General features: G+C 38.3%; 1 protein-coding gene across 6 annotated transcripts; it reads left to right on the top strand.

Annotated features, from left to right (window-relative positions):
• Window positions 1-37,565: 37,565 nt before the first annotated feature.
• On the top strand, window positions 37,566-51,872 carry LOC114311612 (U-box domain-containing protein kinase family protein). 6 transcript variants are annotated; one of them, XM_028257738.2, is made up of 9 exons: window positions 37,566-37,871; window positions 37,956-38,138; window positions 38,838-38,959; window positions 39,233-39,354; window positions 39,641-39,745; window positions 40,901-41,189; window positions 45,339-45,866; window positions 50,452-51,201; window positions 51,568-51,872. In XM_028257738.2, the coding sequence occupies exons 2-9, from the start codon at window positions 37,967-37,969 to the stop codon at window positions 51,748-51,750; spliced, it is 2,271 nt and encodes a 756-aa protein (XP_028113539.2). In that variant the 5' UTR covers window positions 37,566-37,871; window positions 37,956-37,966; the 3' UTR covers window positions 51,751-51,872. The 6 variants fall into 6 exon arrangements, with proteins under 6 accessions (XP_028113539.2, XP_028113538.2, XP_082738371.1 ...); XM_082882245.1 differs by having other exon boundaries at window positions 37,603-37,871; window positions 38,838-38,953; XM_028257737.2 differs by having other exon boundaries at window positions 37,574-38,138.
• The last annotated feature ends 20,217 nt before the right edge of the window (window positions 51,873-72,089 follow it).

Raw genomic sequence — 72,089 nt, 5'->3', positions numbered from 1 at the left:
TAGTGTGTTGTATCCACTGCCCTATTTTCTATATAAAAGGATTATTTTCATGAATTGATATAAAATCTTTCATTGCATTGTTTTGAGATTGAAAACGAGAAAGGTTTGGAATGGCATACATTGTGCCTTATCTTATGATTTTATTAAGATTCATATATTGTGTTAGAGTATCTCAACTGGGTTTTGGCTCACCCTATGTGGAAAACAACTTTCAGGTGCTGATGATATACCTCCACTAAGAACATAGTTTAGAAGGAGTCGGAGCTTAAGGCTTCCTATTTGTTTGTTTGTTTTTTTTTTTTTTTTGTGTAATTATTTTTTATTAAGGCTCGAGTTTTACATGGACTGAGTTTAAACTCATTTTGTTGTAACCAAGCATCTTCGTGGAAAGTTGTAGCTATTAGGGCATTTCATTATTTGGTTTTATTTTCCTTTTTACTCTTATACCCATGTCATATGTTATAAATTCATAATCTAGGATTTATAAATATATATTGCATATGTCATCATTTGTAATCATCAAAGGTAAAATGAATGGAAGGTATGAGATTGTTGATTAATTGTAGTACTGTTAACAAATGGGTTATTGTTATTTATTTCGAGGCGTTACAAACGTGGAAGGTATGATGTGACACTAAAAAACTCCTTAATGTACTTTTTTTCAAATGTGACACTCCAATATGGCGGGCAAATGAGTCATTACACATCCAAAAAGACTTAATAGATCACACAAAAAAATATGGGACTATATGTATTATAAATCCAAGATATGAGACTTATTGGTCAATCTCCCAAAAAAAAAAAAAAAAAAAAACATTCATTTGATAATTTTATCTATTCGTGCTACAAAAATGTAACTTAAATAAATAAATAAATAAATTTATATGATATTAAATAAAAACTTGCTATTAGAAATAATTGTTATAAAATTAAAAGTGATTCTAATTATTGAAGAAATTCAATATAATTAATATTATAAATAAGATAGTTAAAAAGATAAGAAATAATTTTAATATTTTATTTAAAAAGGTGATAAAAGTATAATAAAATTATTTTATTGGTAAAGTATTTTGAGTATGTATAATTCTATTACCTTTTGTTTGTGGATAATTTAGATTAAGTAAAAGTTTTTAAAATGTTAAATTTTAAGAAGAAATTTGATAAAATGATATATTGACGTGACATTTTAATAAAAAAAGGAAAACAAGAAAGATGTGTCACATATGAGAGAGAAAAATTGAAACCAAATACTACTTTTAATAATATATATATATATATATGATGATGATATGATATATATTTTACTTTGTATATGTTTGTAGTTTTAATAATGTTTGGGAACTCTAATTTGAGAATTCTAATGGTGGATCCCACTTGTTAATGTGATATTTTGACTTTTTTTTTTTTTTTTTTTTTGACACCTCAATAGAGTTCATGTTAGAGCTTTCTATCACTACCCTTGTATTTCAATGCCATCTGCAATTAGTTTTGATTTCTTTAATTTTATTAAAAGAAAATTTAATGTAATTATATTAACATTATAAAATGTATTATATTTTGTTTTAAATTTCAAAAGAGATTAATGTAATTAAATCTTAGGTGGCGTTTGGTTTTGTTTTGAAATTGTAATTCCAATAAAAAAAATTTAAAAACTCTTTTTAAAAATTATAACTAAACACACAATTCAAAACTCTTTTCAAAATTCAAAACCAAAACTCTATTTCAAAAAAACAAAATTCAAAAAAATATTATTTTATTTTATTTTTTAAAACTATTTTTAGAATCAGGATTTGAGTGTGGAGTCGCGTTTTGAGTTATGAGTTTTGAGTTAAGTTTTGAAAAGAGAAATTTTGTTTGGTTATGAGTTTTGAAAATAGTTTTGAGTTGTTTTTGAGTTTTGAGTTGTATCATCAATTTTTTTGGATTTATTTTTTTTGAATATTTAAAAGTTTTCTTAATTTTTATTTTTTAGGGTAAATATTTTATATTTAAATTTTATTTATTTATTTATTTTAATGTGCAATGTATTTCATACATTGTGTGCTGTATTTTTAAAAATATTTTAAATATTAAAAAAATTAAAAAATTATTTTTTATTTTATTTTATAAATATATTTTTAAATATTTTAATTTTTTAGTTACGTATTTAGTTACGATTTAAGTGTAGAGTTTTGAAACTAATGTGGAGTTTTGAGTTATGTGTTTAGTTATGAGTTTTGAAATAAAGTTTAAGTTATGTGTTTAGCTATGATTTGAGCGTGAAGTTATATTTTGAGTTTAAAATATTAAAAAAAAATTAAAATATTTACAAAATAAAATAAAAAATTTAAATAAAAATTATATATTTAAAATAAAAAATAAAAAATTCTTAAATATTTTTAAAAAAATAAATAAAAAAATAAAATACAACTCAAAAATCAAAACTCAAAATACAACTCAAAACTCTTTTCAAAACTCAAAACTCTTTTTAAAATTCACGATTTTTGTTTCTATCCTCCCTTTTAGCTTGGTTGGTTACTTGAGCGGCCCATTAGAATGGGGCCAAATCATCTACGCTGGATCGAGTTCACATCTAACTTCCTCCTATAATAATCATTCTATTTGATTTTCAGTTTTAAAAATAATTTTTGTAAGTTTTAAATTTAAATTTTTATATTTTTATTAATTTTTTTTGAATATTACAATTAATTTTTTAATTTTTAGATTCACGTAATCATAATATGCTTAAAATAAAAATTTATATAATTTTTTTTTAAATTCATTGAATACAAAAATATACGAAAATATATTGACTTTTCATTTTTTTTTACATTTTTTGTATTGGTGAATTTTTTTAAAATTTTTCCACAGATGCTATATATTTTAAATGTATTTAAATTAGGTGTGTCTAAAAAATAAAAATAAAAAAATGCATAAAATGTTTTTAAAAAGTCACTAAAAACAAAAAAAAAATAAGAAAAACAAAGAATTCAATTTTCTGAAAAAAAAAAATTGGAATGAATTCTCTAGAACCAAAAGTTAAAACAATTTCATTAAAATAACTTTTTAACTTGATACCAAAATAATAAAAATAATAAATTATAAATATATTTCATGAGACCTACTTAAAATATACATTATTCTCTATCATTTTAGAAATTATAAATATTTATTTGTCAGAATTAGTTATTCAACCAGATGATAAAAAAAAACATAAAATTTCTAACTATCCTCCTATACGATAATGAAATTAGTAAAATTATTAATTGAAATATATTAATGACTTTATTAAAATTAACAGTTAGTACACGCGATGAATATGCAATTCAAGTAAGGAAAAATAAAAATAAATGATGAAAATATTAATATTATAATATGTGTGTTATTCAAGTAGTAAGAATTTCCTTTCTTAGGCCTGGGGTCTCGATTTCGAGTCTCGTACACTTTATTTATTTATTTTTAAGGAAAGAGAAATTCACTGTCACATGTCATGTGGCATAAAAAAAAGTAACGAGTTCAGGACAATAAATCGAACTTTTACTTTATATAATAATATAGATCTTAATTGACTTAATTGTTAAAAAAATTCACGATGGTATGAAAAGAAGTGAAGGTATGAAAAAAAGTAAAGGTTTCAAGACACCTAATTCAATCTTTACTTGATATAATATAGTATAGATTTATATAGTATAAATCTTAATTGACTTGACTAATGAAAATAATTATTTGTTATGCGATTAAAAATATAACTAGACCAAATGTATTTTTTTTAAATTATAGGAGTAATTAATATTTTAAACAAAAATGAGGAGGTATATTTGTATTTATTCAAATTATATATTATATAAGCAAAATGGGGTTTTAATGAGAAGAAATATGAGAGTTCCAAGTGCTCAATCTAAATTTCTTGATTTTTCAATTTAAAAAAATAATTAATAAATCACACACTCAAACACTTTCTTTTTCAAACAAAGAATGCATTTTTCATTCCTAAAATCTTCCTTCCTTGCAATTAAACAAACAAAGAGTTTTATAATTAAAAAATAATAATTAATAAATCATGCCCTCAAGGAGTTTTCAAAGGAAAAAATAATAATTAATAAATCACACACTAAAAAAATATTTCACCGTAAAATATTTTACATTCTTCACCATAAAGCATAAAATGATTTATATAATTAAAATTTTGCAACATATATATTTTTTTCTTACCATGGCCATTGCTACTTAACGGACATATCAAAACTCATTATTTTCATACACACTAAACGTTTATATGTATATATATATCAGTGTAAAACCTGTGCTACGTGCAGGCAACTAACAAAATGTGATAAATAATACTAAACATGTTAAAAATTAATTAAATATTATGACATTAATTTAAATGGATATTTAAATAATAGATTTGAGTGATTTCACTATGTTTGTATAAATATGCAGGACTAATTATTCTTTTTTGAAATACACTCAATCAAATAAACTCAATTGAAAATGAATAGTAAGAGTGACATTCTATAAATAAAAGATAAAGATAAAAAAATTTAAGCTAAAATTTGAAGATGAATATAGAAAGAGAAAATTAGATAAATTTTCAAAAAAGAATAAACTCAACTGAAAATCAAGAGCGAGAGTGAATTCTGTAAATATAAAATAAAGATAAAAAAATAAATAAATAAAAAATAAATTCAAGTTTAAATTTGAAAATGAACTATAAGAATATAAAAAGAGAAAATTAAATAAATTCTAAAAATGAGGTAGAGAGAAATTCAGTAAATATCAAATGAAGATTGAAAAAAAGAAATCAAGTTAAAATTTAAAAATTCAAAAATAAAATAAGATAAACCTTTAAGTGCGAGGCTTCAAAAATTCAAAAATAAAAAGAAATCATGTTCGGAGCAGGTTAGTTGCTAGTTGTTCAAGTTGTTGTTGTCCATAAATTAGCTTCTACGCTCGAGCGAGGCTTCTTGTGCTCGAGCGAGACTTCTTGTGCTCGAGCGAGCTTTGAGTGCTCTTAGTATTTTTCCCATACGCAAAATTTTTGGGAAGGTTGGGTTCTTCGCTTGAGCGAGACTTCTTGTACTCGAGCGAGGGTGTGCGTCTGTAAAACTTGTGAAGGTATGTATTCTGCACTCGAGCGAGGTCACTTGTTGTGTCTGGTCGCTCGAGCGACAACTCCTTCGCTCGAGCGAGCCTCACGTATATCAGTTCATAGCAACTCATTTTTACACAAAAATTTTATATCTTTTTACGCCGAAACCCCAATCCGGCACTCTCTCTCTAAAACACACTCTCTCTCTACAAATACTCTAAGATCTAAGCATCTCTCAACCTTACTCCCTTTGATAAAGGGTTAGAGCACATTGTGGGCTTTCTCTTGATCCGAGCAAAGTCGAATTTGGGGCACTTTTGAGGTTCTTTTTTATCTCCTTTGAGTTTCTACACTTGAGGTAGGGATATTCTACACTTTAATATAGTTTTTAACCTAGGTATTTGTCATTTTGTATAAATGATGGAATTTGAGCGGATTTGGGTGAAGCTAGGGTTTGAGTTTAAAATTTGAAAGAGGGGTTCTCTACATTGGGTTCCATAAACATATATAGGGTATTGAATATGAGGTTACTTGGGTTAAAATGGTAAAAATTGGCCTTGAGGTTGATATTTGGAAAATAGGGAAGTTTGCCCTAAATCGTGTTAAATAATTATTTTGTATAAATAATGAAATTGGTATGAGAAATGTGAAATTGAGAGGCTGTACGAATGAATGGTGTAGTTGGATTAATTAAATCACTCACATATGGAAATTTGGTAAATTAATCTGTTATAAAGATTGTATATCTGTTTAGAAATATTTATTTTGGGCTATCGGTGGAGGATAGCTATGGTTGTTGTAGAAATTGTATGAGAATTAGGTGAATTAAAACTAATCATTTGAATTATGTCATTGAATATAACGGTATAGTTGAAACATTGAATATGTGTTGTCTATAGTCATTGTATATGACGATGTTTTGGATACATTGTATATATATAATTAATTGGGAGAAGAAATGGGATGTACTTCATTGTTCGGGAAGAGATAGGGGATGGACTCCATTTAAAATTAAATTGGCTGAAGTGTCCAGGGTGAAAGTCCCGAAATCTTGTATGTATATATGGGTGTCGATTCCCTCGGATGAGAATTTCGTAAAATGGCAAAGTTGAAATGTTTGAATAATGGATGTCATTGAACTGTGAATCAGTGAGTTGTAGTCTCATCTGGGTTGTTTAGATAACAAGGAACTATATTTATGAATTGACTTGAAATGAATAAATGAAAATAGATTAAGATGCGAATATCTATATTGAATGGTCATGGAAAGAGTGTAAATTGGTTATGAATATTGAACATTTGTCTAGCATTTATATCTTAGTTAAACATCATATGTTGTGTTAGCATATCTCTTCTGTGCTTTGGCTCACCCTACTTGGGAAACCATTTTCAGGTACAGGTGACATGCCTCCTCCAAGGACGTAGCTTGGGAGGAATTAGGAGCTGGAGGCTCCGTTTTATTATTTTTATGTTAAATGTTTATTCAAGCCAAGGGCTTTGTATATATAGAGCTTAGGACTCTTTTTGTTTTAACCAAGTGATATCTTGGAAAGATGTAAGCCTATAGGGCATTTGTTTTGTTGTTATCAACGAGTGTTACATGTTGTAGTTTCAAAATGAACATTTATGAAAGTGTAACGCATGTAATATTTCTTGTAATATAAACGCCGATGAATGAAAGTTCAACATTTTCATTATGTTCATAGATCTTATGAATGGTTTATTTGTATCATATTTTGGGGGCATTACACTTCATTTGTCCAATTATTCTTTTTGCGTGAATGTCCACGTAATCTAATGTCAAAACAATTCTACCTATGTGTAGACTCGACTTTCTTCGCGCACCCCCTTTCAGAGAGGCGAGAATTGGTCCTACAGTTCGGACTCCTGTTACGGTTCTGAATCTAATCTCACAAAGTGCAATGTGAGACTGATAAACACCAAAGAGTCCAATCTGGCAAATCATTTTGGAAAATCAGATTTTTAATCAAATAATGCCAAAATTGAACTGCTTTGCCAGATTACAGAGTCGCCACCTAAATATTTTGTTTTAGGAAATTTAGAAAACCCTGACTCATGCCAAAGGCCACATATCCGTCATCACCAAAGTTGCCTCGGCTTGGGAACTTGGGTACGAGAATGGAAGGTCTTGAAATGAGCACCCCCGCTCGCCCGATCAAAGATCGGCCTCTACTAAGTATGATATGTTGTTTTATAAAGGCATGTGTTCTTATTCCTGTTATTAGCAAACTTACTATGTGATGCGCACAGCATACAAGTATAGACTAAAATCGCAAGAATTGGAACAAAACAACTCATGTTTGTTTTTCGAAAATGGTTTGAAAGTGCCACCCTCAAGTGGGCTAAAATGCGGATTTGTCATCAAACATGATGGGCTTGAAACATGATTTTGCCACTTCGCAAAGTGGGCTTAAAACTCACATTTGATGAATTGCTCCAATTCAAGTAATAAAGCCTCCATCCACAAGCATTCATGCAGTTTAGCATTTAAGCAAATAGCCTCATGGCAAGCATGCGAATCGTGGCATCACTCACACTCATGCAAGTATGCTAAAGCGTAAAACTTATAGTGTACTCCAAGCCAAAACAAAAGATAATTAGAAAGAATGCATGATCCTAACCATGTTAGATGCCTAATGCAACACATGTAAAAATGCAATTAAATAGGCTTGGCTATCAAAGATGGCATATGAATGCAATTTGATAACATGCTTTGAAACACGTATTCAAATAAGTATATTGAAATACAATGCAGTTTGAATGATGCGCCGAGCCTCGGTGCATGCAAAACAAATGAATGATGCAAACATGCAAGCATAAGGTATGCTAATCGAAACATGCCCTAATCTAACCACCGAAAGCAGTTAAATAAAAGGGAGAAAAACGTGGGGTTGGAAGAGATGCACACACACATGCACGCTTATTACAACATTGTGCCCTCGCGAAGGAGGATCCGAATAAATAAGCTAAGCTACACTAAGCGAAGCTAATTATACAACTAATTAGCTATTCTAGCTAATTAATTATTATAAAACAATTGAATAACTAGCTATGCTAAGCTAATTAAAATATTACAAAACGGGTTAAACTAATTAATTACAACACATGTAATAATCAGCTACCACGAGCTAATAAAGCAATAAAGTGGCCTCGCGAGCGAGGGAGATATGCATGCTCGATTGCGTCCTCTCGAAAATCCATCGCCTTGCCATCTGTTGCCCTCTGTTTGCACTTGCTGTGATCTTTGAACACTGTACAAACTTCCAGATTGCCTCTACTCCAACACATGAACACATTGGACAACCTTTGAACTGGTGGCCGGTCAGCTACTGCAGGTGGCCGGTCGGCTACTGCAAGTGGCCGGTCGACTACCTATTTTTCCAGGCTTCTGTTTTTGCTGCAACAGAGAACAACAGAGGCAAAGCAATGCATTTTTCAGGGAATGTGTGTACTGCCACCCTCCTTATCATTTCTCAAGCTCAAAGGAGTGTGGCACTTGGCTCTCAAGCCACTAATCAAGCATTTTCAATGCATGATAGCCAAATAGCCAAGCTTATACAATGTTAATGAATGCACAAACAAGACTCGAAGAACCTCCACCCTATCACGCATGATCAAGGGTGTCAGTGACCAAGAAACGTGACACGTTTCATCACTTTGAGTATGAAACGTCCCACATTGCTTGTGTTTGGATTAACGTCCAATCCAAACACATGCAATGCAACACAAATTCTTATCTTGTTCATGTTTTACTTTGCTCTTTTTGTTTACACATTTTACATTACTGATTAATCCTTTAACCGATTAAGTCCAATGTAAAAGTCCTCTAAGTGGAGAGGGTTCAACCAAAGGATGGTTTAAGACATGAGAGAGCTCATGCCTTTGGCTAGGAGGAACCCTCAAAAGAGGGTTAAAGCCATTGAGCACAAGCTCTATTTCAAGCTTAAACACAATCATAAGATCAACCAACCCTCAAAACAAATAGAAAAATGAAGAAATAAGGGAGGTTGCAAACTTTTTAGTGCTAAAATGGCATGCTTAAGAATACTACAACATGCAAGCAACTCATGCACAACATGTTAAGAGCCAAAAGCATTAAACTAGTGAAGAGCATTATACTAGAAGCATGCAATATCAAGCTCAAATGACCAAACCAGCTCTGGACAAAGCAAAAACATGCCAAAACAAAGGCTAAGTCATGCTGGAATTGAAGCATAGAAAGCAAGAAAAACATGCTCACATATTGGCTCGCAAGCAAGACTCAAAGCCCAACTCTCAAAAGCAATGAAAGAGTAGAATATGTGAGAGTGTGATAGAGATATATGTACTGAAATCATGTATAAAATGATGCTATGGCATGCAATCATCTCAAGCAAGACATGTTAGAAGCCTTAAAACACTAAGCTAGTGAAGGCATTTGCACTATAGCTATGCAAGATGAAGCTCATATGACCAAGACCACCCAAAACAGTCCTAAAACAACCTAAATAGAGTTCTAAAACATGCTTGAAATAAGCTAAGAATGGCTAGACTTAGAGGCCAAAACAATAGCACATGTTGGCAATTTAGCATAATTGCACTACAAGCATACAAAGCAAAGCTCGAGTGATCAAACCAGTTCAAAACAGAGCTTAAACATGTCAAATCAGTAGCTAAAAAATGCTGAAAATAAGCTAAGTTAAGCTACAAAACATGCTAACATATAAAGCTAACTAGGCATGAAAGCTAGACACAAGGAGGGGAGGCCAACCCCTCATATTTTGGACTTTAAAACAAAGTTTTTACCACTAAAATAACACTGAATTTCAGTGGTTTAAAAGCCCAAAAATTTTGATTTAAAGGCCTTGAAAGATGGCACAAAAAGCTTAACAATTAGGCAACAAGAAAGGTAAACTACCCCTTAGCACAAAAAGGCCTTAAACTACCATTTTAAGAACTAAAAAACAGAGTTTTTTTCAGTTTGAAACCAGCTCAAAATAGAGGAAGAAGATGGCAAAATAAGTGTTCAAAGCAAGCTTAAATAAGGTAAATGCTATACCTTTGAAGCAAAGCACCACTTAGGCACAAAAGAGGCACCAAACCAAGTTCAATCCTCCTTTAGAGCTTAAACAAGGTTCTAAGGAATCTCAGCCCAATGGTGGTCATCAAGGATGTCTAGGCAAATGAGAGGTGTATCTCTACTTCCATACACACTCTCTTCTTGTATGCACAAAAGGGAAAGAGAGAGAGAACTCTAGAGAGAGAGGATTTTTAGAGAGAGAGGCTTTCAAAATTTGCTAAGCTTGCCAAATGAGAGATATGGGCTCCATATATAGCAATACAAGAGCTCAAGGTCAAAATATCTGAATTAGGACAATTGGAGCTTGTGTAGAACAGCTGGAGGGAAAAGATCTGCAAAATATCTGAGTTTGGGACCTTAGTGGCCGACCAGCCACTTTTATGGCCGACCGGCCACCCCTGGTGGCCGACAGCCCACATTTGTGGCCGACAACAATAATATGCTCTGCAGGTCAAACTTCAAATGCGTATATCTCCTTTTCAGGTCATTCTTGTGTCTAAACTGAAGCCCCATAAATAATATTTCCAATGGTGGCAGCCTCACATCAAAATTCTAAGTGTGAAAAAAGTTATGCCCCTTTTAGTGAAGACTGTTCAGTTTCGGTCCAACCCGATTGATGCCTAACTTCAACCAGCCATATCTCCCTCATCTGGCCTCGGCTTGAGGAGATTATTGAGTGCAAAATGAAGCCCCGGAAGTCCAATTTCCAAAGGTGGTGGCCTGATAGCTAAAATCCAAGTGTACAAATGGATAGGCCCGATTTAGCGAGGGCTGCTCGACTCTCTCTCAACGATTCATGCCCATTTGCTTCCCCAACTTGGTTTCTTCCCTCTCCTCTTCTTTTCTTCAACTCCAAACCTCTAAACAAGATGTTTTAAAGATTTTTTTCAAACAGTTCACCTGTCCTTCACTTATTCCACTTTGTCCTTGCTCGGTTTATCGAAAAGCGTAGCATTTAACGAAATACGAGCCTCGGAACATCGTAAGAACGTTGTTTCAAAAATATTTTGAAAGAGAGAGTTTTAAGGTCTAAAATCTTTTTTAGTGAAAAGGCTTTGGTCCAAAATAGGGTGTAAGGTTAGGATTTGGAGCTCTCCATGCCGAAGAAATCAAGCCTTTGCACTGCACAACTTTCATCACCAAGTAAGCAATTAGTGGCGCCCAAGTCTTAAGGGCGGTCAAAAATGGGGTGTCTAAAGTTGCCCCTCTTTGACAGAGCTTAGAGTCATGAACCGACATGAGTGAATGTCAAAACCCAGACCTAACCCATTTTTGACAAGGCCAAAGACTTGGACAAATAAACAAAATGCAGATGTAGAAACAAATGGTTGCGCCCATAAGCAGCCTACATATCCCTTTGCAAGAAATCAAACCTGCGTAGTTCAAGGGCAGGATGCAAAATGATACACAATGTAACAAAACAATGTAAATAAAATATAGTACAATGAAATGATCAAACCACAAGCAGTGCAAAACCACACAAATATCATAAAGGGATAGAGATGCAAAATCAAAGTACGTTTAACAGAGAAAAGGTGCTAGAGCCCTCAAACCACAATTCTCTTAGTGGAATAGGCGTGTGCACATGCAGAACTGTGTGTTTCGTAGAAAGAATACAAGTAATTGAGTGGCATGATATAAGCGGGGAATGATTTGTTGTGGAAAGATCGTGATCCTACATACTGAATGTAACAAAACAAAGTACAATGCAATGGATGCAGTGATAGAGGAGCAAAAGCCAAACTACGTTTGACCTAGAAATGGCATGAACACAAAACAAACCACATCTAACACAGAAAAGGTGTCGAAACCCTTGGACCACAATTCCCTTAGTGGAATAGGCGCGTACACATTATCACAAAACTATGCTTCAACAAAGGAAATGTATCAGCACATGCCAAACGAAGCTTAACATGGAAAGGATGCAGGCAATAAAATAGATAAGATGCAATAGATGTAACAGATAGTACAGTAGATGCAAATTGGGACATACTCCAACCACGCTGGAATTGTGAGGGGAGAAAGAATAAATCCCAAACATGCTGAAACCGTGTGAGGAAATGAACACTCAAACCATGCTGAAATCATGAGAAGAGGTCCGAAAACAACACTCAATGGCACGTTCCGCACGTTCCACACGTCCTGAAATAAATTCCAAACACACTGAAATTGTGTAAGGAAATGGGACACTTAAACCACGCTGAAATCGTAAGAAGAGGTTCGAAGAAAAGCAATCAAGGTCGCGCTCCACGCGTCCTGAGATAAATTCCAAACACGCTGAAATCGTATGAAGAAAATGACACTCTAACGACGCTAAAATCGTGAGAAGAGGTCCAAGAAAAAAAAAATCAGGAGCGCGCTCGACGCAACCTGAGATAAATCCCAAACACGCTGAAATCGTGTGAGGAAAAGGACACTCTAACCACGCTGAAATCATAGGAAGAGGTTCGAAGAAAAACAATCAGGAGCGCACTCCACGCATCTTGAGATAAATTCCAAACATGCTGAAATCGTGTGAGGAAATAGACACTCTAATCACGCTGAAATCATGAGAAGAGTTTGAAGAACTGTTTTTGCAAATGGCCATTGCTCAAAAAATAGTCAACCTCATTAAAAATTCTCAAAAATTATTTTTGCAAATGGCCATTGCTCAACCAACATAGAATTTACTCTTGAGATGCACAACCTCAGATCTGAACTTGAATTGCCTTGAAGCTGAATCTTCTAATAGAGTAAGACAATCTGAATTTGAACGAAGACAAACCAATTTGCACATGGAAAAGATAGCCGAGTTTGAACAAGGATAAACCAATCAACATGGATGAGCTAAGCAGGCTGAAAATGATTGGGGTCGAACTTCAGGATGAAGTTGCCTACATATCCCAAAGATGGGAATCAGGCCGTACGTAGTTCCGGGTTAAGGGGCACTTGGGTATTAACACTCTCCTTTTGTGCTCTAACTTTTGCCAAGGCCGCCCTTCCAGGTTTTCAACCTTGCGAGCTCTGTTTTTCTTTTCTTTTCTTTTCATTTCATTTCTTCTTTTTTCTTTTCTTTTCTTTTCTTTTCTTTTTCTCTTTTCTTTTTCTTTTCATTTTTGTTTTTTTTCTTCTTTTTCTCTTGCTCTAACCTTTGCCTGGGTCGCCCTTCCAGGTTTTCGGCCCAGCGAGCCTCTCAAGGATAGAAAAGTGTAGTCCATGTTGATCGGTTTGAGATCTCGAAGCCATCTAAATCCAAGAGAATGGCTACTATTCGCTAATGATGTAGGAGTCCATCGAATCGGGTCTGAATTTGCCCCTAGTGTTGTGGATAGGAACTTGGTTATCCTTCGGCGAAAGTTTTCTTCTTTTCTCAATTCTGGGATTTGGCTTTCTTTCCAGTCTTCATTGACTTGCGGAATGACCCATCTTTGAATCTTTGAGCACATCTGACATTTTTGCCCCTAGCTTAAGGGATATTTCTCATTCAGCTTTGCAAGCTTCCTTTGATCACATCTGACCTTCTTGCCTCTTGTTCGAGGGCTGCTTCAAATCTGGCTTAGCAAGCCTCCTTTGATGTCATACAACCTGATTGCCCCTAGTTCAAGGGCTGCTTTAAATCTGGCCATGCAAGCCTCATACTGTGGTTGATCGTCGAACATTCTGAATCCAAGTTCAAGGTTTGAAAGCAAGGGGGTTGAGTCTCGAGGCCGAAAGTGATCCTATGCTACACAATCTCAAGATCAATTCCATGCATGTCTTCGCAGAACCACGCAAAACATTTTTTGAAATCTTTTAAGAAAGCGATTAATCGCTCGCATCGAAGACAATGTAGAACCAATCTGGATCAAGCCAGGATTCTTCTCAGGACTCACATTAACGAACATGATCTCATTCATTAAGAGCTTAGCATGCCTCTCTTTCTCTCAATTGATCAATTTTTTGTAAATCCCGAGAAATTCCTCCCTCTTTGTTTTCATCATAGTGTTCGAAAAGTTTTGAAAAACTTAGGTCAATGCAATGATTTCAAGGCACAAAAAAAGTAGGTGAAAAATCTCCGCCGTTTCATTCAGAACTTCTGGCACAACTAGCTCCAAGGTAGGAACAGACTCAAAAGAAAGAGAAAAGAAAAACACAAAAAGATAGTAATGTCCCAGGTAACACCCCCAAAATCACCCGACTCTAACACAACAGGACTGACTCGATACAACAAGACAAACTTGATACAACACGATAAAACTGACTCAATATCCAAGTCAGAAAGTAAAATAACCAGCATTTGCACATTGCTCAACATTGTGCCCTCGCGAAAGAGGGTTCGAATAAATAAACTATGCTACACTAAGCTAAGATAATTATACAATTAATTAACTATTCTAGCTAATTAATTATTACAAAACAATTGAATAACTAGCTATGCTAAGCTAATTAAAATATTACAAAACAGATTAAACTAATTAATTACAACACATGTAATAATCAGCTACCACTAGCTAATAAAGCAATAAAGTGGCCTCGCTGGCGAGGGAGATATGCATGCTCGATTGCTTCCTCTCGAAAATCCATCACCTTGCCATCAGTTGCCTCTGTTTGCACTTACTGTGATCTCTGAACACTATACAAACTTCAAGATTGCCTCTGCTCCAACACATGAACACATTGGACAACCTTTGAACTGGTGGCCGGTCAGCTACTGTAGGTGGTTGATCGGCTACCTCACATGACCGGTCGACTAGTGCAAGTGGCCGGTTGGTTACTGCAAGTGGCTGGTCGGCCACTCATTTTTTCAGGCTTCGGTTTTTGCTGCAACAGAGAATATCACAGGCAAAGCAATGCATTTTTTAGGTAATGTGTGTACTGCCACCCTCCTTATCATTTCTCAAGCTCAAAGGAGTGTGGCACTTGGCTCTCAAGCCACCAATCAAGCATTTTCAATGCATGATAGCCAAAGAGCCAAGCTTGTACAATGTTAATGAATGCACAAACAAGACTCGAAGAACCTCCACCCTATCACGCATGATCAAGGGTGTCGGTGACCAAGAAACGTCACATGTTTTATCACTTTGAATATGAAACGTCTCACATTTCTTGTGTTTGGATTAACGTCCGTGTAGACACCCCATTTTTGACCGTCCTCAAGACTTGGACGTCACCGTTTGAACACCCGATGATCATCCATGTTTGTGTTCGTTTGGAGTTCCCGGAGGTCTCGGCTACGCGCCTTGCCTCAGGATCTCCGAACTCGACTGTTTAGTGTTTGGTTTTGCACCAAATACTTGTGTTTTGCCTTGGAGGGGCAGGGAATGCCTTGTGAGGCATCCCCACACATCACCGGCCATGGCCAGAGGCCACCGGCTGGTGTTTTGTTGCCATCGGCAATGTATATTGGCGGTCGGCATTCTTTGTTGTCGGTCGGCAGTCCATTTTGTCAAAATAGAAATTTTGAGCAGCCGACTACTGTTCATACACGTATGGAGGGATCTCTCTCTTTAGAAGCTTGTCTTGTAAGCTTTACAAGACAAAAAAGCTCTATAAAGAGAGGTCTTCTCTCTTGTTGAAAGAGGTTAGACATTTTAGACAGCCATTTTAGGGTTTGAGTTCTAGGGTTAGGGTTTTTCTATATCCTAGCTCTATATCTCTCTTCCTCTTGTGTTTAGTGTGTGTTTAGTCCATACTATTGCACACAAACACATAGTGTTACACCTTTTCTTGGTTCTTGAAGGGCCAGAGGTTTGTTCTTGAAGCTTTGGAGGTGTTTTGAGCTCAAGGAAGGGGCTGGTCCACCATTTGTGAAGAAGGTCAACAAGGGTAACAATCTTACCCCTTTTTATCCCATTCTTGCATACTATTTTTGCCTATCTTAGAACTGTTTTTGAGCTTAGTGTATAATATAAAAAATTTCTGTTTTTGGGCCCTCTAAATAGTTTGTTTAGAGTGTTTTGTGGTTTGGAGGTGTTTGACCCCTCTTAAGCCTTGAGGGGCTCCATTTTGTGCTATTTTGAGTGAGCTCTGAGACCTTGGTGTTTGGGCCTCCTCACCACTGAAATCTTGAGGGATTTCAGAGGTGAGGATGGTGCCTTGAGGTCCCAAGAAGAAGAGGGCCACCCCCTCTCCTTATTGTCCTTGAAAAGGACCATTTTTGGCCTCTTGAGGGAGCACCATGTTTAGGTTCATGTTGACCATGCCTTAGCTGATATTTATGCGTATTATGTCATAATATGCCTCTGTTTTTAGTTGGTTTTGGTACACCATACTTGCTTAGCATACATGCCTTGTAATGCCACTTTGTTGCCTTAACATGCCTTAGGCTGTAAACCATTGTTCTAGCATGTTTTAGGCTTGGCTTTGTGAAGCTTTTGTGCTTATTATGCTATGTTTGAGGTTTGTCCATAGTTGTTTGGGTCGACTTTGGCATGCTTAGTATAGCCCCTTTGCATTTTTGGTTTGTTGGCCTTAAGTGTGTGAATGTATAACATGCATCCTTGCCTTAATTTAGTGGGTTGGGACCATTTGCCATGTTATTTCAGTCCCTTTAATGTGCTTGTATGCTTGCCTTGGATGCCTCTTTGAAGCTTTGAAAGCTTGTCTTGCATGCTCCATGTTTTGGCCATTGTGCATACCCTTTGAATTCGAGCCACTTAGATGTCATCTAGGTATCCCTTGGGTGTTGTCTAAGCCTGCCTTAGACTTGTTTTAAGTCCTCTTAGCCTTGTGAGGCTCGGTGGACTTAGTCTCGGTTTGAGCCTCTTGGCTTGTCTTGGGTTTTTGGCTTTGTTTGCATGCCTTGTTTATCTTGTTTAATTGGCTTAGCACCTTTTGTAACATGATTTTCAATGCTTACCTTGCATGCCATTAGTCCATGTTATGCCGCTTTCAAGTGTGCTTGAGAGTTGCCCTTTTGTGCTTGAGTGTTAGCCCTTTAACATGTGCATGTGTGTATGCGTGTTTAGTCCTCATTTCATAGCACTTTTGGCCACTGTTTTAGGTCTATTTAAGGCTGCCTAAATCATGTTTAAGTCCATCCTATGATTGTTTGCATACTTACCTTGCACGTTTGCTTGCATGCTTGCATGTATATATTGCATTGTCCATGTTGCATGCTAGTTCATACGCCTAGGTTGCATTGCATCATGCACGCATGCCTTGTTCCTTGATCTAGTGATAGGAATTGGGCCCCTTTGGTTTGTTGGGTTGCATTGCATTTGACATCAAAATGTGCACACTTGGTCCCTTGGGCCATCACGCATTGAAATGCGCGCTTGATGGCCCGAGAACCAAGGACCATGTCCCTTTGAGTCATACACATGATAAGGGATAGGATTGGTGCATACATTGCTTGAATTGTATTGCCATGCTATGCCTTGCCCTCTGTTGCTGTCAATTGCAGGTTCTGCAGACATTATTTACCGACCGGCAGTGTTTAGTGCCGACCGGCAATCCATTGGTGGCCGATAGCTTCACCAATAGCCGATGATCACATACCACTGCCGGTGGCTATTCTACTCAGCCGGTGGTGTCTTCCAATGTCCAGGGAAGCAATTCTGAGACTTTGGCAGTCTTCAAAGAGGCAGAGCAGGGAAAACAGAGGCAGCTTGCGCATGGCAGTGCACTTCCGAGCAAGACCCGAGCATGCGCGCATCGAACTCTCTTCTCGAGGCCCTTTTTCTTGCTTTCTTAAATTAATTAATTTGTTTAATTAATTTAGTTGGTCTGTAATAATTAATTAGCTAGGATAGTTAATTCATTATTCGAATTGTATTATTCTTCTGGTCCCTCCGAGCGAGGGCGAATTTGTAATAAGTGTGGGTGAGTGTGTGCATGTCTTCCAACCCCCACTTCTTTCTCCCTTTTACTTACCTGCTTTGATGGTTAGTAATAGGTCATGTTCAATTTAGCATACCTTATGCTATGCATGCGTGCATCATTCATCAGTATTGCATGCACCGGGCTCGGCGCATCATGCTAACTGCATTAGTATTTCAAATCTAACTTGAATGCATGCTACTTGTGCATTTTCACATGTCATTCATAGACTAGCCGAGCCTACTCTAGTGACATTCCGTATGCGTTGCATTAGACATTCAAACATGGGCTTGGATCATGCATTGATTGCTAACAAGTTCTTTGTTTTGGCACGGAGTACGATGTAAGTATTTATACTTTAGCATCCTTGCATGCGTGTGAGTGTTGCCATGACAGCATGATTACCATGAGGCTAGCTGCTTATGTGATATAACTGCTTGAATGCCTGTAGGTGAAGGTTAGGATTGCCTGAGTTGGAATAGCTCATTGAAATCCGTGTTTTAGCCTACTTGCGAGTAGCAAATTCTAAAACATTTTTTTTAAAACAAACGGATATGCAATGCTTATTTCCAAATCAGGCGATCTAGTCTATACTTTTGTGCTGTGCGCATAACATAGTAATTCTAGGCTAATAATCGGAATAAGAACACATAACGTTTTCAAAAACGGATATCACGGTTAGTAGAGGCCGATCTTCGGATCGGGTGAGAGGGGGTGCTCATAGCTGACCTTCCCCAATCGTACCCTAGCTCCCGAGCCGAGGCAATTTTGGTGATGACCGACACGTGGCCTTTGGCACCGAGTCAGGGTTTCCTAAATCTCCCCTTAAAAAAAATATTTAGGTAGCGACTCTGTATCTGGCAAAGCAGTCCATGTTTGGCACTTCTTTTCTAAAAATCTATTTTCTCAAAACGATTTGTCGGATTTGGACTCTTTGGTTTAGATTAAGAACCGTGACACAAATCGAGTCCGAACTGTAGCACGAAGGGCCTCACGCGGGCGCGTCTACAGTCCGATCCAAACACATGCAAGCAATGAGGGAGGTTACAGACTAGAGGCATGCAATATTAAGCTCAAATGACCAAACCAACTCTGGACAGAGCTAAAACATGCCAAAATAGTGGCTAAGTCATGCTGGAATTGAAGCATAGAAAGCAAGAAAAACATGCTCACATATTGGCTCGCAAGCAAGACTCAAAGCACAACTCTCAAAAGCAATGAAAGAGTGGAGTATGTGAGAGTGTGATAGAGATTTATGCACTGAAATCATGTATAAAATGATGCTATGGCATGCAATCATCTCAAGCAAGACATGTTAGAGGCCTTAAAACACTAAGCTAGTGAAGGCATTTGCACTATAGCTATGCAAGATGAAGCTCATATGACCAAGACCACCCAAAACAGTCCTAAAATAACCTAAATAGAGTTCTAAAACATGCTTGAAATAAGCTAAGAATGGCTAGACTTAGAGGCCAAAACAATAGCACATGTTGGCAATTTAGCACAATTGCACTACAAGAATACAAAGCAAAGCTCGAGTGATCAAACCAGCTCAAAACAGAGCTTAAAAATGTCAAATCAGTAGCTAAAACATGCTGAAAATAAGCTAAGTTAAGCTACAAAAATATGCTAACATATAAAGCTAACTAGGCATGAAAGCTAGACACAAGGAAGGGAGGCCAACCCCTCATATTTTGGACTTTAAAACAAAGTTTTTACCACTGAAATAACACTGAATTTCAGTAGTTTAAAGGCCCAAAAAGTTTGATTTAAAGGCCTTGAAAGATGGCACAAAAAGCTTAGCAATTAGGCAACAAGAAGGGTAGACTACCCCTTAGCACAAAAAGGCCCTAAACCACCATTTTAAGGATTGAAGAACAGAGTTTTTTTCAGTTGAAAACCAGCTCAAAATAGAGGAAGAAGATGGAAAAATAAGTGTTCAAAGCAAGCTTAAATAAGGTAAGTGTTATACCTTTGAAGCAAAGCACCACTTAGGCACAAAAGAGGCACCAAACCAAGCTCAATCCTCATTTAGAGCTCAAAAAAGGTCCCAAGGAATCTCAGCCCAATGGTGGTCATCAAGGATGTCTAGGCAAAGGAGAGGTGTATCTCTACTTCCATGCACACTCTCTTCTTGTATGAACAAAAAGGCAAGAGAGAGAGAACTCTAGAGAGAGAGGCTCCCAAAATTTGCTAACCTTGCCAAATGAGAGATATGACCTCCATATATAGCAATACAAGAGCTCAAGGTCAAAATATCTGAATTAGGTCAACTGGAGCTTGTGTAGAACAGCTTGAGGGAAAATATCTGCAAAATATCTGAGTTTGGGACCTTAGTGGCCGACAGCCCACATTTGTGGCTGACAGCAAAAATCTGCTCTGTAGATCCAACTGCAAATGGGCATATCTCCTTAATCTGGACTCCTTTTCATGTTATTCTTGTGTCTAAACTGAAGCCCCGGAAGTAATGTTTCCAATGGTGGAAGCCTTATATCAAAATTCCAAGTGTACAAAAGTTATTCCCCTTTTAGTGAAGACTGCTCAGTTTTGGTCCAACCGGATTGATGCCTAACTTCAACTAGCCATATCTCCTTCATTTGGCCTTAGCTTGAGGAGATTCTTGAGTAAAAAATGAAGCCCCAAAAGTCTACTTTCCAACGGTAGTGGCCTCATAGTTAAAATCCAAGTGCACAAATGGATAGGCCCGATTTAGCGAGGGCTGCTCGACTTTTTGTCAATGATTCATGCCCATCTTCTTCCCCAACTTAGTTTCTTCCCTCTCCTCTTCTTTTCTTCAACTCCAAACCTCTAAACAAGATGTTTTAAAGATTTTTTTTCAAAGAGTTCATCTCTCCTTCACTTATTCCATTTTGTCCTTCCTCGATTTACCGAAAAGCGCAACATTTAACGAAATGCGAGCCTCAGAACATCGTAAGAACGCTGTTTCAAAAATATTTTGAAAAAGAGGATTTTGAGGTCTAAAATATTTTTTAGTCAAAAGGCTTTGGTCCAAAATAGGGTGTAAGGTTAGGATTTGGAGCTTTCCATGCCGAAGAAATCAAGCCTTTGCACTGCACAACTTTCATCACCAAGTAAGCAACTAGTGGCGCCTAAGTCTTAAGGGCGGTGAAAAATGAGGTGTCTACACCTATGGTACAAGAGTTTTTGAAAATATTCAAAATGTATCAGAGATGCATTTAATTTAAATGGTTGAGATGAATCCTAAATGTATATCAATGGTTCAGATCAATGGTGTGACGCCCCAAATTTTGAAAACATCGATAATATAATACAATGATACACCGGGGTTTAACTAGCGGTCACACAACACTTTTAAGCACAAAATACAACTAATTACACTAAAACAAAATATTAATAATAGTTACAGATAAAATTCTTCAAGTCTTTAAATACAGATCAGTTTCTTGATACAAAAAGATTATCCAAAATACAGGAAATATAAAATCTAATCTCTAAGAAAGCCATGGTTCCTCAAAGCATTTAGGGATTTCGTTAAATTAAAGCGCAACGAAAGGCGAGAAACCGAGTGAAAACGGCGTTATCGGGAATTAAGATTTTAAAGTAATTAATCTATAATTATAGGGTCTAATAATTAATACCAGGGTTTTAAAGTTGATTATTAATCTACTGAGATCAATTAGGTTTTACTCAAATTAATCCGCGATGCTTCCCGATTCTAGGGTTTAAAACGCAATTAAGCGAAAATTCAAGGGCTTTATTAAAATGAGCTCAAGGTTAGGTATTTAATGGTGATTACAAAAATTATGGTCTCTACAACCTGATGTGGTAGTCACGTACACACTATGAATGTATCCTGATGATCGTTCTCTAGGTTTTAGGTGTCAGTACATTCTTTGATTTGTGGGAATCAGGGGTTTTCACAGTGACGCAACGAGCAGTTCAGAATTGTAGGGAAAAAAAAAAAAACTTTTTGCACTCTCTTACATCATTAATTGAGAAGAAATTTGATTTACAACATTACTAGTAAAACGAGAATAAAGGTGGCTCCGGATAGAAGGGAGAAGGACGTAAAAAAGAAAAAGAAAAGATCTAGATGATCAAAATACATTGATGGAATCTACCTGGAAGCACAATGATGAATGCGAGGAAATTATCCACAACTTTTCAATGGCTTAAAATTTTGAAGACGAAATTTGTTTAAAGGGGATAGGTTGTAGAGACACCAAATTTTGTAATTACCATTAAATCCCTAACCTTGAGCTTATTTCAATAAAGCCCTTGCATTTTCACTTAATTGTGTTTTAAACACTAGAATTGTAACGTCCTCAAAATATAGTATAAATCAACCGAAGAGATTCACAAGCATAATATGAAATGTATCACTTTCATTCATCAGAGTTTATATTACAAAAGAGATTGCATGCATTACACTTTCATAAATATTCATTCTGAAACTACAGCATGTAACACTAATTAATAACAACAAAATAAATGCCCTACGGACTTACATCTTTCCAAGAGATAACTTGGTTACAACAAAAGTGAGAGTCATAAGCTCTTTACAATTAAAGCCCTCGGCTTAAGAAGAAAACATATAAACATATAGGTAACAAAATAGAGCCTTCAGCCCCGTCCTCTCAAACTATACCCTTGGATATGGCATGTCACCTGTACCTGAAAATGGTTTTCCCAAGTAGGGTGAGTCAAAACCCAGTAGAGATATGCTTAAATAATATATGAGATTTAACTAAGCTATCAGCATCATATACATGTTTAATACTTGCAAACCAACTTACACCCTTTCCATGACCAATCAATATCGACATCTATATCTCAGTCCATTTCTATTCATTTATTCAAATCAATTCATTGATATAGTTCGCTGTTATCTAAACAATTCAAAACGAGACTATAACTCATTTATTAACACTTCAGTAACAACCATTATTCAAACACTTCTATTTTCATGCCATTTTACGAAATCACATCTGAGGGAATCGATACCCATATATATATATGATTTCGGGACTTTCACCCTGGACACTCCGGCCAACTTAATTTTCAATGGAGTCCATCCTTATCTCCTCCCAAACAACGATACATATACAATGTATTTAAAAGAGTGTCATATATAATGACTAACCAAATCACACATTCAATTGTTTAATCAAACAGTCATATTTAATGACATAATTCAAACAATTAGTTTCAATTCACCTAATCATCATGCAGTTTCCACAACAATCATAGCTATCTTCCACCGATAGCCCAAAATAGATATTTCTAAACAGATATACAATCCATCAAACAGATAATTTATCAAATTTCCATAAGTGAGTGATTTAACAAATCCAACTTTACCATTCAATCATACACTCTTCCAATTTCATATTTCCCGTATCAATTTCATTATTTATTCAAAATAGTCATTTAACACAAATTAGGGCAAAACCTTTCCCTATTCCCAATATCATTCCCAAAATCCAATCTCACCATTTATTTTCATATAACACCATAATCAAGCCCTCATCTACATATATGAAGCCAAATATAGGAAATCCCTCTTTCAAAATTTAAACCCAAACCCTAACTTCACCTAAATCTTCCCAAATTTCACCATTTATACAAAATGACAAACACCTAGGTTAAAACTCATATTAAAGAGTAGAATAACCCTACCTCAAATGTATAGCTCAAAGAGGAAGAAAGAGAAACTTTGAAGATGCCCAAAACTCAAACTTTCTTGGATCAAATGGAAGCCCACGAGTTGCTCTACCTTTTTCTCAAAGGAAGTAGGGTAGAGGTGCTTGGATATTGGAGTATTTGTAGAGAGAGAGGGAGTTTTAGAGAGAGAGTGAGTCGGATTAGGGTTTTGGGATGAAAAGAAATCAAAAAGTGAAGTAAAATATCTCTATTGTGAACTGATATATGTGGTTTTCACTCAAGCGAAGGAGTTGTCACTCGAGCGACCTGACACAACAAGTGACCTCACTCGAGCGTAGAATACAAAGTTTCAGAAGTTTTTCAGACGCACATGCTCGCTCGAGCGTAAGAAGCCTCGCTCGAGCATAGAACACAAACCTTCAGGTCTTACACAGACGCACACCCTTGCTCGAGCATAGAAAGCCTCGCTCGAGCAAAGGAACAAATAACACAAGGCTCGCTCGAGCGCAAGAAGTCTCGCTTGAGCGAAGAACTTCATCTTCCCAGAAATTCTGCGTCTAGGAAAGAAACCTGAGGACTCCCAATTCTCGCTCGAGCGCAAAAAACCTCGCTAGAGCACAAGAAGCCTCGCTTGAGCGAAGAGGCCAAAATCTGAGCAACAACAATCTAACCCAACTAACAACCAACCTGTTCCAAACTCACTCAATAAGTTCTAAAACTCAAACACAAAGGGTCAAAGAGGAAAAACAAGACATGGATACGATATTCAATCACAGAACCCGAGTCCGGAACACAATGAAGGCCGGGGAAAAACTGGAATCACTATAAGAATCGGGAAGCATTGCGGATTAATTCGAGTAAAACCTAATTTATAGCGATCCCGGGTTTACCCTTGTTGTACAGTGATCCGGACATGTGTCCGTGGATGTTGGTTGTTGGTTATTATCTTGTTTACATCCCTTTTACTTCGTATTTGAGTTATCAGATGTGTTGGGAGGCTTTGTTACAGGTTGGTTAGGCCTTGGTTTCAAATTCCTTGTTATTGAGTTTTTAGGCAGTCCGCTCGAGCGGGTCTTCTTGCGCTCGAGCGGAGATTGCACACTTCCAATATTTTCGTGTTCCTGCAAAAATTCTACAGATGTGATTTTTACGCTCGAGTGGGTTTGTTTACGCTCGAGCGGTAACGCTCGAGCGGGTCGTTTGGCGCTCGAGCGGGTAGTACTTTCTGGGTGTAAGTTCTGGGAGGTGGAAATCTGCGCTCGAGCGGACTGGTTTTCGCGCTCGAGCGGAAGTGCTTTATTCTTGTGTCTTGGCGCTCAAGCGGGCCTTATTGCGCTCGAGCGTGTCCAGAGTTTTGTTCTTGGCGCTCGAGCGTCGTGTTCTCCGCTCGAGCGGGTCATACGTATATGAGTTATTCGCTGGGTGATTTCAAATCACTTTTTGCTTTTCTTTCTCTCTCCTACTTTTTCTAAAAACCCTTTTGAGAGCCTCTCTCTCTAGATACTCCATTCTCTCTAGGGTTTGATCTAGTTAGAGTGTCCTTCTTCTCTTCGGCCTTTGTAAAAGTTGTGTTGATCATCGAGGGCGTCGTTTTAATCTGAAAATTTCAGAATTTGGAGCATTTTGGTTTTGGTCTTCATCTCCATTGGAGCCCAAACTTCGAGGTAGGGATATCCTACTCCTCTCTATGGATTTCGTCTTTAAATTTTTGTATTTTGAGATGTTGGGGTTGATTGGGTAATTTTGTGAAAGTTTGGGGCTTTTGTGTTATTTTACAAAAGTTGAGGTTTTATTTATAATAAACCTAGATGCATGTTTGGCATAGAGAAATGGAATAAATGTTGAATCATTGATGAAAATGGGACCTAAGGGTTGAAACGGTAATTATGGAAAATGACCTAATTACATTGTTTGATTAATTGGGATAATTAATTGTGAGAAATGAGGAAAATGAAATGGAAGTGTTGAGATTGGGAATGTATGGGAAGAAGGGTGTAGTTGAATTATTTATCACTCACCGGAATGAAATGTTGATTGAATATCCATTTGTGCATTTATTTTCTGTTTAGAAATAACTGCTTTGGGCTATCGGTGGAGGATAGTCGTGATTGTTGTAGACAATGCATGATGATTAGGCAAACGAAAACTAATCAATGGAATGTGTCATGGAATTTGACGATTGAATAGAATACATTAACTGTATGTATTGAATGATAGTATATAGAACCAATGTGTTTGTATACGTTATGTGTAGAGGAGGAGATGGGGGATGTACTCCGCGGTTTAGGGGAAGATGGGGGATGTACCTCTAAACCGGATAATGTTGGGAGAAGATAGGGGATGAACTCCGTAGACACAGCTCATATGCTTGTCTAGAGAAGTGAAGATAGGGCTAATATGCTTATCTTTGTGAAATGTGGATGTAGCTCTTATGCTTATCTGTGAATGTGGGATATAGTTGTTATACATATCTGTTGAGACGATGATAGAGCTAATATGCTTATCTGTTGAAAAAAAAAGGGAAAATGAAAAGTAACTTGGACTCATAAGTCGTATGACATAAAATGTGATTTATGTGGATGTATCAGTGTTGGCCATCTATCAATTGCTAATCTTTTAGTCAATGTTCATGGTTGGTTTAGTATATTTCTGCTGGGCTGTGGCTCACCCTATATGGGAATATCATTTTCAGGTGCAGGTAGCATGCCACCTCCAAGGACGTAGCTTGGGAGGCTAGAGGCAGGCGGATTCTTTTGTTGTTTTATTTTTTGATGTATTACATGTAATCTCAAGCCAAGGGCTTAAACTGTAAATGAGTTAGCACTCTTTTGTTGTAACCAAGTGTTAACTTGGAAAGCTGTAAGCCCGTAGGGCATTTGCTTTTGTTGTTAACATGTAATACTCTTGTAAGAAACTACTCTGATGAATAGAAGAATGTTTATCCTTATTACCAATTCATGTCTTTATTGATGGGTTTAATGTTATTATTTTGAGGGCGTTACAACTTGGTATCAGAGCGTACCGGGTTCGAATACTTTGGGTACGTGGGAAGTGATTAGTATCACAATGGGTTCGTCTCGCTTGGTAGAGATTTAGATATAATGTTATATGCTATGTGTTTAAATGATAACATGGTTACGTGTTTATTTGGGTATGGGATTTAATTTCTAGGATGTTGATTGGATCCTTGGGTTTCTGGGAGTCTTGTTGGAAAAGCACTTGATCAATGCTGTTTCTAACCAGAACTCTAGTAACGCCTCGGGACTATCATTATCCGGAAATGAAATTCGTAAGTGCTTATGTGTTTATGTGCTTACGTGGAGTGAATTATAGTTGTCCATGCATTAGGACGCGAGTGTTATAGCTTCGGCACATTTGTGAATGTGCTAATGGTCTTGGTTACCTTTATTAGGATGTCAGGACGAGGAAGAGGTGCTAGGCGTGGTAGACCTGCAAGGCAGGAGGTACCTGTACCGGATGACGTTCCGGCAGTACATGAAGGAGTTGGCCAGGCCAATGTGGCCGAGCCAGTGGGTCAGCAGGCTATGGGTGCCTTGGCCAGAGAGATAGCAGGAGCTTTGGGTATTCTCAGGGCTGGGAATCAGGAAGCTGAGGTAGGGCCTTCCTTCTTGAAGAGGGAGTTTTTCCGGTCTAATCCGGATGAGTTTATCGGGGATCCGAAGGAGCCACTGAAGGCTGATGAGTAGCTAGAGCAAATGAGTAAGACGTTCGAGATGCTTGGCATCGAGGACGGAGCACTGAAAGTGACCTTGGCATCCTTCCAGCTGAAGGGAGATGCGGGTCAATGGTGGAAGTACGAGAAGGCTCGTGTTGGTGGTACATGGGAGGCGTTTGTGAACGCTTTTCAGGAGAGGTTTTTATCTGTAGCAGCTAGGGAGAAGCTGAGGGATCAGTTTAGCCGGCTTAATCAGCAGGGCTTGTCAGTGGCCGAGTTTGAGGCTACTTTTACCAGTCTGTCCAGGTTTGCACCTGAACTGGTGGCGTCTGAGGAACGCCGTTGCTATGAGTTCGAGCGGAAGTTGAGGCGGGGCCTCAAGTTGAGGGTTGGTGGGTCTTTCATCCGAGAGTATAGACACCTAGTGGATGCTGCAGCTCATATGGAGCTCTTGATGCAGGAGGAGGATGAGGGGTAGAGAGGCTCCAAGAGGAGCCAAGATGGCCAGGGGGGTGGCAGGAGGCAGAGGGGTTCTAACCCTCAACAGTCGCAGGGTGGTGTTGCTAGATCGACCTTTCCAGTGCCGAGTGCAGGCTCTAGGAGAGGCAATCAGGGGGAGTTTGCATGTTATAAGTGTGGCCAGCTGGGTCACAAAGTTTCGGTTTGCCTGCAGAAGGGTGGGGGCCAGAGAGCTGCTTCTTCTTCAGTTAGACCGCAGAGTCAGAGTTTGGGCAGGGGGCAGCCCTTATCTTGTTATCAGTGTGGTCAGCCGGGGCACCTGAAGAGGTTTTGCCCACAGTTGAGTGCCACTTCGGGAGCGTCTGGTTTTAGGCAGACGCAGAGTTATCAGCTAGCTCAGTCTGTGCAGGCCTCGAGGGCCAATCCGGGAGCTTCGTCATCCCAGTCTGTGCAGCAGTCGTTTGCTCCGAGGGGTGAGCAGGTAGATCAGGGGCCTACAGGGCGCGTGTATGCTGTTACCGCGCAGGATCTAGTACCGGCTCCATCTGTAGTGAGAGGTACTTTTCTGTTTTGCAACTCGGTTGCTAGTGTGTTGATAGACACGGGTGCATCTCATTCTTTTGTATCTGCTGCATTTGCATCTGTTTTGGAATTGGAGTTAGCACAGCTAGCATCTCCTATTTATGTAGTGTCACCTCTTGGGGGTGAGTTGATTCTGAAACAGGGTTGTAGGGGTTGTGATATAGAGGTCGCCGACCATAGGCTTCCTTTTCCGTTTGTTGTCATGCCCATGAAGGGTTTTGATGTTATTTTGGGTATGGACTGGTTATCGTCATACCGGGCTGTTATTGATTGCTACCGCCAGAGGGTCACAGTTTGTACCTTGAGCGGGGAGTGTTTCCATTTCTTGGGAGACCGGGTTGGTAGTGTTTTGCCACCGGGGTATGATCCGCGAGGGCGGAGTGAGCTTAGTGGTTTACTTGCTAGCTTTGAGAGTGGTGAGTGTGATGAGACCCAGGTTGTGTTGCCGAAGATAGTTTGTGAGTACTCGGACGTTTTTCCTGAGGATCTCGTTAGTTTTCCACCTCATCGAGAGATCGAGTTCTCTATTGATTTAGTGCCCGGCACGGCGCCGATTTCTATGGCACCTTATCGTTTTGCTCCAGCAGAGTTAGTTGAGTTGAAAGTTCAACTTCAGGAGTTGTTGGATAAGGGTTTTGTTCGCCCTAGTGTTTCTCCGTGGGGAGCACCAGCCCTCTTTGCTAAAAAGAAAGATGGTGCCTTGAGGTTGTGTATTGACTACCGAAAGTTGAATCGGGCTACGATTAAGAATAAGTACCCTATGCCCCGTATAGATGATTTGTTTGACCAGTTGAAGGGTTCCCGTTGTTTCTCTAAGATAGACTTGAGATCGGGTTACCACCAGTTGAGGGTCAAGGAAGAGGATATTCCGAAGACGGCATTCCGTACGCGGTATGGCCATTATGAGTTTCTAGTGATGCCATTTGGGCTTACCAATGCACCGGCAGTCTTTATGGACTTGATGAACCGGATCTTCCGGGAATTCTTGGATCAATTTGTAGTCGTTTTCGTGGACGACATTCTTGTTTATTCGCCTTCTGAGAAGGAGCACGAGGAACACTTGAGAGTGGTGCTTGAGTTGCTTAGAGCCCATAGGCTGTATGCCAAGTTTGGGAAGTGTGAGCTCTGGCTAGGAGAGGTGAAATTCTTAGGCCACGTAGTATCCGGGGAAGGGGTGTCTGTTGATGCATCCAAGGTTGAGGCAGTGCAAGATTGGGCACAGCCTAAGAGTGTGTTTGAGATCCGCAGTTTTCTGGGATTGGCTGGGTATTACCGTCGGTTTGTGAAAGATTTCTCCAGGCTAGCTTCGCTGTTGACTAGGCTGACTCGGAAGGGAGTCAAGTTTGTGTGGAGTGAGACTTGTGAAAAGTCGTTCCAAGAGTTGAAGGTTAGATTGACCACCGCTCCGGTTTTGATTATTCCGGAGAGAGGGTTGGGTTATGCAGTTTATTGTGATGCCTCACGAGAGGGTTTGGGTTGTGTGTTGATGCAAGAGGGGAAAGTAGTAGCTTATGGCTCACGTCAATTGAAAATTCACGAGAATAATTACCCCACACACGACCTAGAGTTAGCAGCAGTGATCTTTGCCTTGAAAATCTGGAGGCACTACCTTTATGGTGAGAGGTTCGACGTGTTCTCGGACCACAAGAGTTTGAAGTATCTGTTTACACAGAGAGACTTGAATTTGAGGCAGAGGAGATGGATGGAATTCATCGAGGACTATGATTTTGAGTTGCACTATCACCCGGGAAAGGCCAATGTTGTGGCTGATGCCCTTAGTAGGAAATCCATTAGCGATGTAGCTTGTACAACCATCCGGGAATGGGAGATGTTGGGAGCACTTGGCGAGTTTGATTTGCATCTGGGTGAATCTGTTGAGGCTGCGGCCTTGTCTTCTGTTGTTGCACAGCCCACACTTGTAACTAGAGTGTTAGAGGCACAAAGAGGTGACCTTGAGGTAGAGTCCTTCCGAGAGAGGGTCTCTAGTGGGAGAGTTGAGAAGGGTTTGACGGTGTATCCCGACCTAAGTGTGAGATACCGAGACCGTTTGTTCGTGCCGGAGACTTGCCGAGAGGAGGTACTCCGAGAGTTTCATCATTCGCGCCTTGCGGTGCATTCGGGGGGTACTAAGATGTATCGGGATTTGGGTCGCCAGTTTTGGTGGCGGGGTATGAAAAGAGATGTGGCTGTTTTCGTATCGAAGTGCCTTACTTGCCAGCAAGTGAAGGCCGAGCATTAGAGGCCAGCGGGTTTGTTGCAACCCTTGCCTATTGCCGAGTGGAAGTGGGAGCATATCACTATGGACTTCGTTGTAGGTCTTCCGAGGACTCAGCGGGGTAGTGATGCCATTTGGGTGGTTGTAGACCGGTTGACTAAGTCGGCGCACTTCATTTCTTTGCGTGTGAGAGATTCGGTAGATCATCTTGCCGACTTATATATTCGGGACATAGTGAGATTGCACGGGGTCCCAGTGACGATCGTCTCAGATAGAGACCCTCGTTTTACTGCTAGGTTGTGGCAGAGTTTGCAGGGTGCCTTGGGCACTAAGTTGACCTTTAGTACGGCTTACCATCCGCAGACTGACGGGCAGTCCGAGCGTACTATTCAGATCCTAGAGGATATGCTTCGGGGTTGTGTCCTGGACTTCGGTGGGACGTGGGAGAGGCACTTACCATTGGTGGAGTTTGCCTACAACAACAGTTTTCAGTCTAGTATCGGTATGGCACCGTTTGAGGCCTTGTATGGCCGACCGTGTAGGTCTCCAGTTTGTTGGGCCGAGGTGGGTGATGCACCTTTGTTGGGTCCGGAGTTGGTTAGGGAGACGACGGAGAAAGTTGAGCTTAACCGTAGGAGGCTTGTTACAGCCCAGAGCCGCCAAAAGAGTTATGCTGACCGTAGGAGGAGACCTTTGGCGTTTGAGGTAGGTGATCATGTCTTTCTGAAGATATCACCTAGGCGAGGTTTGATGAGGTTTGGGAAGAGTGGGAAGTTATCCCCTCGGTTTATTGGTCCTTTTGAGATCCTTGAGAGGATTGGCGAGGTTGCTTATCGGTTAGCTTTACCGCCGCAGTTGTCCGGAGTGCATGACGTGTTTCATGTGAGTATGCTTCGGAAGTATGAGCCGGATCCATCACATGTGTTTGATTGGACCGATTTAGAGGTAGATGAGGGTGCCTCGTATGAAGAGAGGCCGGTTCGGGTCTTGGATAGGCGGGATCAGGTCCTGCGTGGCAAGACCATTCCTTTGGTGAAAGTCTTGTGGAAACATCACGGAGTGGAGGAAGCCACTTGGGAACGTGAGTTGGAGGTCCGTGAAAAATATCCGGACCTGTTTGTTGTTGTATAATCTTGTATTTACATTCTGGACTATGGTCGAACTTAAGAGCTTTTTGTATATGTCTTAAGTTGTGAAACATTGAAAATGTTTGGTTTATTGAAAGTATGTTTTGGAACTTACCTCATATGGAAGTTGAATGTAACATTGTATATGTTGAAATATATTGTTGAAATTGGAAAGGAAATGCGTAATGTTGATGCATGTTGAAAGTACATATGTTGATTACATATTGTGAAATGCCTCTTGAAAAGAGAAGGAATTGACCGGTAATGGGTCGGGTTGTTTAATATTATGATATAATATTGTTGAAAATGGAGAAAACCTGTTTTTTTGAAAACTAGTGTTTAATTTCGGGGACGAAATTCTTTAAGGGGAGGAGGTTATAGCGATCCCGGGTTTACCCTTGTTGTACAGTGATCCGGACATGTGTCCGTGGATGTTGGTTGTTGGTTATTATCTTGTTTACATCCCTTTTACTTCGTATTTGAGTTATCGGATGTGTTGGGAGGGTTTGTTACAGGTTGGTTAGGCCTTGGTTTCAAATTCCTTGTTGTTGAGTTTTTAGGCAGTCCGCTCGAGCGGGTCTTCTTGCGCTCGAGCGGAGATTGCATACTTCCAATATTTTCGTGTTCCTGCAAAACTTCTGCAGATGTGATTTTTACGCTCGAGTGGGTTTGTTTACGCTCGAGCGGTAACGCTCGAGCGGGTCGTTTGGCGCTCGAGCGGGTAGTACTTTCTGGGTGTAAGTTCTGGGAGGTGGAAATCTGCGCTCGAGCGGACTGGTTTTCGCGCTCGAGCGGAAGTGCTTTATTCTTGTGTCTTGGCGCTCGAGCGGGCCTTATTGCGCTCGAGCGTGTCTAGAGTTTTGTTCTTGGCGCTCGAGCGTCGTGTTCTCCGCTCGAGCGGGTCATACGTATATGAGTTATCCGCTGGGTGATTTCAAATCACTTTTTGCTTTTCTTTCTCTCTCCTACTTTTTCTAAAAACCCTTTTGAGAGCCTCTCTCTCTAGATACTCCCTTCTCTCTAGGGTTTGATCTAGTTAGAGTGTCCTTCTTCTCTTCGGCCTTTGTAAAAGTTGTGTTGATCGTCGAGGGCGTCGTTTTAATCTGAAAAATTTCGGAATTTGGAGCATTTTGGTTTTGGTCTTCATCTCCATTGGAGCTCAAACTTCGAGGTAGGGATATCTTACTCCTCTCTATGGATTTTGTCTTTAAATTTTTGTATTTTGAGATGTTGGGGTTGATTGGGTAATTTTGTGAAAGTTTGGGGCTTTTGTGTTATTTTACAAAAGTTGAGGTTTTATTTATAATAAACCTAGATGCATGTTTGGCATAGAGAAATGGAATAAATGTTGAATCATTGATGAAAATGGGACCTAAGGGTTGAAACGGTAATTATGGAAAATGACCTAATTACATTGTTTGATTAATTGGGATAATTAATTGTGAGAAATGAGGAAAATGAAATGGAAGTGTTGAGATTGGGAATGTATGGGAAGAAGGGTGTAGTTGAATTATTTATCACTCACCGGAATGAAATGTTGATTGAATATCCATTTGTGCATTTATTTTCTGTTTAGAAATAACTGCTTTGGGCTATCGGTGGAGGATAGTCGTGATTGTTGTAGACAATGCATGATGATTAGGCAAACGAAAACTAATCAATGGAATGTGTCATGGAATTTGACGATTGAATAGAATACATTAACTGTATGTATTGAATGATAGTATATAGAACCAATGTGTTTGTATACGTTATGTGTAGAGGAGGAGATGGGGGATGTACTCCGCGGTTTAGGGGAAGATGGGGGATGTACCTCTAAACCGGATAATGTTGGGAGAAGATAGGGGATGAACTCCGTAGACACAGCTCATATGCTTGTCTAGAGAAGTGAAGATAGGGCTAATATGCTTATCTTTGTGAAATGTGGATGTAGCTCTTATGCTTATCTGTGAATGTGGGATATAGTTGTTATACATATCTGTTGAGACGATGATAGAGCTAATATGCTTATCTGTTGAAAAAAAAAGGGAAAATGAAAAGTAACTTGGACTCATAAGTCGTATGACATAAAATGTGATTTATGTGGATGTATCAGTGTTGGCCATCTATCAATTGCTAATCTTTTAGTCAATGTTCATGGTTGGTTTAGTATATTTCTGCTGGGCTGTGGCTCACCCTATATGGGAATATCATTTTCAGGTGCAGGTAGCATGCCACCTCCAAGGACGTAGCTTGGGAGGCTAGAGGCAGGCGGATTCTTTTGTTGTTTTATTTTTTGATGTATTACATGTAATCTCAAGCCAAGGGCTTAAACTGTAAATGAGTTAGCACTCTTTTGTTGTAACCAAGTGTTAACTTGGAAAGCTGTAAGCCCGTAGGGCATTTGCTTTTGTTGTTAACATGTAATACTCTTGTAAGAAACTACTCTGATGAATAGAAGAATGTTTATCCTTATTACCAATTCATGTCTTTATTGATGGGTTTAATGTTATTATTTTGAGGGCGTTACATAATTGATCTCGGTAGATTAATAATAACCTTTAAAACCCTGGTATTAATTATTGGACCCTATAATTATAGATTAATTACTTTAAAATCTTAATTAATGTCGTTTCGTTTGGTTTCTTGCATTTCTTTGCGTTTTAATTTAATGGAATCCCTAAAAGCTTTGAGGAACCATGGCTGCCTTAGATATTAGATTTTATATTTCCTGTATTTTGGATAATCTTTTTGTATCAAGAAACTGATCTGTATTTAAAGGCTAGAAGAATTTTATCTATCACTATTATTAATATTTTTTTTTAGTGTAATTATTTGTATTTTGTGCTTAAAAGTGTTGTGTATCTGCTAGTTAAATCCTGATGTATCATTGTATTATATTATCGATGTTCCCAAAATTTGGGATGTCACAGATGGATGGTTCTAGCTCAAACACTTCTCTTCTTAAGCATCACAAATGTTTACCTTTCCCACCAACCCACGTCCGCCTTTCCACACTCTCTCTCTCTATTTAAACATTTTTTCCCCTCTCTTTCTAACCATTTCTCTCTCTGGCTTCATCAGAGCTCACTCTGACTGTCGACTTCACTCTGGTAACTCAGTTACGACATCACTCCAACCATTCTGACTGCTTTATTGCAACATTCCTGGGTTTGATTGGTGTAATCTGGATTTGATCTTTTTACATTGATTCCAAAATGGGTGTGATATATTTTTTTTCCTCTCTCTCTGTTCTTTTTCTTGATATATTTTTAGTTATACCATCTGGGTTTAAAATGGGTTTATTGTACAAAAAGTCACCCTTTTTTTTTCTGTTCTATCATCTAGGTTTGATCTTTTTAGATTGATACATTAATTCCAAAATGGGTTTAAAATGGTTTTATTGTATAAAAAGTGATATGATCTAGGGTTTAAATCGACATTCTAGGATTTAAAAGAGATATGATCTAGGGTTTTCTATTAGGTTTATTGGGATTTTCAATCTGTGTAAAATATTGAGGCAATTGAATTTGTGGCTTATTTTTATTTCTTGTTTTTGTAACTCTGAGAACAAAAACTGAATCATATGCATTCTCACTTTTATTTTCTATTCTTTCTATTTCTGAGAACAAAAAACTTTAGAGCATTTATTTTTGAAAAATTTAGTCAAAACCCCTCCATTAGACCCTTATTTGGTGAAAAAGACAGCCCGATTTATTTTTCTTCATAAACCTCCCAAGGAGAAAACACATAATTGAGTAAGGATAAAGTAAAAAATATATATTTTTTCTTTTCTTGGACAATATTGTCAGAGTAACATATTAGAAATGACAATATTGCCAGAGTAACATGCTACTGTCAAATAGAGTAATTGTTAAACAGAGTAACATGTTACTGTTACTGTTTACATCAATTTCAATGGTAATATTTTTTTTTTTTAAGAATTTCATAGTAAACATAGATCTTATTTGATAGATATTGATGAGAGAATTCTAAAAATATTAATTTTGTTAAAAATCGATATCTACATCAAAAATTATATTATTTTAAAGTTTAATATTTTGATAATAGTAATATTTGTTGAACTTTTCAAGATTTTTTTTTTTTTTTTTTTATGTTTATCTTTAATACATTAAAATTTTATTATGAGTGAATTTTGACTAAATCTCCATTTATTTTTCTTTTTGTTTCACTCAAACATGCAAATAGATATTAATATATATCATGGCAAGGTCTATATTGATAAATTACAGGTAAGGACAAAATTATGACCTGGGAAACCATGCTGACCCATATGACCAAGCGAAGGTTCAAAGAGTTTTTGTTCGACGAAAAAGAGTCACGCGGAGGATTGCTCCGTCGACCAAAAACAGAGTGCCAGTCATATTTATGATTTGATGGATTTGTTTTGTTTGTACTCAACAATCAAGTTGATCTTATTTTCTATGTTAAAGTCTGATTTGTGTTAAATCATTGAGAGTAAATTAGAAAGTTATTATATTAAAATTTAAAATTTTCATAAGATTTTCTATTTGTGAAATCATAAATAATTTTTTTAAAATTTGAATTTTAAAATTTAAAAAAAAATACTTTCTAATAATTTTCATAAGATTTTTTATTTTTGGAGTCATAAATAATTTTAAAAAATTTGAAAATATCTGTTTGAGCTTTATTTTTTTTTCAAACTAATTCTTATTATTAAAAAATAAATAAAGTCTAAAAATGAAATTAAACAATGTGTATTTCATCTTCTAATTTTGTTTCTCTAATTCCACCTCTAAAATGATGTAGAATTAGAGAGGCTAATTCTTTATAAGTTCTTTAAGAAGAATAATACTTGTTTATATTTTTCAGTATCTTTATCAAAAAATGGCACAGACTCCATAAATTTCAACATGATATGTATAAGTTACAATTGAATTTTGATCCCAACATAAAGGTACGGGCATACACTAGTATTAAAATGAGAAGCATAAATTATATGTTTTTATCTCTTTAATTTCATCCAAAATTTGACAAGTTTAAATCTAATTTTATTTGATTTAAGATTTTGTGTTTTAACTTTAATTTGAACAATGTTCACTCTAGAGTTTAACGAAATTTTTTTCTAGTATGCAATGTATATCGTATGCAATCCTACCACGAGATTACATAAATTTTTATGAATTTATAAGTTACACACAATGGCCCTGTTTGGTAGAGCTGTGGGAAAGTGCTTATAGCTTATAACTATGAACATAAGCTGATTTCTGACTTATAAATTAGGCATCTTCTGCCCCACTCAAAGAATAAGCTGATTTTTAACTTCCAAAAAACTATAAGGTATAAGCTATAAGCTAAACCAAACACATCAAAATAGCTTAAATTAAACTGAAAGCTGAATAAGCAGCTTTTAAGCTGCACCAAACAGGCACAATACCTCGGAGCACTTTCCAAAGTTTAAATCCAATTTTAATTTGACTTAAAATTGTTAGTTTTAATTTTAACGACTAAATTAAAATTAAACTTAAAATATGAAATTAATATTATTCAAATTAAAATAATTAGAACTAAAACAAATTGTAAAAAGAAGAAATTATAAAAAAATCTCAAAGTTTAACCTTTATAATAAAATAAAATTGAGCTATTAATTTTGTCAAATTAAATCTCAATTTTTTTATTTGCTTTCAATTTAAGTCATCACAGAAAAAATATATTTTAACTATTAAACTCAATAAAAAAAAAACTATTTTAGACATTTTATATATATTTATATTGAGTTTAATTACTTAATGAAAATAGACGAATAATTTATATTAAAACAAATAGAAAAATTAAAGCCTCAAGATTTATTTTATTATACAGTTCAAATTTTGCATATATATATATATATATATATATATATTTTTTTTTGATTTTTTTCAAATTTAAATTAAATTATGAGGGAAAAACATAATATGCCCAAACGAAAAGGGACAATAGAAAAGAAAAGAAAAGAAAAAGAAATATATGGAGAGAGAAGCTGAAAGAGAAAGAATAAAGAAAGTGAGGGAAAGTTTTCAGTTTTTCGTCTAATACTTTTCTTTCTTTAGTTTTATGATGGAAAAGTCGTATAGAATTGACCACTAACCCCATTTTTCCTACTAGTAAATGAGACTTTGCTAAAAAGTTTACCCTAATAATCATCATCATCGTCTTCAGTATCCAATCAGTCTTCAAACTCACAATCAATCCGCTGCCATAAACAAGAACTAGGGTTTCAATTGCATCCAATTGGGGTACATGATCATAGAATTTGAAATTTCCATGGTATATATATGTACATATATATGAAGGTTTTGATCATTAGGAGTGTTTTGTAGCTTTGGAGTAGATGGGGGGTGGTGAGGACGAGACTGAGCTTGAGAGCCAAGACAGAATATTCGTGGCGGTGGGAAAGAATGTGAAGGAAAGCAAATCAACGCTGTTGTGGGCAGTGAAGAGCTTTCCCGGGAAGAAATTATGTCTTCTTCATGTTCATGAGCCCGCACATTTAGTCACTCTCTGTAAGTCTGTGAATTCTATTCATAATAATTTATGTACACATTCTTGAACCAAATTCTAGTTAATTGGTTCATTTTTGGAGGTTAATTGCTTTGTGAAATCAATACTTTTATGGGATTTAAAATCTTCCAATTTGTCATGTTCCAGATTGAAATTCGTACTGCTATTGTAGATGGAATTTTGGGTCTGGATTAGAATTCATAACAGTCAAAGTTTGCATTCCATTTATCTAATTATTATAGAAATGAGATACATTTGTGTTGCATTTAATTAAAAAGAATTGGACCCAATTCTGTCAAATTTTTTAGAAAGTGGAGCACAAGCTACCGGCATAACTTACTTAGTGCTGTGATGGTTGCATGTTAAATTGGAAAATAAACAACCATCATTTTCATTATTTGTTCAAGATCCCTGTCAACCAGATTGAATTCAAATGAATGAGGTAAAGAATGTAATGCAGCTTTTAGTGAAAACATGCTTATAAGTGAGCGATATTCCAAATTTTCTGGTGCTAAAAGAGAAAAAGAGCAGTCACTTTGAAGGAATGGCGTAAACAGTTATTTTAATTCTCATTTTTTTTTTAATTTAATTTAATTTTTTTTTTGGTTACATCTATCTTATTTTGATGACTCTAGTAATGCATTCAAAAAAAAAAAAAAAAAAAAAACACTAATATGCCTATTTTCTTTGCTTATTTGCAGTAGATGGAAAGTTCTCAGCCAACAAACTGAAACAACAGGCAGTCCAGGCCTGTCGAGAACTTGAACAGCAAAAGATGCACAAGCTTCTAAATCGATACCTTCTCATTCTAGCCCAAGTAGGGGTATTGTTTTTCTCATTACCTTCCACCAAAATGGCTTTGCTGCTGAAGTGTACTGCATTGTTATTAACTATGTAATAGTGACCTGTAATTATTTTTAAGGGCAGGGAATGTTTGAATTATAGAATACATGATCAAATTTTTATGGTTAGAAGTTCATTAAACTTGTTAATATTCTTATTTATACAAGGGTTCAGAGTCAAACGAAGTACAACTTGAAACTCCTGAAATAAATCTGTAGCTGTTCTTCCAATGATTTATGGTTTGCCTCTTCAGGTGCAGGCAGGTACAGTGTGGATGGAATTGGACAATGTTGAAAAAGGAATTGTACAAATTATTTCTCAGCATGATATCAGATGGCTTGTCATGGGAGCCGCAGCAGATAAGCACTATTCAAAGTATGAAACATCGACGACAGTTACTCAATATCTTTTAACTAACAGTAAAAAACAGAAGATCATAAATAAGTTCTGCAGGGATGTAAAGTACGCTGGCGCGTTCCTCATAACACATTAGGTTGTTGGCATATTTATTGGCATAGGTTATGGTGAATTTCAATGATCTTGCTGGGAAATCACAAACATTAATGCCTATGTGCCTGTTTAAGACAAGAAACTTCACATATTTGTTCTATTTTGTCATGTTCCGTATTACTAACCCAAACACATCAAATGTAACTATTAGGAAACTGTCAGAGCCCAAGTCCAAGAAAGCAACCTTTGTGTCCCAGCAAGCACCAGTATCCTGTCATATTTGGTTCATTTGCAATGGATGCCTCATATATACAAGGTATTTGGGCATTTTAAATATGTATTTATCTTTTTAAACTAAAATATGCTTACAGTGTTTTGCTTGGCCCACAATGTAACGGATAATGGTGAAAAGGGGTTCTTGGGGTTGACCTGAATTAGTTGGGACTTGAGCATTTCGACTTTTTGGTTGTTGACACGTATTAGGAGGTGGGGAGATACCCAAGAAACATCTTCGTCAAATTGATCTTTAGCTCCCTAGAAATTGATTTTATGGTTCATGCAGTCCATGTAATGCTTGTTCAATTGGCTAATTGATCAAAATTTTTTTGGATTGTACACATTGAGTATTTAAATTTCATCGTGTATTGTTAATTATTATTCATAGTGTTGGCATCATTCTCATTTCTAGTCTATGGTCTGTTCAATAGTGGCATTGGTAGTACGCTCATGATCCGCAAGGTCTGATCAAATACTATGTATGTACACTGGTTGACCTAAAGTCAATCATCTTTGTGCCAGCACACCTCAACTGCCTCGTTTTATCTAAAGTGTATTCAAGGTAGTGACAATTAAAATTCTCCCTAGAAGAACACCACATGCATACAGAAATGGACTTTTGTTACTGCAACGTGCAGTAGCACACATCCAGGCTTTGATCGAGTTGATGTCATTACACACTTCTTCTATTACAGTTCTGGTCCCCAGCAGAATAAGATCTGGTTTGGTCATCTTATGTCTTCTGTTGGTTAATTTTCCAACTGTATGGTTGCTTTCCCATAGACTTGGAAAGCCTTCTAAGACATAGTTTGTTCTGTCAATCAGACTTGTGGACTCTTTTTTGAGCATCAACAAAGGAAGTTTTATTAATAAAAAGGCATGAAACAAAGAGAGGACAAGGAGTCCTCGAACAATGAATCAGTCTTGTGGACTTAATCATTACTACACAACCTCATCAAGAAATTTAAGTCATTAAAACTGATTATTGATTAGTAGTTTAGTTTTCACTTTCATTTCTTATGTTGTCCTCTTACAGTATGCTACTGTCACTTGTATCACATTGACAAATCCTGGGAGCATAGAAAATGTCACTGATGCAGAGATTGTTTTGCAGAGTTAAATACAACATCACATTCTGTTGAACATGGGGATAAATCTCAACTGAGGCTAACCCTGACAATTTTTCTTTTTGAAGGTATGATGTGCGAAGCATCATGACATTGTCTTCTTCAACGAGTAGCAGTGGCACAAATCTGCTGCAGTGTCATGAAGATGCAGATGAAGATACTGATGAACTGGTGGGAATGTCAAGGGGGTTCACTTCTCAGGTTTTGGTGCAGTTACCTAAGTCAATAGACACAGTGGTTGGTACTTTAGAACTAAACCCCTTGTCAATGGATGAGATAAAAGGGGATGATTCACCTTTATCCTCAGTGGACAAGTCCCAAGGCCAGCTTGATTGTTCAACATCTATTATTTTGCTGGTATATAGCACTGTTTTATATTAGATAATCATTTATGCTCTGTTTGTTTGGACAAAAAACATTTTCTGGAATTTTTTTTTTTGGTATTTTCTGGTGTTTGGTATAATTCATCAATGGAAAACATTTTCCATAGTCAATGGAAAACAAGCCTATTTGGGCAAAAAATATTTTTCACTTTTAAAAGATGGAAAACGTTTTCTAGACTAAAAGTTTACTAATGTCACTACACCACCACCGCAACTCTCACCTCCACCACCACACTACCATTGCCACCGCCACCGCCCACCATCACCGCCACCGTTGCCATCGCCACCGTTGCCATCACCACCGCTGTCGCCCCCACCACGTCCACGACCACCGTTCCACCACCACCACCACCACCTCCACCACCAAACATAGAAAAATGCTTTTTCCGAAAAACATTTTATGGAAAAAGTTTTCCGTAGCAAATGTTTTCCATTAGAAAATGCTTTCTGCCCAAACAAACGGAGCATTAGTCAATCATATCTACTCTCAATACTTTTACTGCTGTGGGTTGAGCCTATATGAATTAGAAATGGTGCACTTATTAAAATATTTACGTGACAAATGAGTTGAAGAAGACTGATCTTGATTTGAGAAGTTTTCATATCTAGCACTCTAGACTTGATTGAACTCTCTCTAGTGAATTTCCAAGCCTTCCTAGTTAAATTTTTTTAATTAGTTTGTAATGTTTATGAATTTTTTGGGAAGGAAACTCCAACAAACAAGGTACTTTTGATATATATGATAAACTAGAGCACACTATGATAAATGCTGAAAATTCAAAGCAGAAAGCATTTGAAGAGTCAGTGAGGCAATGGAAATGTGAAGAAGATGCCATGGAGGTTATACGCAAGATAAAGCATGATAAAATATACTAGTCACTCTAAAAGTCTCTAAAGAGAGCTATTTGCACACCTCAAATTCTCTCAGTTCACACCATTTACTTAGTCCACACCACAATCAATTTGAATTATTATTATTATTTTTTTATTTTTTATTTTTCTCAATTCACACTATTAATTTTCAAATAATACCAAAACTACCTTATCTTCTCCAACTTTCAAATCCTAACCCTTGCCCATCAGCCAACCCCACCACCCACCACTGCCACTTCCACTTCCACCTACATGCGAGTCTGATGTAGAGTATAAGAAGCTCAAGAAAGAGTAAATTCAAAGTAGAGGCGACATTTGGAACTTGGCATGATTTTAAAGAGAAACAGATAATAACCACGTATAATTATATTTCTAGTATTATTAGAGTCTTATTTTATAATTATTTTTATGATTTTTAGCATTTTTAAGGTTAGGGGTATTTTGATAATTTTCAAAATTTCCAAATATGGGTTTTGTGGGTTGCTCATGGGTCGTCTTGTGGGTTAAGTAATTTAATTAGTCTTTGTTTTGTTTTTTATTTGATCTTAGATTAGTTTTAAAAGTCCAAGATATTATGATAGTTTCATTTTTTGGTTATGTTATTTGATTGGTCTTTGTTCTGTTTCTTACTTAGTCTTAGATTAGTTTTGAGAGTCAAACAATAGTTTCCTCTTTTGGTTACAGTTGGTTTAGGAAGTCTTCTAATTCTATATGAAACCATGTAATTCTTATAATTTAATAAAATTGATATTTTTAGAGAATTTTCAGACCTTTTGAAGCTTCTTACGGATTGTGTGATGCAATCAAACCCGAAGTGTGGTGCCTAAGGAATTCTAGGTGTGATTCCTAGATTTGTCTTCTTCTTTCTTCTCTTCGTCTGTTACAATTTACTGTTCACGAGTCGCTGTTTACAGCTTCTTTCTTCTTCTTCTCTCCTGTTACAATTTACAGCCTCATAACAGCCTCTAAAACAGTGCCACAATCTCATTTTTTTATACTTAAACTCTTATCCCAACCAATACAAACCCTTCGAAACCCTATATTCTTATTGCGATTTCGGCTATAAAACCTAATGAAAATCAGCCCCAGAAAACCCATATTTGCTGCTGCCCAAATCGTCCTGCATCACCTCCTCTCCCCCTCCTTCCCAAGCATACCATCATAGATGCTGAAAATTCAAGACAGAAAGCATTTGAAGAGTCAATGAGAAGATGAAGAAGTGAGGATGCCATGGAGGCTATATTATAAGAGAAGATGAAAATGTGAAGATGCCGTGGAGGCTATATGCAACTCTCATAGTCTCTAAACGGGGAATCTATATGCACACCTCAAATTCTCTCAATTCACACTATTTACTTAGTGCACACCACAATCAATTTGAAAATTTTGATTTTTCTCAATTCACAACATTAATTTTCAAATAATACCAAAAATACCCTTATCTTCTCTAACTTTCAAAGCCTAACCCTAGCCCATCAGTCACCCCCACTAACCACCGCTGGTCTGTGCCACCTCCACCTCCATGTGAGCCCGCCACCACAGCACTCCTCGACATAGCAGCACCTCCCCACTCCGTCCCTTCCCCTCTTTTCCCCCTCCTCCCTCTGCTGCCTCCATCCAAAGTCCAGTTCATTTTTTCAGTCTTTGAATTTATGATTTTTAGTGTACAAACTCAGAAACAATGTTCTTCCTTTTACAACGTCCCGAGGACTAGGTTTCTCTGTTTATGATTTATGATTCCTAGTTGACAGATCTCTCAAGTTCAAATCATTTTGTGTCACTTTGTTCGTTTGGAAATTTGTGACAAAACCCATTGATCTTCGTGTGAGATGAGTATGATTTCATCTGTGAAGCAATCTACAGTGATCATCACTGGTTCTGACATTTTTCAGCAAAAGTCGCCTGTGCTAACGTGGTAATTCTCAGTTTTACCACTGCTCCTGACTGCAAAAAGTTGTCAGACTAGTTCTGTTGTCTCGATCACAAAACCCTTGTCTGTTTTGTCGATTGAATGTTTGGGGTCATTGAAAAGATTGTTGAGCTATGGAACGGGGGTAGCAGAGCAGTGGGTGTTCATGGAGGTGGCTAGTGGTGGTGGTGGTCCAATGTTTTAAAAGGCTCTAGGCGCACCGAGGCGATAAGGTCTCCTATAGCCTAGGCGCGAGGCGCGCCTCACCAAAGTGAAGTGCAAGTAGTAGAAGAAAAACAAAATTATAAAATAGGCAAACTTTTCAACATAACAAATATATATAGAATTTCAAAAATCATGACCATTTTAGATAATCTTTAAATATAACGTTCAGTCTTCTAAAAATTAGAAATATAATATCCAACAAAAGATATAAAAGATATAAAACATAGCATTCCATCTTTTATCACTTTCTGCTCTCTTTTGACCACATTTGGTTATTTTATATTGAAGAGTTTTGAATCCCTGTCGGTATGCCCACAAAAAAAGCACTTAATCAACAGTTGGAGTAGAAAATAGGTAAAGCCCATAAAGCCCACCCCTCGCGCCTTGAAAAAAAGCTCTCGCCTTAGCGCCTAAGCTGCGCCTTGCATATTGCGCCTCGCCTTGGCCTGTTCGAAGCGCAAGGCTACACCTCATTGCGCCTCACGCTGCGCGCGCCTTTTAAAACACTGGTGGTGGTGGTTGTGGCTGGTGGAATATGGAGCTGTGTGTTGAGAGATTAAGGTCTAGGATTTTGTTCAAAAGAGTAATTTGCATGAGTGACAAAATCCTAATTTTTTTTTATAGATAAAAGAAAATGGTGTGAATTGAGAGAAGGTGAGGTCTGCAAAGTATTCTTCTTTGGAAGGAGACATCTTCTGATATTTAAGTCTACTATGTCCCTGCACTCCATGCAAATTGCCCAAATTTAGTCGAGTTTGCTTTGTATGTCATGACAAAAAGTTTAACCCTCTGGTTGCAATGAAATACCAGCAGCGTAACAATATCCGATGTTAATTTATAGGTCTCCAAAGTAAGCTTTAACCTGTATGGTTAAGTTTTCAATAAAGAATTGTAAATTGTGTGTGCTATACTTATTAGAATCATCATCATAACAGAAAAATACATATCTATTGTCAAATAAATATTTTGAAATTGGCTCGCTTTAATCAATTTACACTAAAAAAATTACAGAAACCACTGATTTAATTTATGCAATCATATATTACCTTGTATCAGATACAGTAAATTAGTGACATTTTTCTTATGCAAGTTCCCTGTTACCGTACCTTGTTACAGGCTGAAGAATTAGAAATTTCATGCACGAAGGAGAAAAAGCAAAGCAAAGAAATGGAAGGAGTTCTGTCCAGACAAAGGCAAGAACTGGAAAGGATGAAGAATCAGCATGATCAATATACAAAAGAACTCCAGATAATCCGTGACCAAAAGCCAGTGCTAGAGAGCCAACTCATTGACTCTCATTCTATGGAGAAGGAGTTAGAGGAGAAGATCATTCAAGCTGTAAAACTGTTAATAACTTTTAAGGAAAAACGGGATAAGGTACAGATAGAGCATGAAAAAGCAATTAAAGAAATCAATGGATTAAGGAAATTAGTAGACGAGGATGCTGCAAACTTACAGAAGCTACAGTTTTTCGCATTCTCTTTCTCGGAGATTGGTGAGGCAACTCGAGATTTTGACCCATCCTGGAAGATTGGAGATGGGATATATGGGAGTGTTTATAAAGGGATTCTTCGCCATCTGAAAGTTGCTATTAAGATGCTGCCCTCTTGTGGCTCTCAAGGTCATGTGGAATTTGAGCGTAAGGTAAATACCAAAATTCTCGACATTAATGCATCTATATCCAAATACCTACTTGATCATTATGCAAGAAAAGGAAACCATGCCATTTGGAGAACTAGTGGTTAATTGGATTGAGGATGAAAGTTTTTATTTTGGTAGAATTGCAAGCATTTAAAGTTTTGAGTTACTGATATTATGGTGAATTTGCTAAAAGACTTGTGGTAGCTTCAACATTATCATCTTCCTCTTTAACTATTGTTGGATATTGAAACCAATTCCCAACATGGTTGGGTTATTAATTTTTTTTTTTAGTTGTTTTCTATATTAATATGAGGAAGTTTATATTTTTCGAGTGTTTGATTGGCTAGGTTTGGTTTCTTAATTTGATTCGGGCTGTAGTGGTTGAGTTTATAGAAGTATGTATGAGTAATGATAATAAAAATACTGTTTGTGGGAGGCATCTCCTTGCGGCTGTGCCTCTGGTTGACAACTATTGCATATCACCATTAGTCCAGCTTGAGTCAATGTTCAATTATGCTCATGCATTCAGTTATTTCTTTGTATAGTGTATTCATAATAGTGCTCAATTGTTGGATATCCTGCTTAAGAGATCATATACCATTTTGTCGACAACTATTGCATATCACCATTAGTCCAGCTTCAGTCAATGTTTAATTGTGCTCACACATTCAGTTATTGCTTTGTAAAGTGTATTCGTAATAGTGCTCAATTGTTGGATATCCTGCCTAAGAGATCTTATACTATTTTTTTTTTTTGCTGTCATTTCTTAGGTGATAGTAATTACTTGGCTTGTTTTCCCTTTTAAATTGCACTGTATCTTCCCACTTTAAGAGATACAAGCTAGCTAATAAAGAGGTTGAAAAAGGATAATTAGAAAGATGCTTAGTTAAAAGCTTATGACAATGTTTATACTAGATTTGATGGTAAAGATGGAGAAAAGAATATTTACAAACTTGCTAAATCAAGAGAAAGAAAAACAAGAAACTTTAATTGGGTTGTATAAAAAGTGAAGATTGAAGGGTATTAGTGAAAGACAGGGAGATGTGGAAAAGTTATTTTGAGAAACTGTTAAATGAGAAACATTTAGAAAATTTAAAGGGATATGAATACGATAGCATTGATACGAAATATAGATGTGATCGTTAATTAAGGGAGTTTGCGGTCAAAGTGACACTGAAGAAGATGAAATTAAGGCATTAAGACCATATTGTATTCCTATTGAGGCTTGAAAATGCTTAGATAAGGAGGGTTGTGTCTTAGTTAACAAAATTCTAATGACTAGAAAAATGTATGATGAGTAGATTAAAAGTTTTTAGTGCTTATATATTAAAATAAAGGAGATATCTAAAACTGCTATAGGGCCATTAAGTTAATAAGCCATACAATGAAATTGTAAGAGAGAGTGATTGAACATCGCATAAGGATAACAATAATCGTGTTTGAGAACCAATTTAGATTTATGTTGGGTAGATCAATTATGGAAACAATTTATACTATGAAGATTAATAGAAAAGTACAGAAAGAGAAAGAGGGATCTATGTATAGCTTTTATAAATCTAGAAAAAGCTTATGATAGGGTTCTTAGATATATAAAATGGTGAGTGTTGGAGAAAAGGGTGTAACCAAAGGATATATGGATGTGATAAAAGACATGTCTATTGAAGCTAGAACTACAATTAGATCATTTGTAGGAGAAATTAGTGAGTTCCCAATCATTGTGGGTTGCATCAAGTATCTGCTTTGAGTTCTTACTTATTACCTTGGTCATGGATGAATTAACAAAACACATGCAAGATGACTTCCCATAGTGTATATTGTTCGATGAAGATATCGTTTTAATAGATGAAACTAAGGAAGGAATTAACACTAAATTATAAATTTGGAAAGGAATACTCAAGTAAAAAGGATTTAAATTCGTAGAAATAAAACTGAATATATGGGTATAACTTTAGCAACAAAGAAGTGGAAATAATAAAGTGAAAATTGAAAATCAGGAGATAACAAATAGTGAATATTTTTGTTATTGGTTTGGTTCTTAACAAGGATGGTGAGGTTTGAGATGATGTAATTCATATAATCAACGTAGGTTGGCTCAATTAGATGAGTGTGTTTGGCATATTATGTGATCGATGAATACCAACAAAATCGAAAGGAAAATTTTATATAACTGTTACAAGGCTAATGATGCAGTACGGAATAGAGTGTTAGGCAACTAAGAAAGAACATGTGTATAAAATGAGTGTAGTTGAGATGAGAAACCTTAGATGGATGTGATAAAACTAGAAAAAGATAGATTTAAAATGAACATGTTCGTGCAATGGTAGGAGTAGCAATCATCGAAGATAAGTTGAAAGAAAACAGGTTAAGATGGTTTGGTCATGTACAACAAAGACTCGTAGATGCAACAGTAAGGAAGATGTATAGGATCACTATAAATGGAGATGGTAAGGGGAGTGGAAGACCCAACTTGACATATGGCAGTGAAAAGTAATTAGTTTGTTTAATTTAATTGGACACATTCATGTAGCTGACGACCCTACATGATTGGGAGACAATGCTAAGTTTGGTTTGGTAATGTGCCTGCTTTGCCTCCAATATCCAACAAAGAAAAAGACATTCGTTTTCCAAACCATCGAATTAGGTTTTTTTCTCTCTTTTTTTTTTTATATATATATATATAAACTAGGGATAATCTGTGCCTAATTCACTCTCAAAAATCGCAGTTAAATCAGCGAATTAGTCAAATCAAAGACGGTTCAGCCTAATTGACTAAGTCAAAAGACCAACCGACACAAATTAATTAATTTTTAACATTATTTTAAAATTTAAACTGTCTTGAACTAAAATATGCATAACACTATACTATTAAATGGAATCATAAAATTCATGTTATATAAGTGAAACAACTCACTTTTTTATTCTTTTTCCAATGTGAGATTGTGTAAAATAGAAGTTAACAATTGTTTGGGTGGGAAGTTTATTTCAAATCAAGCTATCTGGCCGAGTTAGAAAACAAACCAACTCACACAAAAATTAATTAATTGAAAATTTTAAAATTTAAATTGTAATGAACTGAAATATGAACAAAAATACAAATATTAAATGGGAGTATAAGGTTTATTTTATATAAGTAAAACAACTTAATCATTCTTTTCCTGATGTGAGATTGTGTAAATTAAAAGCTAATAATTGTTTAGGTGAAAAGTTTATTTCGAATCAAATAAATTTAACCAATATATATTGATAAAACTGCTAAAATCACGGTTAAATTAGCAAATTAGTCAAACCGAAAATAATTTAACCTAATCGGCTAAGTCAAAAAACCAACTAATTTACACAAAAAATAATTAATTAAAACTTTTAAATTTTATTTTAAAATTCAAACTATCTTGAACTGAAGCATGTACAACAATACAATATTAAATGGGACCATAAGGTTAACTTTATATAAGTGAAGCAACTCACTTTTTTCTTCTTTTCTCGATATCATATTGTGTAAAATAAAAGTTAACAATTGTTTGAACAAGAAGTTTATTTCGAATCAAGCTATCCAGCCGGGTTAGAAAACCAACCAACTCACACAAAAATTGATTAATTGAAACTTTTAAAATCTAAATTGTATTGAACTAAAGTATGAAAAACACTGCAATATTAAATGGGAGTATAAGGTTCAATTTATATGAGTGAAACAACTCACTCAATCATTTTTTCCCTAATAATTGTCTAGGTGAGAAGTTTATTTCGACTCAAACAAATCTAATCAATATATTTTGATAATATTGCTAAAATAACGGTTAAACTAGTGAATCAATCAAATTGAAAACGGTTCAACCTAATTGGCTAAGTTAAAAAACTAACTAACTTATACAAAAATTAATTAATTAAATCTTTTAAAATTTAAATGCACAACAGGGCAATATTAAATGGGACCATAAGATTCACTTTATATAAGTGAAACAATTTACTTTTTCCTTCTTTTCCCGATATGGGATTATGTAAAATAAAAGTTAACAATTGTTTCGGTAAGAAGTTCAGGCAATCTCTGCCGTTCAATCTTTAATTAGGTCAATCCACACCGTTCTAAGCAATTGTATCTTTTAGATATTTTTGAAAACCATCCTGTTTTATTATACAGATATAAATATATTTTTTTGTGGTTAAATTCTGATTCATTTTTCAAATGTCTTTTCTTATGTCACTGGAGATCTTTTTAGGCTCTATAGGATGTAGTTTAAAGATTGAAGAATATAATTGTCAGGATCTAAGAGAACAATCTTTAAACCTGAAGTAATTTTCATGGAAGATAAGGCAAATGGGATTTGTCCCTGCTTGGCAACTAGGGGAAAAAAAAAAAAAAAAACAAAACAAACAAACAAACAAACAAAAACACTGTAGTTTAGTCTGACTGGGTAGTTTGATGGCAACTAAACTGTATCCAAATTTTATTAATTTTAAGCACGATTGTAAGATCTGCTTGATGTCATATTAGCTCTGATACAAAAGTGCTATGTCATGTCCTGGATAGCTTGTGTTTTCCTTGACAAAATTGTCAGTTTCTTTGACTGTGCCTCTGTTGGTTTGAATACAGGCTTGGGTTTTGAGTAAGGTGAGGCATCCAAACCTTGTAACCTTGATTGGAACCTGTCCAGAGTCTAAGTCACTTATTTATGAGTACCTTGGAAATGGAAGCCTTGAAGATCACTTTGCCTGCCAGGGTAAAACTCCCCCTCTTTCATGGCAAACGCGAATAAAAATTGCTAGTGAGATATGCTCTGTTCTTATCTTCCTCCACTCCAGTAGGCCTTGTATCATTCATGGGAATTTGAAACCCACAAATATCCTCCTTGATGACAACTTTGTCAGCAAACTCAGTGATTTGAGTGTCTATCGTTTGATTTCCCAAGATGAGAACCAAACTTACATGACCACATTATGTGATAAAATTGCCCCCGAGGGCTCAGTGTATATGGACCCACAATTTCTTGAGACTGGAGAACTTACTGCAGAATCTGATGTGTACTCATTTGGAATTGTACTATTGCGGCTTTTAACCGGAAGACCAGCGTTAGGGGTAGTGAAAGATGTGAAATGTGCACTAGAATGGGATAATTTTAATACAGTGCTGGACCATTCGGCTGGGGAGTGGCCACTTGAGGAAGTGAAAACTTTAGCTCGCTTGGCATTGAGGTGCTGCGAGAATAAGCTGGAGGATCGGCCAGACCTTGTGTCAGAAGTACAAAGTGCGATTGTGTTGATGAGGGAATTAAGCACTTCATCAAACCTAGACTACAAGGGTCCTCGCCGCATTCCCTCTCATTTTGTTTGTCCCATTTTCCAGGTAACAACCATGCAATATTATGAATGTTTTATCCATTTGTATGCTCATTTTCCTTATGGAATTGTCACCATGTACTATTTCAGAGTTTGGTTACTATTATACATCATTGTCATTTTCCCAATCACCAGTTACACACTGCTCTGCATGTCTCATAAGATGTTCCCATAAATTTCTTATAGAGACAGCTGAAAAGGTTGGTTAGCAAAATTTTCTTCTGCCTTCTCCATTAAAACGATGTCTGTGCTCTTCATATACTAAGTTAATGTGCAGCTATGTATGTATAACCATGATTTCTGTTAAAGCTATGATTTATATTCATTTTTCGCCCTTCTTGTCTCTGCTGTTTTTTGGTATTTAAATATGCAGGAAGTCATGAAAGATCCACACATTGCCGCAGATGGTTTTACATATGAAGCAGATGCCATAAAAGGATGGTTGAATAGAGGCCACGATACTTCACCATTGACAAATCTTAAACTTGACCACTGTGATCTGCTCCCCAATTATGCCCTTTACTATGCTATTCAGGAATGGCTGCAAAATTCCTAATTTTTTTTTTTTTTTTTTTGATGTGTTAGTTTTACACATATATGAATGCACATTTTGTATACTTTTACATAGTAAAAGGTGAAATCATGATTTCAAGTTCAATACCAAAAATTTTAAGAATATATGCAGGGTGTATATATATGTATTGTATTACCAACTTCAAAATTTTCAGTTGTCTTTGTGGAGTGGTGTTTGGTATATTGTTTGAAAAGAGATGGATGTGTCGCATTTGAGTAACAATGCAGAACAGACTCCTGAAGAACCACCAGCCAATTCAGAACAATCTAACCTACAAGACTTCAACTCTGACCCACTCCAATCCAAATTGTGAAGGGCAACTAAAATCCAGCTGTGCAAATCAATGGCAAGACCCTACTTAACCTTATGTTGGAAAATTGTTTGGTTTGGTTTTCAAAAACGGTTTTTTCTGTTTTTTGTTTTTTTGATATTATTATTTTTTTAAAGTAAATTTCTTTCAGATGTTAATCAATTTTTTTATTATTTAAATGTATTTAATCTGGATGCTCATGTGAAGCAATCTGAATTTATTTTTTTACGAAAGATTAAAAAAATACAAAAATGTTTTTATTTTTTTTATTTTTTTTGGCTGCAACAAAGCATAAGGGCATACCTAGATTGCGATGGTGGCGTCATTCTCGGATTGCGACGGTGGCTCAATACACCATACAAACCTAAACATGGTTTTTTATTTGGGACTAGACTTTTTTTTTTTCTTTTTTTTTTTCATGCAGATTAAAAACACAAAACAGTTTTTAAAATAAAACCAAATGCCACAATGCATGTTTTGAATAAATGAGACCAAATCCATTTATTAAGAATAAAATAAAATAAAAATCATATTGCAGTGCTATGAGCGGCCTTCGGTATGATGCACCAAGGATCCTCTAGAGTTTTTTTTTTCCTAAAGTGGTGTGTTGTATGGGTGAGATTTAATGCTAAAAAATTGATGTGACTTGTCATTAAATCTCAACCATACAACACACCACTCTAGGAAACTTTAAGGAAAAAAAACTCTAGAGGATCCTTTCTCGGTATGATGATGTGAAAACCGGGATGGGGTACCTGCTGCTTTCCAAGCGCAGCAGGATTTGTTATGTGAAAATCGGGATGGGGTACCTGCTGCTCTTCAAGCGCAGCAGGATTTGTTGTGCCATCAAAACGGCAGCGCTTTGCTGCTGATTTCCCCAAGTACATCATTATATCATCAAATAATGATAAATATCTATAGATTATATGCCATTGCATGTGGACAATAAAAATAGGTAGTTATACTCCAATAAATATCAATGTCAAAATATATATATATATATATATATATATATAATCTTATTTGACTTTTTTAAAAATACCAAAAATACAATAATCAATACATACACCTTAAATCCCAACTCATATGCATTCTCAAAAATAAAACAAAAAATGTGTCAATAAATTTTTTCCTTGCATTACATTTAATTTTGTGGGGTATTTGTGAATTATCAAAAAATAAAAATAAATAAACACTCAACTTGTTTGGTTTTGTTTCCATTTCTTTTTTATTTTTTAAGAAAACTAAAAACTAGTTTGGTGAATAAAAGGAACAACATAAAAAACACTCATCATTTTTATGTTTTTTTTCTTTTTTGGAGCGAAAATAGTTTTTGACAATTTAAAACTATTTTTTTGTATTTATTTTTATCAAATTAGTTTATACTTTAGAAAATAAAAAGTAAAAAACAGATTTGAAACAAAGCCAAACAAGGAACTATCATTGCAAAAACTAGCAATAGCAAAAAAGGAAAACCAAGGAGAATAACCAAAAAAAAAAAAAAAAGAAAAAGAAAAAGAAAAATCAACAGCAAAGCGCTACTGTTTGGCAACACAACAAATCCTGCTGCACTCCCCAGCCCGTGAAAACCGTGAGAGGTGTTGAGGTATTGCAATATGGTAGTCTCTAGTAGGGTTGTAAACGAGTTGAGTCGAACCAAATTTTGCTGAATTCGAACTCACCTCATTTGCTTATTGAGCTCGTTTACTGAGTTTGAGCTTGGCTCGATAACTAATTAGGTTCGAGTTCGGCTCACTTGATAATATGCATGAAATTTAAGCTCGGCTCGGTTTGGTTCGGCTCGATAAGATTTTTTTTATTATTTATATTATTTAATATATAAATAATATATTTATTTAATCAATTTAAATAAAGATAAATAATCTGAGCTTGACTTGACGAGCCGAGCTTATTCGAGCTCGAGTTCAGCTCATTTACTAAACGAGCCTAATATTTGAGCATGAACTCGGCTTGTTTACTAAACGAGCCAAGCCGAGCTGAGCCAACTCTCGAACAGCTCGGTTCGTATGCAATCCTATTCTCTAGGAAGTAGTATCTTGGTTGTGGGAAGATCAAGTAAGTGTTTGATTATATCAAGATCAGATCAGATTTAGAAGTGCATCATCAATGGATGCAACAACAAAAAATTTATTGGCAGCAAGGAGGGTGATTCTAATTAAGGCGGTCGCACAAGCCATTCCAACGTATGTCATGTCATGTTTCCAACTAGCTCAAGGGTTGTGCAGGGAAATAGATTATCGCTACTGGTGGGGTTGGAAGGAATAGACAAATAAGTTCCAACGGAAAAACTAGGGCAGTCTCTGAAAATCAAAATGTAAGAGTTGAATGGGGTTTCGTTCCCTAATAGCTTTTAACAAAGCTTTGCTCACAAAGCAAGGATGAAGGTTGTTGTGGCATCCAGCTAGAATCTGTGTTGGCATGGATATTGAAAGCTGAATACTTTCCTACATTGATTTTTTAGAGTGTTCAATTGGGTTCCAATCCGTCTTTTACTTGGAGGAGTATTCATAATGTGAATCCTCTTTTAGAAGCAGGTTTAGGATGGAGGGGTGGATGGGTAACAGGTTTAAGTGTTACATGCAGGGGAGGAGACAAATGGGTACCCAGACCATACATTTTCAAGCATATTAAACCTCCCTCCTTCTTCACTCCCTTTGGATGCAACAATGAATGATCTTATTGGTAATAGTAGTAAGGGGTGTTGGAATTGGGAAGTTGTATCTGTATGCCCCTATGGCGTTATACGAAGAACGAATTATTTGCTGTCAGTTAGGCATATCATTTGGAAATGGTAATCCGTGTAAGATGGTTCTATGTAGCTAATTTCTCTGATGGGGGCCTGGCTAGCTGCTAACATAATTTGGAAGAAAATTTGGCATTTGAAGGTCTCACCAAATGTAAGAAAAGAAAAAAATTGCATATGGAAAGCATGTTCTAACATTGTGCCGGTGAAGGGGCTGCTATAGTTACAAGAAAATTCAAATGGATGATGTTTGCGAGCTCTGTCTCTATGAGGAAGGGGCTAAAACTTTGATCCATTGCTTAAGTGATTGTCTGAAGGTAAGACAGGGTTTGGAAGAATGATAGCCCTCTACAGGTGCTCGAATTTGACTCACCGGTCCATGCAGTTTTTGTACAATGGGTGGGCTGTGTGTATAGTTTGATCTTGATGATACTCTAGGTTTGTTTTTCATGATATGTTGGCATGTTTTGTTGGCACTCAAATTACTCGCAGAGCCTATGAAGCATTTATGAGAGTTTGAAGGAGAAGCCAAATAGAGAGGTGGAAGGTCTGCAAAAGCAGCAAAATATTTGCAGGTGGATTGCATCAATGGAAGGAATTCATAAAGTTGAACTTTGATCCCCAATTATATTTGCTCTTGCTTTGAATTTGTAATTGGTTTTCAACCTCTTCCCAATATTTAAAAAAAGGTAAATTACAAATACACCCTATGAGATATGCTTAAAATACGAATTGTTCCCTGTGGTTTGGAAAATTACAAATACCTCCCTGTCATAATTTTTTATTTAACAGAATTAATTGAAAAAGTAAAATTTCTAATTGTTCACCTATACAATAATAAAATTATCTGAATTATTAATTGAAATAAAATTTAACATTATTAAAAACTGTTAATTAACTTGATAATTTATTAATAAAATGACATATTTGTTATGAAATTAGAAACCTTAGGAGGCATAATGTAATTTTTAAAATCACAGGGGGTAATTTGTAATTTAAGTAAATCTCAAGGGGTGTGTTTGTAATATACCCTTAAAAAAATAAAAAAATTCAAATGGCTAAAAGAAAATATTTTCTTTTAACTTCACCATACATAACCCCACTTGATTGGGATATATATACAACTTTCTTTGATTTAATTTGATTTATCATAATGTATAATAATTACAATAGTATGGTACAATTTCTTTGATTTATCATTAAGATGCTCCCTGTGATGTCTCAACTTGGAAGGAAACTATTTCTTTGATATCAAGAGCAATATGTAAGTTTGAAAGGTAGATTTCCACTGAACTGGTGGGTTGGGCATAACCTAGCAAGGCCTAAAGCTCCAAACCGAGCAGAGTGAGGGTTGTACTTACACTTGGTCCAGAGCTTGGATGTGGGTCTGAACAGAGGCATGTCGTGCTTGGTGATGGCATTGGATAGGGCTAAAATGGTGCTAGGTTGTGAGGCACCCGACTTGATTAAAGCGCTGCCCAAATCCTTAGTCCATAGCTGTAGACACCCCATTTTTGATCGTCCTCAAGAGTTGGACGTCACCGTTTGAACACTCGGTGATCATCCATGTTCGTGTTCGTCTTGAGTTCTCGGAGGTTTCGGTTGCGCGCCTTGCCTCAAGACCTCTCGACTTGTTTGTTTTGTGCTTGGTTGTGCACTAAACACTTGTGTTTTTGCTTCTGAGGGCAGGGAATGGCTTGTTGGCCATCCCCACATCTCATTGGCCTTGGCTTGAGGCCACCGGTCCTGTTTTCTTACTACCGGCCAAAGATTTTGGTCAATTGGCCATATTTTCCAGCCGACCCCTTTCCATCTGCTTTTGGCAAATATTTTATGCCAGCTGTCACAACTGGCATTCACAATACACCCCCTCCATACACGTGTATGAAGGGATTTGCTCCCTTGTGTTGGCTTCTCCAAGAAGCTTAGGAATTGAATTCCTATAAAAGGAGGGCCTCTCATCCCTTTCCAAAGGTTGAACAACCTGTGATATACGATATATATCACTCTCTCTCCATATCTCCTTCTCTCTATATAGTTGTGTGTGTAATAGTGTTCTAAAGGGGTTTTTGTTCTTAGTTTTGCACTAAGACACCTAGTGTTACACTATACTTTGGTTACTGAGGTTTTAAGGGGTTGATTTCAGAGTTTTGAGTTGGTTTTTGATCAAAAAGAGGTGCTGGAGTTGGTGTTCTTGAAGTGTTCTTCAAGGGTGAGAACTTACCTTTTTATTCCCCATTTTTGCTTAAGGTTTTAGACCTATTTTCATATTGTTTCGAGCTTAGTGTATAACTGATAAAAGTTCTGTATTTTCATGCTTGTTATAGTTTCTTAAGGTCATTTTGGTGTTGGGGGTTGTCTACCCCCTCTTAAGCCTTGTTTGACCCCTTTTGTGCCTTCCTCTTTGGGCTTTGGAACCCTTCGTGTATTGACCTTCTCACCACTGAAATCCAGAGGATTTTCAGTGGTGAAGAAGTGATTTTGAGGTCTTGTATAGGGGAGGGACACCCCTCTCCCCTTGTGACTCATTTGCCTGCATTTAGGGCTCATAAAGGTAGCATGTTTGCATAGCTTTATTTGGCTCCATTTCAGAGGGTATTTGGTGTTAGTCTATCATGTTAGACCTCTGTTTCATGTTGGTTCGATGGCCTATTGTTTGCATCATGCACTTGCTTTGTAATCCCCTCTATTGTCATAACATGTATCATGCATTTAGACCATCATACTTGCATGTTTTAGCTTGACTTCATGAAGGTCTTATCCATGTTTTGACATGTTTAAGCTCTGTTTGGTATTGATTTGGTCATGTTTTCCATGTTTCGTATAGCCACCATGTATCCTAGCTTGTTAGCTTTGAGTGTATGAGTCATGAGCATGCTTTATTTGGGTTATTTCAGTGATTTGGAATCATTTATCATGCTATTTCAGTCCATGCTCCATGCTTGTATGCTTGCATTTACCATCCTTTCAAAGCTTTGAAGATTTGTTCTTTTGTGCCTTAAAATAGGTCATTGTGCATGCCTCTTTGTTTAAGTCCTTGGGCTGCTATATCAGTGGGTTTTGGGGCTCCTTTTGGCATATTATAGCTCTGCTTTTCTTTGAATAATCCATGCCATGTGTGGTTGAGGTAGTTGTAGTGGAGTGCTCTCTTTGCGGCTTTGAATGCCCCTCATTTTTGCGCCCATTTCCTGGCATGTTTTGGCCTCATCCCATGCATGTTCTAGCATTATTTTGGCCTGCCATGGGACTGTTTTGGGTCACCTTGGTCCTTTGGGGCTTGGTTGATATGGCCATGGTTCAAGTCCTTTGGCTAGCTTTGAGCTTTAAGTCCATTAGCATGCCATGTTTGTCTTGTTTAGTTGATTTGGCATCATTCTTAACATGATTTCAGAGCCTATTGCATTGTCATATTCTCATGTTTATCGCATCTCACTCATATTTGAGGATTATGCATTGTTGCATAGTTTATGGATCAATGTGTGAACATGCGTGTTTTGCCCTTTCGGCGCCTTAATTCATCACTTTGGCTACTGTTTTGAACGTGGCTGAGGTCTTCCCACTATGGTCTAAGTCCGTCTTTTTATATAGCCGCATGCTTAAATGGTACATCTTGTTGCATACTTGCTAGTTTACCTTTTGTCACATGCTCGTGTAGGTTGCCTTGCATTTGGCATGCTCGCTACTTTAGCCTTTGTGTGCATGCTTGAGCCATGTTGCACTTGGCATATTCATGTTACATTGCATTACTTTGAGTTGGCATGCTCATGTTGCATTGTTTGCATGCATTGCACTATATTTGGCATACTTGCATGCATTGCATTGTGTTTGGTTTGGGGTGTCAAACCAAACATGAGGAATGAGGGATGTTCGTATTTGAAGTGACGAAACGTACCTCAATCCTCGGTCACCGACACTCTTGATTCAACATGATAGAGTGTGTAGCATTCATTCATATTGATTTGCACACTTGACATCTTTGGCCATCATGCATCGAAATGCGCGATTGGTGGCTCGAGGGTCGAGGGCCATACTCCATTGAGTTCTTAGTATGATAGGGAGGGCGGTCGTGTATACATTGTCTTGTACATGCCTTGCCATGCACTGTCTGTCCTCTGCTGCAGCAAAACCAGTGTTCTGCAGGAAGAAATGGCTGGTCGGCAACTTTCAGTGTCGGCCGACTACCAAAATCGAGCCGGTGATCCCATTTTTGGTTGATGACCATATTTTCATGACCGGTGGTGTTTTCTCTTGGCCGGTGGCATCCCAAAGTGCTCAGGGAGTGGTTCAGAAGCAACCTTAGGATTTTTACAATTCTCAGAGGTGCAGAACATTGCAAACAGAGGCAGCAGAGGCATGGCAATGGGTTTCCGAGCAAGGCGAATCGAGCATGCATCATCCAATCATTTCGAGGCGGAGCTGCGGCAGCCTCTTTAATTTTATACATAGATTGTTTTGTAATTAATTTATTAATTAATTAAGGGCTTTGTAATATTTAATTAGCTAGGGTAGTTGATTAATCATTCGGTTTGTATTATTTATTCGGACCCTCCGAGAGAGGGCAATGTTGTAATAAGTGTGCGTGTGTGTGATGTATGTCTTCCAACCCCCATTTCTTTCTCCCTTTTATTTACCAGCTTATGATGGTTAGTTTTAGGGCATGTTTCAATTAGCATCTATATGTTCGCATGTTTGCATTCATCCGTATTGCAAGCACGGGCTCGGCACATCATACTAATTGCATAGTATTTCAATTCCAACTTGAATACGTGTATCAAGTTGCCACATTTCACATGCCATTTTTAGAATAGCCGAGCCTATTGTAGTTGCATTTTTGCATGTGTTGCATTAGGCATTCTTAGCATAGTTAGGATTCATGCATGATTTCTAATCAGCTTCTTTCTGTGGCTCGGAATACTCAGTAAGGGTTTATGTTTTAGCATCCTTGCATGTGTGTGAGTGACTGCCATGACAGCATGCCTGCTATGAGGCTATCTGCTTATGTGATATAACTGCCTGAATGACTGTGGGTGAAGGTTGGATTACTTGAATTGGGACAATTCATTGAAATCTGCATTTTAGCCTATTTGCGAGTAGCAAACTTCAAATCATTTTCCAAACAAACGGATATGCAATGCTTTGTTCCAAATTAGGCGATCTAGTCTATACTTGTTTTATTGTGCGCATCACGTAGTAATTCTAGGCTAATAAACCAGAATAAGATCGCATGTGTTTTCAAAAACTCGATATCATGTTTAGTAGTGGCCAATCTTTGATCGGGCGAACGGGGGTGCTCATTGCATGACCTTCCCCAATCGTACCCAAGTTCCCGAGCCGAGGCAACTTTGGTGATGACGGACACGTGGCCTTAGGTATGAGTCAGGATTTCCTAAATTCCCTAAAATAAAATATTTAGGTGGCGACTCTGTATTTGGCAAAGCAGTCCATGTTTGGCACTTCTTTCTAAAAATCAGTTTTTCAAAACGATTTGCCGGATTTGGACTCTTTGATGATTCATCAGTCTTGCATTGCACTCTGCGAGATTAGATACAGGACCGTGACATTGAGTCCAAACTGTAGTAAGCCCCAATGAACAAAACAGGATTCCCTCCCAGGACGTTCGAGGACTTCCAGAGTTTCTAGCGACTCTGCTGGGGAGTTAGAGAACTTGACTCGAACTCATGATATCTTGTTTTGACTACACTTATGTGTTTCTTTGCATTGCATTTGCATTGGTGCGCCTAGGACACAGTGTTTGCCATCTGCTATTCCTGAACGGTTTGTCGGAGGCTCGTTTTGAGAAGCGTGCCATAAGGCTGACCGGTTACGGACTTTGCCACGATGGGAGCCCAAACCCCGATTTTTACTGGGGCACCCTTTTTGACCATTCAACCTAGTGCATATTCGGAATCCATAGTGACCATCCCAAACTAGGACAGGTTATTTACTCGATTATAGGTTGTTTGAAACTGCTGTGTGCGTAGTGAAACCCTAGCTCCTGAAAAAATAGGACAGGGAAACCCTACCCCAATATAGGGGTGTTTTGGCTTTCACTTGCTTGCTATGTGCTTTTAGAGTGTGTCTCTACAGGAACACTTGTATCAGTTTACAAGTTTGGGTATCAGGCCTGAGGGCACCAGTATCGGTATTTTGGGAATTAGTTATCTGCGGGTATCAGATTCAGATTTGGGGGCAGTAATTTGAGAACAGTGATAAGTGTTTGAGAACAGTGTATTCAGCTTATCAACTGCGTGTTGTTATAACCGACTGCGCGTTGTGTTTATTTAAGCCGTTATGCTGTCCGTTTCTGGTTGTTTATTTCCTTATTATGCTTTATTTATCTTTTTGCTAGGTAGTTTAGCACAATTGCTTCCGACCAAGCGGATATTTCCCAAACACTCTAGACTAGAGGTCGCAGACTCCATCGATCTGAGGATCTGGTAGACGGACAACCAGTGTTCCATTCTTTACCCCCGGTTACTGGACGGAGGGCAGTTAGGCAGAGGATATCAGTTCAGCAGTCAGTTCAGAGGGCTTTGTCTACCCCACCTAAATATAGTAGGGATCAGAGTTCTGTTTCTCCCGCAGAGAGGGAACATATACCAGTAGTTCAACCAGATCAGGGTAGTATGGCAGGAATGGAGGAGATGATGCATCAACTCCAAGAAAGTATGAAAACCATGCAGCAGGACGCTGTTCGTCAAGCCGAATTCGCCAAACAACAGGCTGAGGTCATGGCTCAACAGGCAGAGTTAATTGCCAGGCTACAACAGCAAACCGGAGCATCTGTTTCACACCAGGCTCCTCCCCCACCAAGAGTCCCAATACCAGAGGAGACGGCGAATGTCCAGAATGCCCAGGAGGATACAGACATCCCAACGGGGCTGGCTACGCCCCCAATTCTACCTCAACTATCCCAAGCACCCACTCCTATCAATCAACCGGATTCTCCCTTTGAATTCGAGGTGGACCCCACGACATTAAAAGTAAGCAAGCTTGAAAAGCTGTTCAAGAAATCTCAAGGTGTCAAGACCATTCCAGATATCGAAGATGGGTACACCGACGCAGCCGTGACGCTGCCGGACAGATTTAAGATGCCACATATTGACCGCTTTGATGGGTCCGGGGATCCCATGGTGCACTTACGGCTGTTTTCAGACATATTAAGGCCAATGGGTCTCACCAGACTACAAAAGCTTTCTTTATTCGGCCGGACCTTGTCGGGTGTGGCGGCCATCTGGTACACAAAACTAGAAGACGATGTTAAGAGGAATTGTGATGAGATGGCCGAGGCTTTCGTCGCTCAGTACTCCTATAATACACAGATCGAGATCATAACCCGTGATCTCGAGACGACTAAGCAGAAGCCTAAGGAGAGTTTTTCTAACTTCGTAACCCGGTGGAGGGCCAAGGCCTCAATGATGACCACTAGGCCCATTGACAAAGATCAAATTCGGATGATTGTGCGCAATCTCCAGCCCAAGCTTATGCAGAAAATGATTGTTCTCCCCTTCCCCACCTTGTTAGGACTGAACCTGCTATGTGCGCAAAGGTAGAGCGTGCTACGAAAGGTAGAGCGTGCTACGAGCACCTGGACGGAAAGTACTGCGAGTACAGGGATAGTTACAACGGAGCCGGACAGGTGTCTGTCGACTGCTGATGGAATGTGGTGGGAGGATGATGATCTATGTATTGCCCACATTGATGAGGATTGGGGGAGTAACCAGCCGGATGATACCTGGTATATTGGTGAAGTCGACCATATGACTAGGAGTGGGCGGTATTTTAAGCCCCCGCACCTAGATCAACCAGAGGCGTCCGAAAAGGACAAAGAGGTGGAGAAGCAGAAAGAGAAGCTACTTGAAGATGAGGCTGTGCTGAAACAATTGAAAAAGATACAAGCAGACATCTCCATCTGGGGGCTGCTTATGGCTTCGCGTGTTCACAGACAAGCTGTCTTATCGGCAATGGACAAGGCCAAACTCTCAATAGACACCATGCTTGAATAGCTAGTGGGATTGGTTTTTCCGGGAGGGGCTTCCCCGATGTTGACCTTTTCCGACAAGGAACTGCCGCCTGAGGGTGCGAATCATAACAAACCGCTTTATATCTCTGTGGAATGTAGAAGCAAATGGATACTGGTGGTTCTTGTCGACACCGGATCCGCCATTAACGTGTGCCTGTCAAGGACAGTATATGCAATTGGGCTGAAGCCCGTAGACTTTGTGCCGATAGCCCAGGTGATAAGGGCATATGATAACACAAGCAGAGAGGTGATGGAGACTGCGAAAATTCAGACCTAGGTTGGTCCAGGACAGCACGAGATTGACTTTCATGTCTTGGACGTTCCTGTAACCTTCAACCTACTTTTGGGGCGGCCGTGGTTGCACCAGGTAAAGGCAGTCTCTTCCACCTTGCACCAGATGTTGAAATACCCTCACGGGAAGGGGGTGGCTATTGTTTTCGGGAATTCGTCAATCCATCCACCACCGAAAGTATCTACGCTGGTTTTGGAAATCGAGCATGGCACGGAGGATGTGTTCCTATCAGGGTTTACTCTGGCTGAGGCCCGGGTCGTACAGAGCATCTTAGCTGTTGATGAGGGGTTATATGTCAGCGCACAATCAGTGTACCTTATGAACAAGCTCCAATACATCCCCAGGATGGGATTGGGGAAGAGTGGTCGGAAGGGCATTATAGTATCGGCCGAAGTGCCGCACAACCCACATACCTTTGGCTTGGGTTATCTGCCCACCAAAGAGGATTAGGTGAGGAAAGGCAAGGAAATGGCTGGAAGAGCCAGAGCAAAGCAGGCAGGGAAGCCATATGAGTTAATGCACCGACCCATTCAGGGTACCCTAAACGGACGTTTCGTCCGGGAGGGGGAGGATTTTCCATTCTGCGACTTCCCAGAGCCATGGTTGAATGCGGAGAGGAAGCATGTGCCAGGTTTTGAGATCTTCTTTGACATGCAATTATCCGGGGAGATGTTGCCGTGGAGCAGACAGACCCATCAGCTGAGGTTGAGCAGTGTAAAAATGTGGATTCCAAGAGCGCCGAATTTGAAATGGGGGTAGCACTGGCTTGTCTACTTTCAGATCCTCCGATCGTACAGAAGTGCTTGGGGGATAACTTCTCGGTGCCCATGATCGGGAATGGAACGGCTGCGAGCCCGCCTACAAACATTTTGGATACATTCATCGCACTCTCTCTCATCTGGCAGTACGATGAGGGATTTTTATCAAGCAGCACCGGGTCAGATAGTGAACCGGAATCTGATTCCGCCGAATCTTTGGAGTCAGAATCAAGTTCCAGCTCGTCTGAGTCTAAGTCTGGTAATCTTGGGGGTGATGACCCGGATACCACAGTCCTGTCTAGGTCGTCTTTTTCTTTCTCTTTTGAGTCTGTTGTAACAGAGGAATCGGACGAATTGGATGTGCTTAATGAGAATGAAATAGCTGTGGTTTCTGAGTACTTTTCTGTGCCTTTAATTTATTGTATTAATCAGGACTTTAAAAATTTTGATGAAAACGACAAGGAAGAAATTCCTCCGATTTTACAACATCTAATTGATCAAGAGCAGGAGAGATTTGTTAAACCCTTGGTTGATGAAATCACTACAGTTAATGTGGGTACTGAGGAGGACTTGCGGCTGGTCCAGATCGGGTCCATGTTGTCTTCGGAGGAATGCGAGCACTTAGTCGCTTTATTAAAAGATTTCAAAGATGTTTTCCCGTGGTCCTACGAAGACATGCCTGGAATCGATCCTGAGATTGTATAGCACCGGATCCCTCTTGACCTAGAGGCCCAACCCGTTAAACAGAAACTCAGAAGGATCCGCCCAGACTGGGTCCTCAAGACTAAAGAAGAGGTCACCAAGCAAATTGACGCAGGGCTCCTGCTGGTATTTGAATACCCAACTTGGTTGGCCAACATTGTTCCGGTGCCGAAGAAGGATGGCAGGATCCGAGTATGCGTGGATTTCAGGAATTTGAATAGAGCCAGTCCAAAGGACGACTTCCCTTTGCCCCATGTCGATGAGTTAGCAGACTTCACAGCGGGGCATGCTTTGCTTTCGTTCATGGATGGATTCTCAGGCTACAATCAGATTGTGATGGCACCCAAAGACCGGGAGAAGACTGCTTTCACCACTCCGTGGGGGACTTACTGCTATAGGGTGATGCCATTTGGGTTGAAGAATACTGGAGCTACATATCAACAGGCCGCAACCACGATACTGCATGACATGATCCACAAGGAGGTGGAGGTGTACGTAGACGACATGATTGTCAAGTCCAAAGAAAGAGAAGGCCACTACACCGCCTTGCAAAAGTTTTTTCAAAGGATCAGAGAATTTCGGTTACGGCTGAATCCTCAGAAGTGTACGTTTGGTGTTACAGCAGGAAAAATGCTGGGGTTCTTGATTACACCGAGAGGTATCAAAGTCGACCCTTCTAAAATCAAGCCCATCTTAGAAATGCCACCACCAAGGACAGAAAAGGAGGTGCGAGGCTTTCTGGGTAAAGTGCAATTCATAAGACAGTTTATCTCAAAATTAACCTTGACTTGTGAACCACTTTTTGGTCTCATGAAGAAAGGAAAGAAGTTTCAATGGGACGGCCAATGCCAAGCTACTTTTGAACAGATCAAGGCATACTTACAGAACCCACTCGTGTTGTCACCGCCCAAGCCGGGGAAACCGTTGATTTTGTATCTTTCAGTAACTGAGACTACAATGGGCTGCATGCTCGCACAAGAGTCTGAGGACAAGGTAGAAAGGGCTATCTATTATCTGAGCAAGAAGATGCTGGAGTATGAAACCCGCTACACACCGTTGGAAAAGGCTTACTTAGCCTTGGTATGGGCTACCAGGAAGCTGCGGCACTACTCTGTAATGTTGGTTTCAAGATTAGATCCCATCAAATATCTCTTCGAGAAACCGGCACTTACGGGTAGGCTAGCTTGTTGGTTGCTGTTGCTTTCCAAATTCGATCTGAAATATGTGATGCGCAAGTCAGTCAAGGCAAGAGCGGTAGCGGAGTTCTTAGCCGATCATCCAGTGGAAGGAGGTGAAACAGTTGAGTACTTATTCCCAGATGAGGCCATTTTGCATATCGAAGACGAAACTTGGACGATGTACTTTGACGGGGCGTCAAACCAATACGGGTATGAGGTAGGAGTGTTGCTAATAGCACCTGACAATTCCCGTATCCCTCTAGCCTTCAAACTCTGGTTCAAAGTCTCGAACAACGAAGCAGAATATGAAGCATGCATTGCTGGTTTAGAAGTAACCCTGAAACTAGGGGCAAAACGGTTGGACGTCATCGGGGACTCAAACCTTGTTGTATCTCAAGCAAAAGAAGATTGGAAAGTCAAAGAAGAAAAGATGATAATGTATCACCAGACCTTGGATTTGTTAATTCCTCGGTTCGAGAAACTAAACTTTGCTCATCTGTTAAGAGAGAACAACAGGTTCGCAGATTCACTAGCAACTCTATCTTCCATGATAGACATCCCTTTCGAAGTCCGGATACGTCCGATCATCATTGACTAGAAATTTGCGCCAGCCTACAAGTCAATTGCTGCTATAGATAAGGTTTAAGATGAGAACCCCTGGTACTACGATGTCTGGAACTTCTTGGAAAAAGAGGCGTATGCACCAGGGGCAAATGCCAAGGATAAAAGGGCAATCAAAAGAATGGCCATTCAGTTCATCATCTGTGGGGGTAAATTGTACAAGAGAGGTCATCTGGGAATGCATAAGTTGTGCGTTGATGCCGAAAAATCGAAGCACTAAATAGAGGCCATCCATGGAGGAGAGTGCGGAGCGCATATGAACGGGGTAATGTTAGCTTGGAAGCTCCTCAGGCAGGGTTACTACTGGTCCACCATGGAGGAGGATTGTATCGGCTTTGTTCAGCGATGCCACAAATGTCAGATCCATGCAAACCGCATGAACATCCCGCCGTCGAAGCTGTACAATATGACTTTGCCATGGCCATTTTCAGTTTGGGGAATCGATGTGATCGGGGCCGTCACTCCGAAGGGGTCTAATGGGCATGAGTTCATTCTGGTCGCGATAGATTATTTCATGAAATGGGTCGAAGCCTAATTTTATGCAGTGTTGAAGGCTTTGCACGTTGCAAAGTTCATCCGGAACAACATCATCTGTCGCTATGGGGTCCCGAACGAAATTATCTCGGATAATGGTTCCCACTTCAAGAAAGAAGTGATTGACTTGTTGGAGAAATACAACGTGGCTTTTCACAAGTCGTCTACATATCGGCCGCAGACCAATGGAGCAGTCGAGGCTGCCAACAAGAACATCAAGCGTATTTTACAGAAGATGGTGGAAACCTACCGGGACTGGCCAGATAAGCTACCATTTGCTCTGTGGGGCTACCGGACTTCAATTAGAACATCTACTGGAGCGACTCCGTATTCATTGTTTTATAGGATGGAGGCCGTTCTACCTATTGAAATTGAGGTTCCGTCATTACGAGTACTGGCTGAGTGTCAGATAGCTGAGGCAGATTGGCAGCAGAGCAGATTTGAGGAACTCATGCCCTTTGATGAAAGAAGGCTGAAAGCACTGTACCATGTTCAAGGTTATTAACAACGAATTGCCAGGGCTTTCAACAAGAAAGTTAAGTTCAGGAATTTGAAGGAAGGAGATTTGGTGCTCAAGGACAATCGAGCCCCCATCTATGACCCTAGGGGCAAGTTCAGACCTAATTGGACCGGTCCCTATATCATCAAGACTACCTGGTCAGGTGAAGCTGTCGTTCTGATGGACCTAGATGGCCTAGAGTTCTCACAACCGATCAACATGGACAAATTGGAGAAATATTATCCCTGAGTGGCTCGCTAGGCTGAAAACCCGAAAGGGCGACCTAGGCAAAAGTTAGAGCACAAAAAAGTTTGAAATTATAAAAATTGAGCTCGCAAGGTTAAAAACCCGCAAAGGGCGGCCTTGGCAAAAGTTAGAGCGTAAAAGGTGAGGGTTAATACACGAGTGAACCTGAGCCGAACTACTTAAGGCTTGATTCCCATCTTTGGGATACGTAGGCAACTTCATCCTGAAGTCCAGCCATAAACTTCTCCCTGATCAACTTTGTCCATTTGATCATCTCGGTCATCTTTGTCTATTCAGCATTCAAAAGCTCGGTTGTGATCTCTGGTGTAGTGCTATTCAGACTAGGGGCAACTTTCCAGTTGTTGGGATCCGGGGTTGTGTATCTTAGTGACAGATCTCAGGCGTGTCCAGTTCTGATCCATATAGAAAATGGTTTTGAAAATTTTTAATAAAAGTTGATTTTGCTCAAATTAGTCTTTTTACGACTTAGACCATTTTTGGACCAAAACGGAAAAATTTCAATACCCACAACCTCCAATTATATTGATTTCAGTACAGAGTTCTTTTGCTCTTTAATACAAATTGAAGTTGTTTTTTTTCATTACATTCATAAAGAAAACTTGGAAGTTCTGATTAAAGCAAATAAATCAGGGGCATAGTCAGGTGTTCCTGCGTCCCCTCCCAGAGCTGGTCTAAGCTTCTGATGCCAAGCTAGGTCCAATCTGCGCCTCTTCATTAAGCCAATCTATGCACTCATCAGACAAAGTGCAACTGAAAGTGGGAGCGGGGGCCAGGAGCTCTCTAGTCCACCATGCTGTGGCATACCGAGCAAGCTGTGCCCCTCGAACTAGAAATCCAGCTGGGTACTCTATCCCCTCTGCCGGGCAAATCTGATCATGGCCGAACTGGCACTAGAACCGGAAAGGAAAGTACAACACACAGTGTGTCAAGCCGATCAACTGAATCCCAGGCTGCTGGGACATGCTATAGCTCATTGCCGTTAGATTGAGCCAAGGACAGCGCCAAGCAATGCGGTTTGCAGATAAATTGCACATCCAATCGAACCACCATCCCTCATCCAGGGCATCGACTAGACGACGTCGGAAGAAGTAGCCGCGAGTTGAGTATGCTAGGCAAGAGTCCACAACCTGCAACTTATCCATCAACTACACTTGGAGAGGGATGAAAAATGAGAGATTAAAGAATAGAGAGATGTACGATGAGAGAAAAGTGAGAAAAGGGCTTTGTGAGAAAAACCGAGCTTGAGGGCCGAGTGATGTAAGCAATATATAGGTGAGATAGGGTGGGAAACCTTATCTGTAGCAGTAGTGGACTCCCCACAAATCTGGTCATCTCTCGGCGATGAAAAGCATCCAAGCCCATCAATGTCTCGGCCAATGACATGGCAATGCAGCTTTTGCCCTCCCTTAAGCCTTAGGCAACCTCGATTAACCGGACACTAGATCCTCCAGAGCCTGAGGCAAGCAAGAAATGAGATAGCATGCACAAACAAAGGGCATGTCGCCGAAAGCCTTGCCAATGATGGTCACTGCGGTCACCGGCATTGGAAAACCGACAAATCAAACTCGGAATACCCAGCATTTTGTCACAAATCAAAGATCGAGCATCGTGCATAGTGAGCCCACACATTCACCCTAAGGCTTGGGCATGGCCGAAGCGAAGTTGGGGCAAGATTTCTTCGTTGCGCTCGTATTCCATCAAAGATTGGAAATCTTCGAAGGTAAGACACACCTCTTGCCCGTCAAAGCTGAAGACATGTGTTATCGGATTCCAAAACTTTGCCGCGGCATGGAGGAACGGAAGATGTAGCGGAGTGCGACCCAGCGTGAATAGTGTCCGCTACCCAACATGAATAGTGTCTGCTACCAAGCGTAAATAGTGCGTTTATGCCGAAGCCCCGGAAATTCAGCTTTTCTGAGCCGCCCAAGTTGGCAATCCAAGTTGTGAGATTTTGGGTAAGAAACTCTTCCATTTGGTGCAAATCAGTGTTGAAATGAGGAAAACTACGAAGCTGAGGCTTTTGTAGAGGATAAGGTGTTGAGTGGAAGACATGTGTCAACATTCTGGAGGTCCTTACCATTTTTGGCCGGTCGACCAAAAGTAGTGCCGATCGACCATCCATTTTGGCCGATCGGTTAAAATGTTGGCCGATTCCCATTTGTTTCGGATGGTGATGTCTCCCTTTGTCCGATGGCCTCTAATTTTGCTCTAAGATGAATAAATGTTAAGCATGCTGAAAAACTGGTGATTGACACCATTTCCAATGCCTTCTGATGATGTTTTTGCGAACTAGCACCGGTTACTTTGTCTTGTTTATCAAGTTGTTGTATATCTGCTTATCGAGTTGTATTTTACATTCTTTAAGTCTTTGCTTTGCTTATCGAGTTGTATTTACAGTTGGTTAGCTTATCGAGCTCTTGTTTTGATTATCGAGTTGTTTTTATCCTTACTCGGTTCACTACCTAATTATTACGAGGCAAGTGCTTACTTTTCAAACAAAGGTTCAAATCTCATTTGTATTGTTATGTAATGCGATGTGATGCGATGCATAAAATGTAACACCTTTTGAACAAAATAGTTGTTTCATTTCCATCATGTCTTTTGCAAAAAGTACATAGTTTTGAGAAAGTAAAACCTGCCTGAGGCAGTGCAATGTGTTTAAACTACCAATAAAAAAGGAAAAGTAAAGCGAAAAGAGGAGAAAGGCAGCAGAGTGTTTGGGTTAATACCGGTGGCCTCCCCTTATGGTCGATGCACCTCCCAGGCCCTTGTCCGGGTCAATCATGTGGTTTGGCACCTTCATTACTCAAGACAGTGCAAGAAAGCGCATTTTTTTGAACCTTAATAGACCTTCGTGTTGACCTCGAGCCGTGTCTTCTATGAGCGATGCTCGGTGCGTGCGGGGAGTATCCTTTCTCGTATCCTTTTTGTATCTTACGAATTCCACAAATCGCTTTAATTATGTTGTATTACGTTGCTTCGTTTTGACTTTAATAAAGCACGCTCGTTACGCGTCTTGCGTTGAACGATGCCTCGTCTTGTTTTGAAGTTGCATCTCAACTTCATAAATAACATGCCTTTACCATGCTTCAGTTGAATATGTGCCTTTCTATGTTGCATTGTTATACACATTGCATACATTTTCGTGTATGCTTTACTTACATGTGTTTATACACCTTTCTCCCATTTTTGCATTGCTTCACACATTGCATGCGTTTCCGCGTGTGCTTTACTTATATGTGTTCTTGCATATTTTCAGGAGGTTACACATTGCTTACGTTAGCGCGCTTGCTTTACTTACATGTGTTCATTCCTGCTATACACATTGCATGTGTTTCCACGCGTGCTTTACTTACATGTGTATATTTGTTTTGCTTTACACATTGCATGCGTTTCCACGTGTGCTTTACTTACATGTGTTCATGCATATTTTTAGAAGGTTACACATTGCTTGCATTAGCGCGCTTGCTTTACTTACATGTGTTCATTCCTGCTATACACATTACATGCATTTCCGCGCGTGCTTTACTTACATGTGTATATTTGTTTTGCTTTACACATTGCATGCGTTTCCATGTGTGCTTTACTTACATGTGTTCTTGCATATTTTCAGGAGGTTACACATTGCTTGCATTAGCGCGTTTGCTTTACTTACATGTGTTCATTCCTGTTATACACATTGCATGCATTTTCGCGCGTGCTTTACTTACATGTGTATATTTGTTTTGCTTTACACATTGCATGTGTTTCCGCGTGTGCTTTACTTACATGTGTTCTTGCATATTTTCAGGAGGTTACATATTGCATGCGTTAGCACGCATGCTTTACTTACATGTGTTCATTCTTGCTATACACATTGCATGCGTTTCCGCGCGTGCTTTACTTACATGTGTATATTTGTTTTACTTTACACATTGCATGCGTTTTCGCATGTGCTTTACTTACATGTGTGCATTTTATTCTTTGCTTTACACGTTGCACGCATTTTTGTGCGTGCTTTACTCACATGTGTATACTTTTCCTCACCTTTACACATTTTATACGTTGTCGCGTATGCTTTACTTACATGTGTTTGTGCCTTCATAGCATTGTTATGCTTGTTTCAAATCGCATTGATATGCACACACTCGGGTTGCATTATTATGCACCCCTTCCACCCGCATTGTCATGCACCCTCTCACTCGGGTTGCCACGTACTTTTCACTTGTGTTGCTATGTATGTTTCTAACAATATTGTACCTGTTAAGTTTTCTTTCTTTTTTAGGCACGATATTGTATGTACGGTTCATTTGAAGCTGGCGCGACCAGACGAACCGCATAGGCACTGTACGGGGAGCAAATATTCCGGCGTGCCCGTATTCCTTTCTTCCGAG

This window comes from Camellia sinensis, chromosome 1 (assembly GCF_055761805.1).
Source record: "Camellia sinensis isolate YWXY chromosome 1, ASM5576180v1, whole genome shotgun sequence".
NCBI classification, from domain to species: domain Eukaryota; kingdom Viridiplantae; phylum Streptophyta; class Magnoliopsida; order Ericales; family Theaceae; genus Camellia; species Camellia sinensis.
This window is presented reverse-complemented; position numbering and strand designations above follow the sequence as displayed.

What these genes read in the sequence shown, in the direction of transcription:
- LOC114311612 (XM_028257738.2), top strand. Translation starts at nt 37,967, where the DNA reads ATGGGGGGTGGTGAGGACGAGACTGAGCTTGAGAGCCAAGACAGAATA. An exon ending in GGATGCCTCATATATACAAG is followed by an intron (nt 39,746 to 40,900) that starts GTATTTGGGCAT and finishes TTCTTTTTGAAG; the next exon opens with GTATGATGTGCGAAGCATCA. An exon ending in ATGTGGAATTTGAGCGTAAG is followed by an intron (nt 45,867 to 50,451) that starts GTAAATACCAAA and finishes GTTTGAATACAG; the next exon opens with GCTTGGGTTTTGAGTAAGGT.